This window comes from Lycium ferocissimum, chromosome 6 (genome assembly GCF_029784015.1).
Source record: "Lycium ferocissimum isolate CSIRO_LF1 chromosome 6, AGI_CSIRO_Lferr_CH_V1, whole genome shotgun sequence".
Taxonomy (NCBI): domain Eukaryota; kingdom Viridiplantae; phylum Streptophyta; class Magnoliopsida; order Solanales; family Solanaceae; genus Lycium; species Lycium ferocissimum.
Window position 1 is genome coordinate 26,343,320 of NC_081347.1, and position 67,379 is coordinate 26,410,698.

At 37.9% G+C, this 67,379-nt stretch overlaps 2 protein-coding genes across 2 annotated transcripts; one reads left to right on the forward strand and one right to left on the reverse strand.

Moving 5' to 3' along the window:
* Nucleotides 1–31,854: 31,854 nt before the first annotated feature.
* On the forward strand, nt 31,855–40,709 carry LOC132059581 (uncharacterized). The gene is made up of 6 exons (XM_059452227.1): nt 31,855–32,251; nt 34,232–34,306; nt 35,244–35,332; nt 37,247–37,331; nt 37,627–37,708; nt 40,311–40,709. Exons 1-6 carry the CDS (start codon nt 32,087–32,089, stop codon nt 40,400–40,402), a joined length of 588 nt encoding a protein of 195 aa, XP_059308210.1. The 5' UTR covers nt 31,855–32,086; the 3' UTR covers nt 40,403–40,709.
* A 1,549-nt stretch (nt 40,710–42,258) lies between these two features.
* LOC132059580 (polyubiquitin-like) lies at nt 42,259–44,238 on the reverse strand. Its single transcript, XM_059452226.1, has one exon. It carries the CDS (start codon nt 43,387–43,389, stop codon nt 42,394–42,396), a length of 996 nt encoding a protein of 331 aa, XP_059308209.1. The 5' UTR covers nt 43,390–44,238; the 3' UTR covers nt 42,259–42,393.
* Nucleotides 44,239–67,379: the final 23,141 nt, after the last annotated feature.

Sequence of the window (67,379 nt, forward strand, 5' to 3'; positions counted from 1 at the left end):
TATAGTTCATTCCATTGATTTATATAAGTCTTGATATTGCTTACAGTGTTGTGACTTCCATAGTATATTCATTGGCATTGATTTAGCATTTTTGCATTCATTCACTCATACATGATGGAAATGGTTCGGAAACGATTCATGAAAGACTTGTGGCATGATGCCTTGTGTTTGACATTGATATTGCTAATTGTTTATAGTCCATACATATTAATGAACCGGAATACGCTGAAACGTACATTGTGATGAGAAAAGAATATATATATATATATATATATATATATATATATATATATATATATATATATATATGAAAGGCACATTCGAAAGGAGGCGACGACGTGGCCTAGTTAATGGCTCATAATCCGAGGTAAGATTTCGGAGCGAGTGGTACATGGACACTATGGGTCCCCTGCAGGTCATGACTATTGGGCAAACATTATCATATAGCATGTGTGTACAAGTTTTGAGATATTTGTCCAGTGCATTGCATTGCACATCATTACGTTTTATTTTGCATCATTATATAGCTCTATATTCCTAATTTGGTATGGTCGGTTCGTATTATTATGGTGGCATGGATCAGATTATGGACTGGGTTAGATTGCAGGGTGGTGACTCTGCCTAGGTCAGAGCTTGGGTTGTGATTATCGATTGAGATTATTGTGATAAAACAGACTTGTGGTTTTAGAAGCTTCTTCATAGGTTGTGATTCGGTAATGGAATATTTTGTGACCTTGGATTGAGTATTATGTGCCTATCTGCTTATTTTGTTGATTTTATGCTTGTATACATGAACTAATCTTAGTCGGCCTACAATGCTTACTCAGTACGTGTTGTTTGTACTGATGCTACTCTTGTTGTACTCTTCTTTTGAGTGCAGAGTTTGTTACTAGATCCAGTTCCTGTCATCGAGGGTGATCTGAGTCGACTTGATCGAGATTTCAGGGTGAGCTTTGGCTAGATCCGCAACCCGTAGACTGTTCCTGTAATATTTGTCAACTTTGTATTCTTGAGACAGTATTTATATGTTGAGATTCTATTTCTTATCAGACTTTGTATCTTCTTGGTAGTAGCTCTTGTACTAGTCCAGACCAGATTTTGGGGCAATAATATTTTCCGCGCTTGTTATTTATATAACTTGAATCTTTTAGTTTAAATCACTGCTTATTTTTGCATAATTCTTATGAATGATTTGGGAATGGTTAGCCTACCTGGGGGATAGTGTAGGTGCGATCACGATTCACGAATTGGGTCGTGACATTACCCCCTAGTTGAGATGAGAACAACGTCACGAAAATCACCTCAAACGGAGCTCTAGAACTCAAAATATGCTCAAAATACTAAATATTTCGGACTGCTCGATTTATACACTATCCAGGCATTTTCCTTCTTCGCGAGAGCGACGCCACGTGTCGTGATCGTTAAGGCCAGTTTTTTTTTTTTTAAGGAAAAACAATTTAAAACCAAAGAAGGAAATATTTTAGTAAAATGGTCATATCTCCCTCATACGATGGCGAAACGCGACGATTCTTATTGCTATACTTTCAAAAATACGATACGAGTCTAAGGGTTCAATAGAAACACAAATCAAAGGTCATTTGTGTAATATGGTATCTTTTTTGCTCAAAAAGACCTTGAAACCAAAAACAAGCAACATACAACCCAAACCCTTCTAAAACTCATTGGAATCTAACCAAAATTTGTGGACAAGTCCAAAATCATCATACAAACCTGCTCCAACTCTCAAACTATATAAACGGGACCGTGTTGAACCGATCTTGACCGTGGTAAACTCCAAATCATCTCAAAAGCTACTTTCTCAACCAACCACCTAAATCACACCTGAACCTCTGGAGAACCGAATTAACGACCCAAGTCATAAATCACATTCCAGACCTAATGGAATTGACGAAACTTTTAAAAAGACTCATTTATCCTCGGTGTTGCTTTTCTCAAACTTCTTTATTTCTTAACATAATGTCACGACCCAATTTACCAAGCCATGATGCACTAGTCCCATAGTACTAGTAAGCCAACACCAACTGTTAACAGCCCAAAATAAGCGGAAATAAGCATACAAGTCATTTTCAAGTCTTAATAATATTAAATAGAAATACTTAAGTAATTATTACAATCTTTCCCCCAAAATCCGATGTCACCATAATACAAGGACTATTAAGAGTATAAATTGTATGAATACATAAGAAAACTGTACGAAATGAAGAAGACAGAAAATAAAGGATCAGGAGAATCCGGAGCCATCCTGAACCCAAGGGGCTCACCCCGGTCTCTCAAGCAACGCTCTAACTGGGAACCTGGTAGTCGCGGCCTCCACTCGTGCTAGGGATCGAGTCTGCACACAAAAAAGGTGCAGCAAGTGTAGCGTAAGTACAATAAACAATAGGGACTCAACATGCATCGTTGACCGACCCTTTCCAGAATGGAGATGAGGGTTGGTCTTCGACATCATAACCACACTTGTCCGCGATTATTCCAAATACAAGGCAGTCATAATAATAGCTAAACTCACATAAAAGATAGATTTTCAAGATAAGGCAAAACAATACCAATAATCACCACAACAATATAGAAAAATGGATGAATGATATGCAAATGCAATGCAAGTCAAGGCCTTTGTTTCCACTTCCCGATATACACATGTTAAAATATTAACGAATTGTGACTCATGGGGGGCTCATGAGGCCCATATATAACCTTTCCGGTAATTTTCCCGGATCACAGCCTCAATCATATCATACCTCAATAAACTATCTCATAGCCAACCGGGCTCAAGTACCAATAGAACGTACCAAAACATCATCACTCATCTGGAACAAGATCCCATCAGACTCACAATCATATCCTTAAATCATATGCATGGATACATGAAAAGCATGATATGGCATGCATCAAGTCAAAAACAAGTACATGAAATCCCTTCTTATGTTCTCAATATCATAAAGGCTTTACTTTCTTTCAATTCAATGAGGAGATATGAGTAATATGCAAGCACAACAGATCGCATTATTTTATCAACGAGTGCCCAAGACATGGCATTCAGACCAACTATACAATTGAAATTGTACAAATACCCATAACATGATGACCGATATCCGATAATAATGCTCGTCACCTCACAAGTATCGGAACCCCCTTAATTCACCCCAATTCCCCCTTATTAGGTTCATTTTAGCCAATACACAAATTCAAGAAAGAGTTCAAGGTCTCAACATGCCTAGACTGCTGAATCTCAAGTCACGACGCCCTCTTGCCACTCCGACGAACAAAATCTAGTCAAATAAGGACTATTCGATTGGATACGATTCCAACAACACCCATATTTATTACACCCCTCAATTTCGATACAAGAAGTCCTTGGCTTATGGAGATCCGTACCCAAGTTTTTGAGGTATTAAGTGCCTCACCTCATGTGTACCAAAGTATAAGTATATGTTTCTTACAATACGACAAGATTAGAAGTTAAACGAATCGAATTGACGCGAGTTGGATCGACTCAAGAAAAAACAAGCAGAACCAGTCCATATTGACGGGCCATCGACACGTCGACAAGCCATTGTTGTGGACCGTCGGTATCACCACCGCCTCTAAACCTTTAGGTGGCAGGTCGATGGAGCACGTCGACGAGCCGTCAACACGTCGACGCGCCGTCGACCAATTCGTCGATCCGCATCGCTGGAACTTTCTAGTTCTATCTATATATATATATTTAGCGCCACATTTTATCCTCAATATTTTCACTCCCCAAACCAGAAAAAGACCTAAATATTTTCTCTCAACATTTTCCATCAAATTGGAGGAGTTTTAGTAAGATCCGAACCCGTGAAACCCGAGCTAGTGAAGAAGAAAGTTGTTCCTAGGGTTTCAATGAAGTTTTGGAGCTTGGGAGTTTGAGTTGAAGTTAATTCTTGGCATTTTAGTCCTTTCAAGGTATGTATATGATTCCTATCCTTGTGTTTAAGTTAATTATCAAGAATTTTAGTGGTTTTGAGTTAAGGAAATATAGTTATGAAGGTGATGAGTGAATAAGGGTTAAGTTGAGTTAAAGGACTATTTTGGGAGAGGAATTAGAATAGATTTGATTATATTTTGATACGTAAGTATTGATATTGTTGTTGGTGGTGTTAATATTGATGTTTGGATTGAATTGAAATTGAGGGATTAATGAGTTATGAAGGAGATGTTGTCCGAAATTCATTAAGTTCCTTTTGCACTTGAATTGGATAGTAAGTGTTATAAAAGGTCTAATTGTGGCCTATGTCATCTTGGTTGTAGACTTACGAGTTCAAGAAGTAGACGTTGGATGGTTAGATACGCTTCAAGGTATGTTAAGGCTGTCCTTTCTTTCATTTTGGCTTCATCTTATGATAGGAGTGAACTAACGTGTAAGCGAGCTTCCATATTACTCTACTCTTAGAAGCACTAAGAGTACCTCAGTCTTTGATGATCCTATACTCCTTGATATGATTGTTCCTTCTGTTCTTGGGTTCTGAGATTTCATATATTGATGATGTTAGCTCAAAAGATATCTATCGGAGGTAGTACGACCTTATGTCACTCCGAGAGCTCTAGTTACTCATTATATTTATGCATTGCATTCATTATACATATGCATATTAACCCTTGACTAGAAAGTGTTATATACGCGTATATTATATGTATATGGGGTATGGGGAAAGGGATAGGCGTTATATATGTATTACTACCTGATCAGCTGGTGCACAGTGATGGTGATGATGATGATATGTGGATCGAGCTGTACGTTCCTCGGCACTATTAAATGATATATGGATCGGGCCGTACGTTCCTCGGCACTAACATATGGGATATGGATCGGCCGTACGTTCCCGAACTAAGGTTATATTATGAGCTATGCATGTCATACGCCCTCAGAGGCACTTTCGTGTTATACAGAGTTATACAGAAGTTCCCAGATATTTATCTACAAATGCATTCAGATATCGAGATTGCTTTCATGTTTCAGATATTTTTCATGATTCTTATGTACTTGATGTTCTTATGCCTTACATACTCAGTGCATTTTCCGTACCTACTCCTCTATTGTTCGACCGTTGTTGCCGCAGATATACGACAAGCGATCCGCCTCGCAGACTTCCGCTCAACTGTAGTCGGTGTGCTCCACTTGATCCTGAGCTGTGGTCTATTTTGAGATGTATATGCATATTTGGGTATGGAGGGTCCCTATCCTATCCTTTCTACAGTTTTCTATTCCATTAGAGGTCTGTAGACAGTTGTATATAGTTGGTACGTGATGTTGCCTTTTCGGCTCCCATTCTTTTGTTGTACAGCATATGTAGCAGCCTGGTCGGCTTGCACTGTTCTTTCCAGTATATATATACACATACATAGATGGTTGATAGTTTTGTTGCATATCTCTTGGTGTTGTTATTGTATGAGTCAGTATAATTCAGTTATGAGTCTTGAATGGGCCACCCTATCTTCCAGTGAGTTTCAGGTACGGGTATAGGGGTGCTTGGTCAATAGAGGTCAGGCACCCGTCGTGACTCATCGGTTTGGGTAGTGATAGAAGCAGTATCAGAGCAGTTCCATCCTAGGATTGTCTAAAGACCGTGTCTAGTAGAGTCTTATTTATGGGTGTGTCGTGCACCACACTTATAAACAGGAGGCTTCATGACATTTAGGAAATTTTCATTCTTTCTCTCTTAGATCGTGCAATAGAGCCATATGATAAGATTTCAGCAATGTCTCGTAAGAAAGCTACAGCTGCCCAGAAGGGCAATGGAAAGGGTTGGTGAGGCTACTAGCCGTACTCAGCGGGCTCCCAGGGCTCGGAACGAGTCTCAAAGTGAGAGCCCATCTCAGACTTCGCATACCCCGCCTCCAGTACCTACCTGTCCCAGTGCCCCCAGTTCCTCAGCTAGATGCATCGGGCCAGGATATGCGGGATGCTATACAGCTACTGACCAGATTGGTAGCCGCTCAGGCTCAGCGTCAGGGAGTTGGCGTTGATTAGGTAGACCGAGCTAGTAGTGTGAGGGTTACGACCTTCCTCGAGTTAGATCCTCGAGAGTTCTCCGTATTGAAGCAAAATATGGACCCCCAGTACTTTATTGATAGTATACAGAGGACTTTAAGGGTTATGCACGCTGATAAGATCGAGTCAGTGGAGCTGGCTTCTTATAGGCTCTGTGATATTGCAGTGCAGTGGTATCAGACATGAGAGCTATCTAGGGGAGAGAATTCCCCTCCATCCATTTGGCGAGAGTTTTCGGATGCTTTTATTCGCCATTATTTGCCTCCAAAGGTTCGAGGGGCCTGAGCAGACAGTTTTTTACATATTCAGCAGGGCAGTATGAACGTGCAGGAGTACAGTGTATACTTTGATTCCTTGGCTAGATATGCCCTAGCTATGGTGGCTGAGATGGAGAATCGAGTTCATCATTTTGTGGTTGGTCTAGGGCCACATTTGATTGATGAGTGTACGACAGCTGCGTTACAGCTGGGCATGGATATATCCCGCATACAGGCATATGCGCAGAATTTGGAGGATCGTAAGCGTTAGTGGAGGACAGAGCATGAGAGTGACCGGGGCCATGGAAAGAGGGCTAGATCTTTAGATATGGTTGGTGAGTTCAGGGGAGGACAGAGACAGTAGTATTCCCGGTATCTATTTCATTCAGCAGGGAGTGCACCTCCGCGATTTTCAGGTCAAAGATTTGATCGGCCTTCTTATTCAGGAGCGGGTCAGAGTTCTAGAGCATCAGGTTCTTTGTACAGACCAGAGTTAGGCCAGGTGAGACCTCATTTGCCACGGTGCAGCAGTGTGGTAAATTACACGCTGGACAGTGTCGACTGGTATCAGATGCTTGTTATGCCTGTGGTCAGCTAGGCCATAAGATAAGAGAGTGTCCGATGAAGGGTGGTGCAGGCATCGTTCAGCCTACGGGGTCTATAGCTGGTTCTCTTCATCAGTACGCCCTTCAGGGCAAGGGTTGCAGACACCAATAGGATGTGGTAGAGGGAGGAGTGGAGCATCTAGCTCGAGTGAGCCTCAGCACGCATCTATGCATTAGCCGGTAGATAGGATCGTGAGTCGTCTCCTGATGTTATCACAGGTATATTATCAGTTTCCTCTTATGATGTATACGCACTAATAGACCGAGGTTCCACCTTATCAGATGTTAACCATTTGTTGCTGGCAAGTTTGGGATAGAGCCTGAATCGATTAAACCGTCTGAGGTATCTACGCCGGTTAGTGATCTAATTATAGCCAGGCGAGTATGTCGAGGCTGTGTAGTGATGATTTGTGATGACCATACCCTAGCAGATTTGATTGAGTTAGACATGATTGGTTTCGATGTTAGTATAGGCATGGATTGATTGGCTTCCTGTTATGCTAATGTTGATTGCAGAACAAAAGTAGTTCAATTCCAGTTTCCCGGCGAGCCAGTCTTAGAGTGGAAGGGTAATGCTGCTTCGCGGAGGGGTCGATTTATTTCCTACCTTAAGGCGGGAAAGATGATCAGAAAAGGTTATATTTATCACCTAGTTCGTGTCCAGAATGTGCAAGTAGAGTCACCGACCCTTCGATCCGTCCCCCGTGGTCAATGAGTTTCCGGAGGTGTTTCCGGATAGCTTCGGCATTGAAAGGGGAGATTGATTTTACCATTGATCTATTGCCAGATACTCAACAATATATATTCCTCCGTATAGAATGGCACCTGCAGAGTTGAAAGAATTAAAGGTGCAATTGAGGCATTTACTCGAGAAGGGCTTTATTAGCCCCAGTACATCGCCGTGGGGAGTGCCGGTGTTATTTGTAAGAAAGAAGGATGTCTCTTTGCGAATGTGTATTGATTACAGGCAATTGAATAAAGTGACTATAATGAATAAGTATTCATTTTCGAGGATTGACGATTTATTTGATCAGCTGCAGGGTGCTAAATATTTCTCGAAGATAGATTTGAGACCGGGATATCATCAGGTTAGGGTGAAGGAGGAAGACATTCCGAAGATGACATTCAGGACTAGATATAGGCACTATAAGTTCCGTGTCATGTAATTCGGGTTAACTAATGCTCCAGCTGTATTCATGGACTTGATGAATCGTGTATTCAGACTCTTCCTAGATCTGTTCGTAATTGTGTTTATAGATGATATTGGTTTATTCACCGTGAGAGGCCGATCGTACGGATCATCTACGTGCGGGCTTAGAGTCCTTCGAGATAAAGAGTTGTATGCAAAGTTTTCCAAGTGTGAGTTCTGGTTGAACTCTGTGGCTTTTCTTGGTCACATTATTTCAGATGAAGGCATTAGAGTGGATACTCAAAAGATTGAAGTTGTGAAGAATTGGCTGAGGCCTAGGACACCAATGGAGATACGTAGTTTCTTGGGCCTAGCAAGATATTATAGAAGGTTTGTGGAAGGATTTTCTTCTCTTTCAGCCCCAGTGACTAAGCTGACTTAGAAATTATATAAGTTCCAGTGGACGGATGCATATGAGCGAAGTTTTTAGATATTGAAGGATAACCTGACCTCAGCACCCATCTTGACTCTTCCAAAGGGACAAATGGCTATGTGATTTATTGTGATACTTTAGGTATTGGTTTGGGCTGTGTATTAATGCAGCACGATAAGGTTGTTGCTTATGCTTCTAGACAACTGAAGAAGCACGAGAAGAATTATCCAACCCATGATCTTGAGTTAACTGCAGTGATTCATGCCTTGAAGATGTGGATACACTACTTATATGGTGTCCATGTTAATATCTATACATATCACAAAAGCCTGCAGTATATCTTTAAGCAGAAAGACTTGAATTTACGTCATAGGCGATGGCTAGAGTTTCTGAAAGATTACGACGTTAATATTCTATACCATCCTGGAAAGGCTAATGTGGTAGCCGATGCTTTTTGTCGTAAATTCATGGGTAGCTTGTCATATGTGCTGCCAGAGAAAAGGGAGATAGTCCCCAAAGTTCGTCAATTAGCTAGCCTTGGAGTTCGGCTGTTAGATTCAGGTGATGCAGGAGTTACTGTTCAAGATACAGTGATGTCATCTTTGGTAGCGGAGATAAAGGAACGTCAGTACGAAGATCCTGTTCTAGTTCATTATCGGGATACAGCTTCTCAGAAAGAAAAGACACCCTTCGTGATTATAGGAGATGGAGTACTCAGGTATAGAGGTAGATTGTGCGTTTTTTATATTGCAGGGCTTCGTCAGCAGGTTATAGGGGAAGCTCATTATTCTCGGTATTCTATTCACCCAGGCACAAAAAAGATGTATCATGATCTCAAGGAAGTTTATTGGTGGGATGTTATGAAAAGAGATATAGCAGAATTTATCGCTCAGTGTCCAAATTGTCAACAAGTCAAGATAGAGCACCAGAAGCTCGGAGGTTTATTTCAGGCTATGGAGATTCTGACATGGAAATGGGAGGTAATCAATATGGATTTTATTACAGGTTTGCCCTACTCGGCGGAAGTATGATTCAATATGGGTCATAGTTGATAAGCTTACAAAGTCGCCCCACTTTCCTACTGTCGAACTACTTATTCAGTGAAGATTATACGAAGCTCTCTATCTTAAAGAGATTGTACGACTTCATGGTGTTCGCACCATTATTTAGATAGGGGGTGCGGATTACTGGCTAACTTTTGAAAATCTTTTCAGAATGGATTGGGGACTCAAGTGAGTCTTAGTACTGCATTTCATCCGCAGACAGATGATCAAGCAGAGCGTACTATACAGACACTTGAGGACATGTTGAGAGCTTGTGTGATTAACTTTCGAGGTAGCTGGGATGATCATTTGTCTCTTATTGAGTTTGCATATAATAACAATTACTATTCCAGTATTCAAATGGCTCTTTATGAGGCTTTATATGGGCGGAGATGTAGATCGCCTATAAGATGGTTTGATGTTGGGGAGAATCAGTTAGTAGGCCCCAACTTGATATAGCAAGCGGTCGATATAGTGAAAGTACTTCAAGAAAAGTTACTAGCGGCGCAGAGTCGACATAAATCCTATGCAGATAACCGGCGGCGCAAGTTACAATTTGAGGTAGGTGATTGGGTCTTCCTGAAAGTTTCGCCTATGGAAGGAGTGATGAGATTTGGCAAGAAGGGTAAGTTGAGCCCTCGGTACATTGGGACATATAGAATTATTCGTACAGTGGGTAAAGTGGAATATGAGTTAGAGCTATCTTCTGAGTTGGAGTCTATGCATCCGGTATTCCATGTGTCCATGCTTCATAAGTGTATAGGAGATCCCTCGAGAATCGTACCGATAGATGATATCCAGCTGACCGCGCAGTTATCATACGAGGAGATCCCAGTGGCTATATTAGATAGACAAGTTCGTCGATTGTGAACTAAGGATGTGGCTTCCGTTAAAGTGTTGTGGAGAAATAATAATGTTGAAGAAATGACTTGGGAAGCTGAAGAGGAAATGAAGGCTAAATACCCATATTTATTTTCGTCATCTCGGGAGCTCGGTTGAGGCATCATCGCCCCCAGGTATTGGTTTCATTTATAGTTATTGTGATTGGTCATGTGAGGCCATATTGTTGTATATTGTGGCCCTGTGAGGCATTATTTTGGATTGTTGTGCAGTGGTTGGATTGGTATATTTACAGGGGAGACTCTGCCGAATTTTTTATATATAGCCCATGACTTGTATGAACATTCGAGGACGAATGTTTCGGGGGGGGGGGGGGGGAATGTTACACCTCTCATTTTTACGAAAGTTCTTTGCTTATGGGTGGTTTATGCCCTTAGTATGGAGATCCGTACCCGATTTTTTGAGGTATTAAGTGCCTCACCGCATGTGTACCAAAGTATAAGTATATGTTTCTTGCAATACAACAGGATTAGAAGTTAAACGAATCGAATCGACGCAAGTTGGATCGACTCAGGAAAAAACCTCCAGAACCAGTCCATATTGACAGGCCGTCTACACGTCGATGAGCCATCGTTGTGGCGTCAATCCACGTATCGACCGCCACCTACGAACCTTCACCGGGTGTCGACGGAGCACGTCGACGCACCGTCGACCAGTCCGTCAATCCGCATCGCTGGAACTTTCTAGTTCCATCTATATATATTTAGCCCCACATTTTATCCTCACTGTTTTCACTCCCCAAACCATAGAAAGCCGTAAAATATTTTCTATCAACATTTTCCATCAAATTGGAGGAGTTTTAGTAAGATCCGAACCCTGAAAACCCGAGCTAGTGAAGAAGAAGGTTGTTCCTAGGGTTTCATTGAAGTTGTGGAGCTTGGGAGTTTGAGTTGAAGTTGATTCTTGGAATTTTAGTCCCTTCAAGGTATGTATATGATTCCTATCCTTGTGTTTAATTAATTATCAAGAATTTTAGTGGTTTTAAGTTAAGAAAATATAGTTATGAAGGTGATGAGTGAATAAGGGTTAAGTTGAGTTAAGGGGCTGTTTTGAGAGAGGAATTGGAATAGATTTGATTATATTTTGATATGTAAGTATTGATATTGTTGTTATTGGTGTTGTTATTGATGTTTGGGTTGAATTGAAATTAAGGGATTATTGAGTTATAAAGGAGATGTTGATCGAAATTCGTTAAGTTCCTTTTGCACTTGAATTGGATAGTAAGTGTTATAAAGGTTCTAATTATGGCCTATGTCATCTTGGTTGTAGACTTACGAGTTCAAGAAGTAGGCGTTGGATGGTTAGATACACTTCAAGGTATGTTAAGGCTGTCCTTTCTTTTATTTTGGCATGATCTTATGATATGAGCAAACAAACGTGTAAGCGAGCTTCCATATTACTCTACTCTTAGAAGCACTAGGAGTACCTCAGTCTTTGATGATCCTATACTCCTTGATATGATTGTTCCTTTTGTTCTTGGGTCCTGAGATTTCATATATTAATGATGTTAGCTCAAAAGATATCTATCGGAGGTAGCACGACCTTATGTCACTCCGAGAGCTCTAGTTACTCGTTATATTTATGCATTGCATTCATTTTACATATGCATAGTGACCTTTGACCAGAAGGCGTTATATACACGTATATTATATATATATATATGGGGTATGGGGTATGGGGAAAGGGATAGGCGTTATATACGCATTACCACCTGATCAGCTGGTGCACAGTGATGATGATGATGATATGTGGATCGGGCTGTATGTTCCTCGGCATTATTAAATGATATATGGATTGGGCCGTACGTTCCTCGGCACTAACATATGGGATATGGATCGGGCTGTATGTTCCACAGGACTAACAGTTATATTATGACCTATGCATGTCATACGCCCTCAGAGGCACTTTCATGTTATACAGAGTTATACAGAAGTTCCCAGATATTTATCTACAAATGCATTCAGATATCGAGATTGCTTTCATGTTTAAGATATCTTTCATGATTCTTATGTATTTGATGTTCTTATGCCTTACATACTCGGTGCATTATCCATACTGACTCCCCTATTGTTTGGGGGGCTGCGTTCGTGTCCGCAGGATCAGGTAGACAGACAGGCGATCCAGTTTAGTAGGACTTCCCCTCAGCTGTAGTCGGTGCGCTCCACTTGATCCGGAGCTGCGGTCTATTTTGATATGCCATTTTGAGATGTATATGCATATTTGGGTATGGCGGGGCCCTGTCCTATCCTTTCTACAGTTTTCTATTCCATTAGAGGTCTGTAGATAGTTGTAGATAGTTGGTACGTGGTGTTGCCTTGTTGGCTCCCATTCTTTTGTTGTACAGCATATGTAGTAGCCTGGTCGGCTTGCACTGTTCTATATATATATATATATATATACACATGCATAGATGGTTGATAGTTTTGATGCATATCTCTTGGTGTTGTTATTGTATGAGTCAATATAATTCAGTTATGAGTCTTGAATGGGCCACCCAATCTTCCAGTGAGTTTCAGGTATGAGTATAGGGGTGCTTGGTCAATAGAGGTCAGGCACTCGTCGCGACTCATCGGTTTGGGTCGTGACAAGTGACAATGTTGCTACATAATCCAAAACCTCCAAATTTAGCCCTAAAATTAGGATTTCGAACCCAAAAGGGCAAAAAAAGTAAATTGAACCTAGAATCATGATCCTCATACTCAATATATAAACTGAAAATCATCCAATAACAATCACTAATTCGTGCTCAATTTCTAAAATCCCGTATTCTCAAGTTGGGTTCCAAAACCCTTCAAATTAACCTCTTAAAATCCACATTCTAAGCATGGGTTATGGGTTTAAATCACGGAAATAGGCATAAAACTAAGTTAAGAGACTTACCCAATGATTCTTCCTTGAATTGCCTTCAATTCTCCTTCAAAAATGCTCTCAAAGCTTAAGGGTTTTGAATGAAAAGACTAAGGAAAAAGACACTAAAAGAACCACATTCTGTTTAGCGATCTACGCACCTGCTCACTTAGGTTCGCATCGGCGAACACGCACCATCGGAAGAGACCTCGCCATAGCGCACTACCCTAAAGTGCCACAAGCTCAAAGCGGCGGAGCCCAGCTCACATTGCATACTCGCATAAAGTACTGGTGAAAGCAGTGGAGCATATTCAACAGGTGGCACCATAGAAGATAGCTTTACAAGATGATCATGAATATCAAGAGGAGGAAGATTTGACTCAGAATATTAATGAAATAGCCAAGAAAGTAGATCTATCTCCTAGAAGTGTGCAAAAGTTGAAGAAAGCAACAAATAAACAAAAACTTGCTAGAATTACTAGTATACTAGCTGCAGGAGTGTCAACAAGAAGGAGTAAGAACAAATCCAACAATTCTCAATGATAGACAAAGCTATATTTTGGAATATTAGGTCAGTTAACACTAAAAATTTAAAGACCACAAATATGAGGGGAAAAATTTAAAGACCACCCCAAAAGAAGGGCAATCCGCGCAAAAAAATGAATGGCTATGGGCCTGTCAATGCTTAATCATAAACCGAGCTTGCTGCTCGTTGTACTAATGTTTGAGTTGGAATTGTTCTTACGTTGTTGAGGGGCTGAATAGATGGGATTGGTTGTTGACATTGGTAATATTGTTATTTGGCGCTGTTTTGGATTTGGGAAGTAAGGAAATGTAGGGGAAATACTGCCCAATTTTTCGTAAGAGAGCTACTACCTTAGAAATGTGTTTTGAAGTCCTTCCATGACATTAACCATAGCTTTAATGTCTTGATGTAGGTTGAAGTACTCCGGCCAGTGTATATATATATATATATATTAAGGGTCATTAAGCACATTACAAGGTTCCTCAATTAGTGGACTGTCATAGCAATCAAATTGATCAACACAATTATCCACACTAGTTGGATGCAAATTTGATTCAAAGTATGAGAAAAAGATTATACTTAAATTGATGTCCAATCTGGTCAAGAATATATCTGATGTGTTTTCATTTGCCTAATGCATCTATCTCATCTTTTGGAACATTTCATCACCCACAAATTACCAATATTTATACTTATCTAGATTACAACCATTAAAATTTTAATATTTCATAGTTAAAAGTGTGTAGTTTATCCCCAGTTCGCGTGGAGCACATGATCTCACATGCCGTTGAATAGCTGTCTAGGAGGATCCGGGGTACCTGCTAGTATCCCTTCGCAGTGGCGGACCAAGGTCAACCAGTGGTCCCTCGCACCTGCGGGCCTCCTCTCGCTGGAGCGCGTCCGCAAGGGCAGAACCCAGTTCTCACCTGCGCAAATATCAGAAACCAGAAAAATCTTGTTTTTGACTCTCAACACCTGAAACCCCAAGACTCTCCCAGAACCTCCCGCGAGACAAACCAATTATGCAGATACATGTAAGAACGCGCTACGAACTTGTGCACTCGGAATTTCCAAAAGAGATCTTGTTTACCAAGTCAACCCCTAACGGGCAAAAACCAACTTACCAACCAAATGACAAAAACGCCCCCAAGACCCTCGGAAACTTAACCAAACACTCAAACAGCCTGCATTCGTTGTCTCGAAGCAAACGAAAAAAATGAAAATCCCAAAAGACGCAATTACCCCGAAGATGCCCAAAGTCAACCTAACACTTTAAGGTTACTCAACTTAGTAAATTTCCAAAACAAGCAAAGGGGCGGTTTCACAAGGGCAAAATAGGCAAAAACACAGAAGCAACCAAAATGACCTAACGGGTCGTTACACTTAAGGATTTCCAAAATGTCCATTTCCTTACCCAAAACTCACCTGAAAGCTTCGGGAATCGAGTCATCTTTTCCCACAAGTCATAAACATAAATACAAAGCTAACAGAACCAACCAATTTCAAATCCGGGTCTTATTTCTTCCCGTGAAAATCTGTTCACCGTAAATAGGTATATTAAATGCTAAAATTTAATTGTCAAAAACCAACCAAATGAACTCTAAAATTAGATCTGTCAATTTTTACAGGCCATAAATAATATTCCAAATCTAACGGAATCTTCAGATTACCAATCAGAGCATGTTTTCCTAAACAAACAATTTATTCAAATAATTGAATGCCAGAATTTCCAAAGTGAAACCCTCTTCCAAAGTGAACCAAATGATATCTGTTTGGCTTTAAAGTTTGATAACAAGTCAAAATAATTTTTAGGGAGCTTTTTAATACAATTGGGGAAGAAGACCCAATTACTTCTACCCATTTCAAATGGGTGAAACCATCATCTAATGGTGAATTTATCATAATTTCAATCCCAACAATCATAATCCTCCAATTTATGGGTTTCTAATCAATTTACCCCTTTCAAAACAGATTTTAGGCCAAAGTTCCCATTTTTTATGGAACCCTAAGTCTCAATACACAATCCTCATCATAAATAATCAATTTCTCATCGAAGAAAGTGATCACCTACACTCCTAGATGATTAAACAACAATAAAATCACACAATTCCAAATTATTTAAAGGGTTTACGAATTTTAGGGTTGTAGTCTTTTCACCCACCATAAGAGAACCTTAACTAGCATATGAACTTAAAGATGACAAGAGAATGAACAAGGAAAGGATTAAGACTTACCCTCACAGAAAATCCACCCAAGCCTTAGGAAAATCGCCTCTTACTTTCTTGGGAACTGCTTTTGGAGTTATATGACTTAAAAACTCGAATTTTGCAATATAAAAGTGGGTTTCTGTCTCCCGTAGACCGCTGCAGCAATCACTAGTCTCGCTGTAGCCAAAAATACCACCGCTACGGCGAACCTCATTAACTAGCCCGACTCGCACTAGCGGTCAAGACCGCGCCTAAGCACCGCCCGCTATGGCAGACTTTCCCCAATTCCCCGAATCCTACCGTGGCGACCGGCGCCCCGCTATGGCAGGCTCGCTGCAGCGGTCACATCCAAACTAGTGACCTTTGGTTTTTCACTAGTTTTTTATCCCAAATCCCAATATCAATCTGAGGCCCTATTCATACAAACCAGACATGCACACATATGTAAAAACATGCTACGAATTCACCCGTGGCCTCGGAATTCCCAACGGAGGTCTAATTTACTAAGTGAACCCCCCAACATAAATAAGTCAAGTTTACAAACAAGTGCACAAATAGAATCAAATGCCTTTATTTTATAATTCCAACTATTTAAGTTTCCATTAGACTCACACCTAGTCTCAGAAATGTACGGGCAGGGGTAAAATGATCCAAACGCACATAACAACCTAGCGGGTCGTTACATCAGATACTAATTAATCGACCTTTTATCCTCGAACGGACAAAGGAAGAAACAAGGGGAAAGGTACCAGATTCTGTGAAAAGCTGGGGGTACTTATTTCGCATATCGGTCTCGTTCTCCCAAGTAGCCTTCTCAACGGGACGATTCTTCCATTGAACCTTCACTGACGCTATCTCCTTAGACCTCAACTTACGAACCTCTCTATCTAAAATAGCAATATGCTCTTCCTCATAAGACAAGTTCTCATCCAACAAGACTGAATCCCAACGAATAATGTAAGAACCATCACCGTGGTATCTCTTCAACATAGAGACATGAAACACTAGGTGAACACCCAACAAACCTGGAGGCAAAGCCAACTAATAGGCAACCTCTCCCACACGGCTAAGAATCTAAAATGGACCGGTAAACCTAGGACTTAGCTTTCCATTCTTCCTAAACCTCATCACACCCTTCATGGGTGAGACCTTCAACAAAACCTACTATCCAACCATGAACTCAAAATCTCGCACCTTCCGGTCCGTATATTTCTTTTGTCTACTCTGAGCCGCTAAGAGCTTATCCTGAATCACCTTAACCTTGTCTAATGACTCTCTCAAAAGGTCAATACCCCATGGCCTTACCTCGAATGCATCAAACCACCTAATAGGAGATCTACATCGTCTCCCATAAAGAGCCTCAAACGAAGCCATATTAATGCTCGAGTGGTAACTATTATTATATGCAAATCTGCCAATGGTAAAAACTGGTCCCAATGACCACAAAAGTCAATCACATAAGCTCGGAGCATATCCTCGAGAACCTAAATCGTCCACTCAGACTGACCATATGTCTGAAGGTGAAAAGCTATACTGAGATCCAATCGAGTGCCCAACTCGGCCTACAAAGTCCTCCACAACCGGGATGTAAACTACGTGCCTCTATCAGATATGATGGAAATAGGGACCCCATGCAAACGAAAAATCTCACTGATATAAACCTGGGCCAACTTCTACAAGTGTAGGTAATTTGAACCGGTATGAGATGAGCAGACTTAGTCAATCTATCAATAGTTACCCAAATCAAATCAAACTTCCAAGGTCTTCGAAAGACCAACGACAAAGTCCAATGCTATCCTTTCTCACTTCCACTCAGGAATAGACATCTTCTGAAGCATACCTCTGGGTCTCTGGTGCTAATTAACCTACTGAAAATTTAGACACTGCAAAACAAACTCAACACCATCACGCTTAATCCTAGCCCACCAATAGTGCTGCCTCAAGTCACGGTACATCTTGGTAGCATCAGGATGAATAGAGTATCTAGAACTGTGCGACTCCTCCAGAATCGTCCGAATCAAGTCATCAATGCCAAGAACACAAACACGCCCCTTAATACTCAAAACCCCTTCAATATCAATCATGGCCTCACCACTCAAAACCTTATCATGGATCTTACACAAACTTGTATCCTCAAATTGCCTTGCCTTAATCTGCTCTAGAAATGATGATTTAACTTCAACACAACCCAACACTATGCCCGAATTAGACATACCAAGCCTCATGAAACTGTTACCCAGAGTCTGGACCTTCATGGCTATCGAGCGCTCCGAAATGATCAAGCGAGCCAAACTACCCATACTAGCTAACTTTCTCCTCAAGGCATCCGCTGCCACGTTTGCCTTACCAGGACGATATAAAATGATAATGTCATAATCCTTAAGCAACTCCATCCATCTCCACTGCCTAGAATTAAGATCCCTCTGAGTAAAGACATGCTGAAGACTGTGATGATCAGTGAAAATCTCACAATGGACACCATAGAGATAGTGCCTCCAAATCTTCAAAGCAAATACCACCGCTGTCAACTCGAAATCGTGAGTGGGATAGTTCTCTTCATGAATCTTCAGTTGTCTGGAAGCCTAAGCAATAACTCTCTTTTACTGCATTAACAAAGTACCCAAACCAGAACGAGAAGCGTCATAATAAATCACAAAGTCCTTGCCCTCCACGGGCAATGCTAGAATCGAAGTTGTAGTCAATAAAGTCTTGATCTTTTGAAAGATCTCCTCACACTCGTCGGACCACTGAAAAGGTACCTCTTTCTGAGTCAAATGGGTCAAATGCGAAGTAATAGAAGCAAACCCCTTCACCAACCGACGATAGTAACTAGCTAACCCCACAAAGCGGCGAATCTCTATCACTGATATAGGCCTAGCCCAATCTCTCACTGCCTCAATCTTCTTAGGATTAACCATAATCCATTATTTTGACACAACATGGCCCAAGAAAGATATAGACTCCAGCCAAAAACTCACACTTGGAGAACTTGACACACAACTCCTTGTCTCTCAGCAACCCAAGAACAATCCTTAAGTGTTTCTCGTAATCCTCCCTACTCCGCGAGTAAACCAGAATGTCATCAATGAACACTATCACAAAAGAATCTAAGTATGGCTTAAAAATGCCATCCATCAAATCCATAAAATCAGTTGGGAATTAGTAAGCCTAAAGGACATAACAAGAAACTCATAGTGCCCATATCGAGTCCGAAAACTTATCTTAGGAATATCTTCAGCTCGAATCTTCAACTGATGATAACTCAACCTTCAGCTCGAATCTTCAACTGATGATAACTCAACCTCAAGTCCATCTTAGAAAACACAAAAGCCCCCTGAAGCTGGTCAGATAGATCATCAATACGAGAAATGGGGTACTTGTTCTGAATGGTGACTTGTTCAACTGGCGGTAATCAATGTACATCCGCATAGTCGCACCCTTCTTCTTCACAAACAGTATAGGAGTGCCCCAAGGGGAGACGCTCGGTCAGATAAATCCCTTACTTAAAAGGTTCTGAAGCTGCTCTTTCAACTCCCACAACTCTGCTGGTGCCATCCGATATGGCGGAATACAAATAGGGTCAGTCCCTAGCTCTAAGTCAATACAAAAGGTAATATCACGGTCGGGTGGCATACCTGGCAAGTCCGTGGAAAACACCTCCACAAACTCACACACCCCAGGGACTGACTCAAGAGATGGAATGTCGGTACTAGTATCACAAATATATGCCAAATAAGCCAAACACCCTCTATCAACTAACCTTTTGGCGCGAAGGAAAGAGGTGATATTCTTTAGGGAGGGCCAGGGGTACCTTTCCACTCAAGTCTAGACATACCCGACATAGCTAAAGTGACTGTCTTGGCATGACAGTCCAGAATCACATGGTAAGGAGCTAGCCAACTCATACCCAAAATAACATCAAAATCTACCATGTCAAGAATCACTAAATCAACCCATGTACCATACCCTATAAATGTGACAGTACAAGACCAATATACTCTATCTACAACCACAGAGTCTCCAACTAGAGTAGATATATAAATAGAGGCATCAATTAAATCACAAACCATATCAAGACCCACAGAGAAATATGTAGACACATAAGAGAATGTAGAACCCAGATCAAATAATACAAAAGCTATCCGGTGATAGACTGAGATGTTACCTGTAATGACTGTATTTGAACCCTCAACCTCTGATCTGCTAGGAAAGACATAACAACCTATCCGCCACTAGCCTGCGAACCTCCATAATCAACCTGTCCTATCTGACTTCCGACCCTACGGGACTGATGCCCACCTCTGCCTGACTGGGATCCACCTCTGCTAGGCTGGGTGCCACCTCTACCCCTTGTGTGACCACCACGCCCAGTTTGAGCACGATTCCCACCATAAGATCCTCCTCCTCTAGCTGATGTAACTGGAGCCCTGGGAGGCTGATACTGAGCACCATGGCTGCCCTGTCTAAGTCTGGGACAATTTCTCTTGAAATTCCCCTGGTCACCACACTCAAAGCATCCACGGTCTAGCGTGGGCTGCTGAACAGAACCCGAAGAAGCAGAATAACCACCATGGTCTGAAAATCTGACCTGTGAACCCTCTGGCTAACTAGAAGAGTACTGACTGGCCCCTGATGGGCCTCCAGCAGAAACCTACATAGCTGACTGAATAGGACGTTCTAAATAAGCCTGGGAACTCTGTCCTCGGGAGAAAGAACCAATGAAACTACCACCCTTGCGGGCCTTCTTCTCCGCATACTTATTGTAAACATCCTGTCTAACACCTCTGACGGTCCTAACATGATTCACCACCTCCCGGAAAGAAGAACCCGAGGCCACAAGCTGAAGAGCAGTGTTCAACCCTTTCACAAATCTCCTAACTCTCTCTTCCTCAATAGGAAATAGTTTGAGAGCATAACGAGACAAAGAATGGAATCGGACCTCATAAGCAGCAACTGACGAATTACTTACTCAATGTCACTGAACTCATCACGTCTCCTATCCCTCATAGTACGCGGAATGTAATTCTCCAAAAATACTAAATAGAATTGAGTCCAAGTCAACCGAGGCAACCCAGCTGGTCTACACTCCACATAAGCCCTCCACCACAAGTTGGCATCACCTAAGTGTTGTAAAGTCAGGAACTTAACACCATCTTATCAACCGCCACCAACTTATGGAGCCTCTCGTGACAATCAATAATAAACTCATAAGCATCCTCAGTCTCAGTGCCATAGAAAACTGGAGGCTTCATCTTAGTAAACCTCCAAAACAAATCATGCTCCTCACCAGTCATCACCGGCCCTGCCACTGGTCTAGGAAATACCTCAAGTCCTGGAGCCTCATCTAAACATGGGGCCACAATTTGGCCGCAAAGACCGTGCCCCTAGAGCACAAACTCTGTCTGGAGCCTGATCACCTAATCTCTCACCCTAGCACCGGAACGGCCGGTAACATACCCGCTCGGTCAACCGTTCAACAGGCTCAACACTCGACCCATAACATTTGTCAACACTGGAGAGCCACTACCTCTGGCTAAGTTGGTGTTGCTGCAAACTCTGCTGCCTCATACGAAACTACCTGAGGCGTGAGGGATCAAGCATGATCCTGACCAGCTGCAGGAGCTCGGCCCCAGGCTGGTGGTGCTCCCCGGCCTCTACCTTGTCCACCGCCTCTAACCTGACCTCTGCCATAAGCTGCGGCCCTAGCGGCCGGCTCGGGTACCTCATCCACGGTTGCCCTCACACGAGTCCTCACCATCTGTGAGATAATAGAAAGAAAAGTACGATACCAATTTGAATCATCCAAATACTAATTGGAATTAAGTAGCACGAAAGAGAGAAAGAACTTAAATTTTCCTAGTGTCCCGTAGCCTCTCGAAGATAAGTACAGACGTCTCCCTACCGATCCGCAAGACTCTACTAGACATGTCCTTGTACAACGAGATCAACGAACCTATGGCTCTAATACCAATTTTGTCACGACTCAACCCGTCGTGATGGCAACAACACAAACCCCCGAGTGGGTGAACCATCCCCTAACCAATTATTCATTCATTTAACCAGTTATAAATCAATAACAAGAAATAAAACCATGAACTATCTATTCATGCCTTAAATAAAATAAAAATGCGGAATTCTAACTATTACAACCCCAAAATTCGAAAGTCATTATGCAAAGACTCTAAAACATAAAGCTGTCTAAGAACTAAGAGCTACTGAAATAACATAAATGTCTGAAATGAAATAGACATCAGAATAGGAAAGATCTTCAGGCGGCATGGCATGGATAGGAGCTCACCCTCTGATCTGGACAGGAAATAGCCTCAAGCTAGATGTGAGGTCTGGAAGAAGTCTCTGGCACACAATCTACACTAAAAAAGGGTGCAGTAAGGTAGTATAAGTACAAACACTATGTACCGGTACATATTATATGCCGACTAAGGTTAGCATCATGCATACGTTCATAAAATCAACAGGATAGGCACAACAACACAACAGTATCAAGAGTCAATCATTAACAAATAAACAATGCATCACAAGAATAAGATAAGTCCAATGCAATGCAACCAATGATAGTATCTCAATCGTACACATTTACCAACAGCTATTTTCACTCATTAGTCATGACCTGCAAGGGACCCATGGTGTCCATATACCACTCGCTTCGGAACTGACCTCGGATCACGAGCCCTTATTTAGGCCACATCCTCATCTACTGTCAAATGTGCCTTTATATATATCTCTGTGTCTGATCACAATATGCATCCGAACGTATTTCCAATCCAACAGTCACTATGGAATATGATCAGTCAATAAATTCAATGGCAATAAATGCAAGGCACCATGCCACAAGTCATAACAGGACTCAGATAATCAACTCAACAAAGCATGAATATGCAACCATCTCAATCAACAAGAATAGTATATATTGACTCCTTCCTTCTCATAACACAACAATTTCACCTCAGGTTTCGGTACACAAAGTAATGGTGACAAGCCTACACTAGATGTCATGTTTGAAGACCTAATCATGCTTTCTTCCATCAATTCTACTACATATACAATCAACTAACCAAAGGCTAACTCAATTAAACCATAACCTATCTCAGGTTTAGAACTGGAGCAAAGCAAGCTACTCCGCTAGAGCTTTCTCCTTTCGTAATGCTTCGGAACGCTCAAAGTCTAGCAATATAACACTACGTAAGCATTAGACCATCTAATCAAAATAAGAACAACAATCGGGAAGAAGACCCAATTATTTTGTCACGACCCGACTAGGGGCCATGACGGGTACCCTGACCTACCCTATCGAGCACCGCCTATCATACTTACCATCAAACTCAACCTGAACATACACTATTCCCAACACGAAACTCATCATGAGACAGTCATCAACATTTACAAAACATATAGACATATATACATCTGCCATGAGGCTACCAAAAATGATATACAAAATATACACTGGCGTATTCATGAGACATCTACTACCCACGCATACGTATCTACGAGCCTCTACTAGAGTACTGAGACATAAGGACAGGACAGAACCCCGTCATACCCAAATATGAACATAAAAGAATGCATCAATAAACTGCACCTCCGGAGTAGTGGGGTGCTCCTGTACAAGCTGGTATAGTTCCTAAGGATCTGGGCCACCTCCCTGTCCACCTGTGGATATGAACACAGCCTCCATAAAAAGAAAGGACGTCAGTACGAACAATATTCTGAGTATGTAAGGCATACATAATAACATGATAAAGAGATGCGAGAATATAGGATAAAGGGATAACCTGTAACTGATTACCTCTTAAGGCGGAGTCATTCATGCTAACTTATATAGTAATCAACATCATATCATGTATATATATATATATATATATATATATATATATATATATATATAGGTACGGTGTGATCATCATTAGCCCGCGTCCGGGCCTCCCGCGTCCGGGGTACACATCTCAAGCCGCCCACTAGTAGTGTCTGCCCATGCCATATAGACATGGTGTAATCATCATCATAGCTGCCCATTACGCTTGTCGTAGTAGTGACTGCCCAGCCACATAGGCGCGGTGTAATCATACATATACATAATATGAGCCATGCATGGGAGCTTAAGTAAAAGCTATAACTCTATCGGAGTGATATAAGATCGGGAACCTCCGATTACATTATGGAATAATCATCATTGCTACGTCTCACCTTGAAGGAACTAATCTCATGAGGTGAGACAACAACAAGAAATAACATCAATGAAGTCATAAAGATAGGATTATCAAGCTCATAAGAGCATCATCTCATAGGCTTCAGAATCTATAAAATAGCATCATTATCATGGAACATATCTCATCTTTATCTCATAAGGAGCTCTTAAGAATCTTTAACTTTTATCTTTTGGGATGTAAGAAGGTCATGGGAATTACCGGAAGGAAATCACAATATATAAGAATCATGCCTTTGAAGGAAGAGCTAGCCTTACATACCTTTACGTCTCTCTAACTTCGCAGACTAAATGCTTCCCTCCAAATTCACGATTCTACAATCAAAAAAATTCATACTAAGATTAGATAACCGGAAACATACTTGAAGCTAAGCTAAGATGACTAAGGGCTGATGAAAATTGGGCAGCACTTTCTTTGTTTCTACAACTTTCTCCATCTAATATACAACTCCCAATCATCAATAATAACACTCACAATATCATATTCAATAATTTCATCAAGCTAGACATTATTCAATTATCAACATTCTCTATCAAAATCATTCATAACCATAACTATGGCACAATACCGTATCCATTCTCATATCATACTTCCTTAACACCATTTGCATCATTCACAACAAGATTTTACTCATGGCATGTCAAGAATCATAATTTATGTCAAGTTACTATTCAAGAATACCCTTATTTCCATATTTGAACTTCCATACTCTACTTTCTTCCTCAATCCAAGTCATTCAATCATTCAATACTCTTATTAACGTAAAATGAAAATAAAACTCACGTTTGATTATGTAGGAATGGGCTGTGGAGGAAAATACTTCACTTGGAGAAAACCCTACTTCAACACCAAAGAGATTCTTGGCTTCCTTTAACTCTAGTTAGCATCCTTGCACTTGATTCCACTAATTATTGGTGTTTGATCTTTGATCTCTCTTGGATTTGTGTTCATAAGATGTATGGAGTGTTCTAGAGGTTTCAAGAAGTGAGGAGGAAATGAGAAATGAAAATAATAACTTTGGGTCTTATATTTATAAAATGGACAAAGCTGCCCGACATGAATTATACGGACACTTATATGGTCCGTATAATTTCATACGGTCCGTATAAGTAACCGTATAATGCTTCAAGTGATCACCCCTTACTGTGACTGTTATACGGACCATTATACAGACCGTATAAAGCTATACGGATCGTATAATGGGTCGTATAACTCACCTTTCTTCCGACTTGTTCTCGTCGTTCCGTTTGATCTCCAATCCTTATGGGACCTTCTTAACATTTGTTTAACACTTCATTAACAATCTAAGGAGCATTATAACTCTTCCTCAAGACATTATTAAATCAACATTAGCTCGGTACTATGCAAAACCTTTCCAAAACACGACTTATACTTCACCTTCCTCAACGAACTTTCCTCTCTTGCCTCAAATGTCTTTGGAATGTTAATTAGAATCGTTAAGTACCCCTTCTTGCTTGTAGGGACATCGTATACATCTTACCCTGCGTTAGACTATTTACCGTGTAATGACATGAAATTTTCCGAGGTGTAACATATTTCTACCCATTTCAAATGGGTGAAACCATCATCTAATGGTGAATTTATCATAATCTCAATCCCAACAATCATAATCCTCCAATTTATGGGTTTCTAATCAAATTTACCCCTTTCAAAATTGATTTTAGGCCAAAGTTATCATTTTTGGTAGAACCCTAAGTCTTAATACACAATTCTCATCATAAATAATCAATTTCCCATCCAAGAAAGTGATCACCTACACTCCTAGATGATTAAACAACAATAAAATCAATAACCCATCAATTATTAAAGGGTTTACTAATTTTAGGGTTCTAGTCTTTTCACCTACCATAAGAGAACCTTAACTAGCATATGAACTTAAAGATGACAAGAGAATGAACAAGGAAAGGATTAAGACTTACCCTCAAAGAAGAATCCACCCAACCTTAGGAAAATTGCCTCTTACTTTATTGGGAACTGCTTTTGGAGTTATATGACTTAAAGACTCGAATTTTACAATATAAAAGTGGGTTTCTGTCTCCCATCGATGGCTGCAATGGTCACTAGTCTTGCTGCAGCGGTCTCGCTGTAGCCAAAAATACCACTGCTACGGCAGACCTCATTAACTAGCCCGACTTGCCCTAGCGGTCAAGACCGCGCCGTAGCACGGACTTTCCCCAATTTCCAGAATCCTACGGCGGCGACCGGTGCCCTGCTATGGTGGACTCGCTGCAGCGGACCCAAACTAGTGACCTCTGGTTTTTCACTAGTTTTTCACCTCAAATCCCAACATCAATCCGAGGCCCTATTCATACAAACCAGACATGCACACGTATGTAAAAACACGCTACGAACTCACTCGTGGCCACCCAACAGAGGTCTAATTTACTAAGTTAACCCCCCAACGAAAATAAGTCAAGTTTTTAAATAAGTGCACAAATAGAATCAAATGCCTTTATTTTATAATTCCAACTATTCATGTTTCTATTAGACTCACACCTAGTCTCGTAAAATGTATGGGCAGGGGTAAAATGGTCCAAACGCATATAACGACCTAGCGAGTCGTTACAAATATGAACCATTCCATTATGGATCCAACTACCTAATCTTCCTATGAATTGTTGGGGAAAACATACACTGAATTGAATTGGTAATGTACTAGGACTACCTATCTATGCTGATGAATGTACTACTAGCATTCAAAGAGTTTTGATATGGTAGGATACTCATAGAAATGGATGTCACTAGGAAATTTCCAGATACAATGAAAGTACAGGATCCTGAAGGGACAATATTTGAGCAGGATGTTGAATATGACTGGAAACCAAGCTATTGCAGAAAATATTTGAAAATTGGACATGTATGTGAAGAAAATGTAGAACCTAAACCGGTTGCACCTATTGTAAAGGGGAACACATCCAGGGCTAAAGTGAAGCAAATTTGGCAGAAGAATGCTGAGCAACGAGAGCAAACCCAAGTTAATGATATGGGTGCTAGCACAAGTAGTGCTAAGGTGAATGGAGTCCTAATATAAGAACCTGTCCAAGTGCTAACTATACATGTTACTGGTAAAGGGATTACTAAGGCAAATGAGGATGCCTAGGTTGAATGAGCAAATTGGTGCTGTTACTAATTTTAATGCTCAGCTTGGACAGGGGAAGACTAGTAAATATATTATTACTGGTCCAACAACAAAGACTGTAGAGCCTCCAGCAAAGGTGTCTATAGTCAGAAAAGTTGCAAAGGTTGTCAATCCAGCACAAGACAATGTACATGGGGGGTGGATAGCAGCTAAAATACCTCTACTTTGAAGCAACTCAGGAATAAGAGGGTTGATCATATTGGCATAGCTAATGTATTTAGCCCATTGGCTGCAACGGTTAACAAAGAATTAATGACCTTTGGCACAACAAGTGCTGAGGGACCATAAGACAAGAGAGGCAAGACTCAACTATATGTAAGTGGTAACACGGAATGTTAGAGGGTTTAATAAATCCTATAAGCAAAAAGAACTAAAAAAGTTTATTAATGAGAATAAAATGGATATGATAGCTATTTTTGAACACAAAGTGATGAGGAAAGCTGCAAAAAAAAAATAGTCCACGAGGTAGTACCTGGATGACAAGCTGTATTTAACTACAACTATACTGATAGACGGAGGGTTGGCTATTTTGGAATCTCAACTATTGTGATTTCTCAATGGTACTAATGCAGGCTCAGTTCATCCATGGAATGGTTAGGGTATATGGGTCTAATAAATGTTTTTATCAGGATACAAAGACTCTTTATTTACTAAACATAGCTCAAACAATGACTAGTTTTTGGTTAATTGTGGGGGATTTCAATGCCATCATATACATTGAGGGTAGACTGGTGGGTTCTCTTGTACAAGCTATTGAGATTAGTGACTTCAGTGATTTTATACAAGGTGCGGCTAGAACTTAAGGCAGTGGAGAGAACCTTTACGGACAAACAAATGTGTATTTAGTAGAATAGACAGAGGACTTATGAATTCAGTTTGGGCACAAACGTGGTGTAATCTTAAAGTGGTTGTGATGGAGCCTAAGTTCTCTGATCATTATCATCTTTGTGCATATCTTTGAATGATAAGCAAAACACATGTCCTAAGCCCTTTAAGTTCTTTAATTATAGCAGATCACCCAACCTTCCAGACTATTGTGCATTAGAAATGGGCTAAGGGAGGCACTGCTAACAACCGAATAAAATTATAGAGAAAACTGGGCAATCTAAAATACCATTTGAAGCAGCTAAATCCACTGAGTTTCAAGGCATGGCTCATAGAATCACAGACTTGAAAAGTAGATTGAAACTAATCCAAAGTTAGATGGAGTAAGTTCTTGATCACCAATCACTGCATGTTGAGGAGAAAATTGTCAAAGGTGAATTGGAGAAATGACATGACATTAAGGAAAGTGCTATGAGGCAAAAGGCAAGGGTCAACTGGCTTAAACTTGGAGATCCCTACTTTTATGCTTGTTTAGAGAATAGACTAGCACAAAACCACATTAGAACTTTAACTTATTTGGATGGGAAACCACTTGAAAGGGATAGAGATATTCAGAAATCAATGGGTTCTATAAGACATTTCTAGGCACAACAACTCATCAACTCCCTAGCATTAGAAATAATGTAATGCAGCGAGGGAAAGTTTTAACAACGGACCAACAACTATGTTTGGTTGCAACAGTGAGCAAGGAAGAAGTGGTTGCGGCTATTAAAGACATTGATGACGGCAAAGCCCCAGGAAGTGATGAGTACAATGCCTTTTTCTATAAGAAGGATTGCAGTACAATCGGTGATGAAGTAATTTTGGCAGTTCTAGATTTCTTTAATTGAACTAGCATTTACAAACCTGTTAACTATACTGATGTCACCTTGATTCCCAAGGTTAAACGCCCTGCATCCATTAAAGAATATAGACCAATATCTTGTTGCAATGTGATAAATATCATTTTCAAGGTCATTACAAGAAAGTTGAGTGGAGTTACGAATGAGCTTATAGATGGTAGTCAATCTGCTTTCACCATGGAAGAATAATATGAGATAACATTATCTTGAGCCATGAGTTGGTCAAGGGGTATGCCAGAAAAGACACTTTAGTAAGATAAATGATGAAAGTTGATCTACAGAACCTATGACTCGCTTGAATGGGTGTTCCTTGAACAAGTATTGACCAACTTATAATTTTTTGAGACTTTTATTCAGTGGATCATGAGATGCATTTCTACAGTATCCTATTCCATGATTATTAATAGAGTGTCATCACATCCCTCCATTTGATGCTAGCAAAGGTCTCAGGAAAGGTGATTCCATGTCACCTTACCTATTTGTGATAGCTATGGAATATCTCAACAGATTGCTCAAACCATTGCACCATGACAAACGATTCCAATTTCATCCTAAATGTTCTAGGTTGGAGATTATTCAGTTGAGATTTGTAGACGATTTACTATTATTCAGCAAAAGGGATGCCACTTCTGTCAAGCTTCTTAAGCAATGCTTCTGGACTTCAGGCTAATCTTAACAAGTGCTCCATTTATTTTGGAGGGTGACACAAGTGGTACAAGACTAGATCTTAGAGATCACAAGCATGCCTAGAGGAGAATTTCCTATTAAATGCCCAGGTGTGCCTCGAAGCACAAAGAGTTATCTATTGTGTAATGCCAACCCTTGTTAGATAAGATGTTAGGTAGAGTGACATCTTGGACAAATAAATTTTTATCATATGCAGGGAGATTACAACTATTGAAAGTTGTGTTGTTTCTGTACAGACCTACTGGTCACAGCTATTTTAACTACCCAAGAAAATCATGGAAACTATATAAAGATCTGCAGAACATTTTTATGGGTCAAAGTGGAGTTGAGCTTTAAAAAAAGGCTCTCACTACATGGGAAAGATTATGCTTGCCACACACTGTAAGTGGACTAAACATGATTAACATGTATGTATGGAATAAAGAAGCTTTGTGCAAACTATTGTGGAATCTGTGCAGAAAAAAAAAAGTCTTATGGATCAAGTTGCTACATATCTTCTATGGGAAAAGGGAATCACTCTAGGGAAAACAACCTAAGCAGGTTAGCTGGATTGTCCAGAAGGTGTTAAAAGTGCATAAGTACATTGAGGAAGCAGGTATGGATGAAACAGTACTCATTGATATACAAACTTTCTCAATAAAAAAGATGTATTCCGGATTGTATGGAGCATATCTCAAGGTGTCCTGGAGAAGACTCACTTGCAACAACCCTGGATTTCCTAAATGGATTTTCATTCTATTTCTTTCCACCCATAGGAGACTCTATACAAAAGATAGACTGATTAGTTAGGGAATGTCGCTTAGTCCATTATGTTCTCTGTATGGTACCGAACCTGAAAACATTGATCACATGTTCTTCAAGTGTTCAGTATCAGCTTATGTATGGGGGAAATTGTTGATTTGGCAAAGTATAAACAGGAGTACACAACCTTGGAATGATGAACTCCTATGTTGTGAAGCTGGGTTCAATGGAAAGGAATGCACTGCTACTATGTATAGAATGACTCTTGCAGCTACTGTGTACGAGTTGTGAATAGAAAGCAATCATAGGGTATTCCAAATCCAAAAAAGAACCGGAGATGCCATTGTTAAGAAGATAGTTCAAGAGGTACTTGTGAGAGCAAATTTGAATGCTAGGCCGCGGCAAAGTGTGACTAGGTTCAATACTTACCCTGTTTAGCTGATGAAGAATAAGATAATGGTGGTAGAGTGGAGAATCACTAGCTAGGGCCTGTCTTACTGGTGATCGACAGTTTTGGTTCTAGTTTCTGTTATTTTCTTTTCTTGAGTTGTATATTGACACTTTTGGTAATAAAATGTGAATAGTTGCACCAAAAAAAAGAACAAACTCTAATCATCAATTTGTTAAAACAACAACGAATCTAACAAACTCATTTTGCAACAACAACGATTTGCCAATATTTTTTAAAAAGTTCAACAACACCCTTTATATTCGAAATTTAAGACCTACTTCTTCAAAGCATTATAGTGTATAGAGTATGAAGAAGGACAAAAATAAAAGATAATGCACTTTTTATAATGAGGCAACAGAATTTGTTTGTGATTTTCTTACCCAAGATTAGTAAAATTTAATACACTGATACAATGTAAAGAATTTTTATACTGATCAATATTCCCTTCATTTCAACATAAGTGAATTTCTGACACTTTTTTTATTAGTCCAAAATGAATAAAAATTACATATATATATATATATATGATTAAAAATTACATATTTATTTTGGAGGAGATCACATAGCGCGGTCGTGAAATTTTTACCTTTTAAAAGCCCATTATTTGTTATGATGGACTCTGGTATTCCCAACCTACGCATGACGTTGTTTTGTACGAAGTTGATCACTACTTTCTTTGTTACTGATTTGTGCGATATGGTCTCCATCCAATTGGTGAAATAATCGATGGCAATCAAAATAAAAGGCTTAAATGTAGTGTGTGTATAAACTAGGATTAGTTTTTTGACAACTACTTGGACTTATAAGTTAAAAGGGGTCATTTGCACTTAAAAGGGCCCTCATATGAAACTTAAAAGGTTTAAGTATAGTGTATCAACTAGGATTTGTCCTAGATAAACAAAAGTTTTATGCTTAACAGGACTTATGGCCGCTAGACATAAGTTCTGAGTGAAAAGTAAACTTAAAAAGCAGTCAACTTAAAGGTCAAACCGTGCAATTCCTTCAGTTACAACCCTGCAAAAAGCCCAAGTAATTTAATTTAATTATTTCATACAGTAATTAATTTTAAGAGGGCTGAGTAGGTGCTGTGTAGCCGTTGTTGTTGCTGTGGAGAATGAGAATGGAAGCAGAGTTGGTGACGCCAGGACAAGTATTGGGTAAAGCTTCACAGTTGAAAGCCGGTAAAGGTGCTTACCTTTCCACTGAAAACGACACCGTTTACGCCTCTCTTACCGGTTTCCGTTCTCTTATACCTCCCCCTTCCGACTCGCCTGACCAGGTTAGGTTTTCTTACTCTTTTGCATTCTTTTATGTCCGTAGGTGTTGTTTGGTTGTTGGTTAGAGTTATGCACGTATTAGTACAACAAGAAGCCCACTGTAATCCCACAAAGTGGGGTCTGGTCAGCTAATTTGTGGGGTGGGGCAGAGGCTGTTTCGATAAGCTCAGCTCAAGAGAGTTATGCATGTATTAGTGATAAAGGGTTTGGTTATACATGCTTAGTTATTCATGTATTAGTTATTCCATTTCTTCTCTGCATAAAATAATACATGGGTTCTCTCATAACTTATCTTTACATGTATTAGCTATGCGGGTTTGGAAACTACCGCACACTTGGTGTGCTAAATTTTATACTTAGCAACTAAAATGCTACCAAACATGGTACTCCCTCCATCCCAATTTAATTGTCTTAGTAGGCGTTTGGCCATAGAAACCAAAAAAAAAAAAAAAAAATCACTTTTTTTGGAATTTTGCAGTTGGAGTTGGAGTTGTGTTTGGCCATAGTTTTTATAAATAGTATTTGTTTTGTTGAAATTTACTTGTTTTGGTTGTGAAAAAAAGTGAAAAACAAGAAAACTAATTTTTGAAAAAAGTGAAAAAAAATGTCGGAAAAAAGTGAATAATTCTTATGGCCAAACGGGTGCTTAGTTTGACTAGGCATAACGTTTAAGGAATAAAAAGAGAATTTTAATTCTGGTGATTTTAAACCTGCCATGTAGTATGTTTGAATTGTCAACTTACATTATATAGAAAGAGACAATCTTTTTGGGACAGACCAAAAAGGAAAGTAAGAAACATAAAATGGGACTGAGGGAGTACTAGTTATCTTTGGTTTTAATACATGTATAATTCACTTCCTAACCAGCTACCAAACGACCCCTTAGAGTTGTTCATGGAAGGGTTTGACTAGTTTTTACTAGACATTACTGAACATGAAAACAAAACATTGGACGAGTTTTGTCAGTTTGGCTTCTATCATATAGAAAACAAGGTTTTCCTTTTCACCTTTTTGCCTTGTTCTCAGCAATTGTTCTTCACTGCTGAAATTGTGGTGCAACTAACACAATCTAAGGTGTTGTTTGGTAGGGTGTATTAGGTGGAATAATGCTAGAACTAAATTTTAGTACAATGTTTGGTAGCAAATTTAAGTCTGGTACAACTAATACCAATATTACTTATACACCTTATTCAGTCCTATTTTCTTATACATAGTAAACCATGACATTAACTGTACTGGTTCTATTCCATTTCTAATGCACGTTATTTAATACTTAAAACCAAACAATCAATTAACAATAATGCCAGCATAACTAATCCCAACATTACTAATACACCCTATTCGATACTATTCTTATACACCCTACCAAATGACCCCTGACAGTGCACCAATCGTGCGAGATTCCAAAAGGGATGGCTATAATTGAACCCATGACCTTTTTTCTGTATAAAGGATAATTGAATCCATGAGCCATAATTTTTTTATGTGAATGGGATATTCATGCTCCATTGTAGAATATATTAGGGATATTGTGTAAAGTTTCCTTATGCTATTGATTTTTTGAAGTCACATATGGTTTGAAACTTGAAACTTTTTTCTTTTGCAATTGGAGTTCTCTTGAAAGGGTCGGGCTTCTTGAACACAAATGAATTTGCTAGAAAGACAATCAGGAATGATCTGATTTCTGATCCAACAAGAAAAGAAAAAAGGCATTATACTCCAATTTCACTAGATTGTTTTACTTATACATAACCTGATCAAAGAACTCAATAGTTTGCTCTGTAGTTACTCTGATATGAAATGGATAACTGTAGCAGATTGTTAAGAGCTGTCGTGCATGAGCATGATTATCACTGTCATAAGATTGTTATTTGGCAGATTAATCTATATCTTTTTTTTTTTTCCTGATAATTCTGTGGTTTTGATCACTTTTTGTTACTTTAAATGACAATCTTTTTCTCCATTTTCTCAATCTTCATCAGAGATCGACAGTCGAAGTTACTGGTCATAAAGCCCATGCAGCTGTTCCTCAGCCTGGTTCCATTGTTTTTGCTAGAGTGAGTTTTCTTGGTTAAGACGACTGTAATGATAGTTTTCATGAATATTTTGTGTTAACGCTTGTGTTACCGGATTTTGATAGCTGTTTTTTGAGTTGGATGACACAATCATCACTCTTGCTTGCAGTATTTTCCCAAGTATAAAACGCTTTCTTGGTAAAATCGTCTCTTATCTCAAAGATTAAGTCTATACATAAACAGCTATATGATACATAAACAGCTATATGATAATTTCATCTTTTCCTTTTTAAAAATTTTTAACCTAGAGGTGTTAGATGCGTGGTGCATGGCAAAAGTCATTTTGCTTTTTCCTTCTCTTGGCCATTGGATGTACTTAATGTGCTTTAGCTACTCCTAATTTCTTCATTTGTTTTTTATTTTCTCTAAATTGCCGAGGACTTTACTAGTTTTATCACTTTTTGTCAGTTGTAATTTATCTTGGGTACCTTTGTTTTTGGTTCTTCCTCGATAAGATGCCATTAAAATTGAAATTTATCAATGTGATATCAGAATTCATGCTTTTATCTTCTCTACTTCATTTTAAATAGTTATATAATCGTAAAACCGAAGAGAGAATGAACTGCGAGTACTTTTGTTTTTGGACTTACTGTAGCTGGAAAAGATCAGCTTCCCTTTTTGAAACATTATAGACTCTTTTTCCAAGCAGGCAGAACCGCATTTCAAAAGAAATAAGAAGCTCTAGATATTTACTACGCTACCTTTCTCTGATTCAACTCATTCTTGATTATGATATACCGTAAATTCTTTAGGTTTCTTAGTTAGAAATATATCTATTAAATCCAATTGAATTTATGTAAGCAGTAGACTTCATTCTTCTTGCTTTTCTTTTTATCATTATTTGATTATTATTTATTTTGCTACAGACTGCATAACTTTTGAGATGAGTTCTTTTTTAATTATTTTATTTTATTAACAGGTTACTAAGGTGATGGCTAGAACGGCTTCTGCAGACATAGTTTGTGTTGATTCCAAGTCTGTGCGTGAGAAATTCACCGGCATTATTAGGTTAGTTAATCAGTTGAAAATTATGATTACAGGTTTAGGGTGACTCTTGATGAGTGATATCATCAAGGGTTTCTCATTCGACTATTTTGGATAAAATGGCTCAAGAACTCTGTTGGGGCGAAAGACAGAGCTTCACTTGACAGAATAGTTGCTCTTGTAATGAACTACGAGACATAAAGAATATAAAGTTTGTACTGGTGTGACACAGTTTTGTTAATCAACGGTTATGGTGTAAGTTATTTATAGGAGAATGGCATGATGGGAGTGGTGTTACTTTCATGCCAGGTACTGATGATAGTTGCGCTGAAAAATACATAGTATTAACAGGATAATTTTCTGCTTTGAGAGGACCGATTTCAAACTAACTATGGTCTTTTGTGATAGGAGATAGATGAGAATATGTTCTGGTATAGATAGGGTGTATGACTGGGGCTCTATGTGGTATGTGGTCTTTGTAGACTTGTTTTGCACAAGTTGCATCCCTTAATGCACTTATTAAAATAATGAATAATATTGACACAGGCCATCTCTCTTTTTTTTTTTTTTTTTTTTCAATAAAAAGTTGACACATATCATCTCATGCTTATGGTTGTTTGGTGATTTAGATAATAACCGTAGCTAAAAAAGGTGTTCCGTAGTTAAGTTTGCTTACTGATATTTTCATGCTAATTCTGTACATAATATAACTTGCCAACTAATTTATTTGTCACAAAGTGCAAAATGTGATTGATTTGCTGAAAATGATTGATGCGCTACAGTTTTGATTTAAAACCTCTACTGAATACAATTATAATTACCGAATTGCACATTGTTGCATTCTTTGAAAAGTAGGCTTCATGTGGTGATCATATATCATCAAGTTACTAACTACTACTACTATTATTATTATTATTATTATTTCTCAGAAAAAAAAAATAGTTACTGTTATTTTTATGCACTGCTGTGCCCTTTAGTTCAAAGTTGGATATATTATGTTGCAGGTCAAGAATCATCCATAATGAAGTAGGAAATTGAATAATGTAATTGTATTATCCAATTTGTTTGTGTTTGTAATATTTGTATTGTATCGGATATTGGGATATTCTGTCTCTGCAATTGCTTGTCAGGTTGTGTGTGTATTAGTATTACAATCTGAGTAATGTTGATGCTTAATACAAGGTTTTCACATAGATCTTGAGTTAAAAGGAAAATGGATAAAGACTTGTAAAAAGAAAAAAAAAAGAGAGGGGATAAAGAAAACTTGATACTTGGAATATCATGTGATGCCGGGATGAATAGAAGAGTTAATATTTTCTTGGAGAAAAGGTAACGAATTGTTTTAACTTGATTTTTTTGATAGGAGAGTTAGTTATTGTGGGAAAACGTAGTCCAGTGCTTATCGGCGTAAACTTAACGCATAATTTATATTTTTTGGAGCTGTCAAATGTCTCAACTATCTGTGAATTGTAACATAGCAAGCAAGATGTATTTCCTGTTATTACATTATTGAAGGTAAGGATGTTTGGTACGCTGTTCTCCTTTCCAGTAAAGACGACCCCTTTGGTTAATCATGTATCCACCACAAAGCCTATCAACTGCTCGTAGATAATGATGCTGCAGACCATTAAATACTGGTTTTTCGTTTTAACACCCCTTAAATATTTGCTTATCTTGGTGCATAAATTTCATATCGGGTTTCAATCTCCACATTTACAACATCTATTTGTTGAATCACCAGTTGGTATTTTCAGATAGCAATATGTTAATATTGTACTAAATTGTCACAGAAGTGAGCCTTAAATTTTAAGCTGTAATTTTCACTTACCGGATACTTATAAAATCCCGTTGTTTTTCATGTTGACTTGCTTTATATGCACATCAATTGACTCAGCGATTTTGGAACAGAAAATCTAAATCTTTCTTTTGAATCAACAGGCAACAAGATGTTAGAGCAACTGAGATTGACAAAGTAGACATGCACTTGTCCTTCCGCCCGGGTGATATTGTTCGTGCATTGGTGGTAATCTCCTATTCAACTTTATGACTAAGAAAGGTTTAAAATTTTTGAGTGAATGCTAATTCCCAGAAACCACCTAAGGCAAATGTAAACAGCTAGTAAGTGATAGTAGAAGACTGCTGTTGCCTTTTTTAGTCCATCTTTGATCAAGATAATCGTTCCAAGCCATTGGCCGTTTGCAGTTAGTGTTAGCAATATTGGGGAATCTTGGTTGTGATTTCTTGGAACTAAACTTGTTTGTAAAGCTTGTTGACTTGCTCCGTATTGAGTATAATTTGTTATATTCTTTCTTGAAAAGCTATCACTTGGCGATGCACGAGCATATTATCTGTCAACTGCAAAAAATGAGCTGGGTGTTGTATCTGCTGAAAGTGCGGCTGGTAAGGCTTTCTTCATCAACTATTTTATTTTGCTTTTCCATTTTCAGTCGAATTTGTTTATGCTATTTTGAGCTATGTTACTCGAACTCTTCACTTTCGGTGCCGCACCAGTGTCGACACGAGATGGCTGTGGGGGTGTGGGTGTGGGATCCGTACCCGATTTGGTCAACCGATTTTGGATACTTTGACCAAAATCGCGTATCAATTCTGGACAGATTCATTGATTTCTTTAATCAAAACTAAAGCTAAGGTGAAATTGAAGAAAATGGAATACCTTGTATAAAAAAAATTCTATGTCACTCTGTTTCCTTCTATCTCCTTCGGGGATTCTCCTCTTGATCAATAGTTTTTCGGAAAAGGGTCAAATATACCCCTACTATCAGATAAGGGCCATATATACCCCTCGTTATACTTTGGGTCCAAATATACCCCTCCAGTTATACTTTCGGTTCAAATATACCCTTTCTCCGTTAAGTTTTCTAAAGTGGACATATGCTCACATGTGGCATTAACATTTTTGGTGAGGTGGACGCCACGTGGTATGCCACCTCACACCCCCAACCCATTTTACCTCCTCCCTTCACTTCTTCCACCATCGTTGCAAATCATCCAACTTAACAAATCAAAATGATTTTTTTTTTTTTTTTTTTTTTGCTATGTATGCATCAATCCACAAAAAATAAATAAAGTTAAAACCAACCAAAAAAACATGTGCAGAATTGCTTATTTACGAACACCTTTGTAACACACAAAACCACATCCAAGATAAAAATTTACTTTCCCAGAAAAATGAATCATAAACAATTTCTGTATGTGCATTAATTTCCAAAAACGTACATGTCAATAATTGCTTACTTATTAATTGGCTTGGTATCTAGATTGGACAAGAAGCCGGTATATTTGTGATTTTCGGTGATGAAAGTGACGTCCTTGTCTGATAATTGATGAGTGGTTTGTTCTAGAGGACGAGGAAACAGGGGAATCGGGGACGGGGGTCACGTTCTCCTTCCACCGGCGGCACTTCGCCGTACCTCCGCCAAGACCACTTCGCTGGACAAAAACAGAGCACAATCCAACCCATATATGCAATGGTGGTGGAAGAAGAAGGTGAAGGGAAGAAGTAAAATGCGTTGGGGGTGTGAGGTGGCATGCCACGTGGCATCCACCTCACCAAAAATGTCAATGCCACATGTGATAGATGTCCACTATAGAAAACTTAACGGAGGAAGGGTATATTTGAACCAAAAGTATAACTGGAAGGGTATATTTGGACACAAAGTATAACGAGGGGTATATTTGGCCCTTTTCTGATAGTACAGGGTTATTTTTGACCCTTTACCGTATATTTTTCCTCAAGATTTCCACATAATATTCCATAATTTAGGTTTTGTAACTTTATTTTTAGATATTTGAATTTTTTTTAGCCGAATTCCCCGTATCCGTATCCATAACTGGATCCGTATCCCCGAATCTTAAAATTTAGATCATGAAGGATCCAACATCTAGATCCGCACCCGTATCGGACACGCACACCCGAGTCCGAGTAACTTAGATTTTGAGTTTGATTCGGAACATGATTGACTGCTTCTGAATATTGAGTATAAATAAAAGACGTACCGCCATGTCGCGCACCAGAGTAATTCCACTTGAAATGATCATTGTTTAGCATGCTAAACACAGATGATGAATTTACTTACTGGAAAAGCATTAGAAGCTAGTCATTATTACTGTAGTTTAACAAAATATAAAGTTTTATGCCAGCTTCATGTGATATCTGATTCTGCAAAGACATTAAGCTAAGTACCTTGTCAAATAAACATTAAACTGAGTAGTTTGGCATGTTAAATATCTAGTAAATGGAGTCAGTGGTCAACAAGTGGGAGGAGAACCATGAGGTCTCAAGTTCAAATCCCAGCATAGGCAAAAAAACTTGGGTGATTTCTTCTCATCCATCTGCCAAATGGACAGAGATCCCGTACCTGTGCTGATGGGGAGGTCGCATGTACCCGGTGAAATAGTTGAGTTGTGCACAAACTGTCTTGGACACCACATGTCATTAAAAAATAACCTTATAAATGGATCAATTAGAAGTTAAACTTTCTTGTGCAGGTATATTCTGAATTTGTTGTATAAGTAGCTCCAGATTGACTTCAAGGAAAGAAAGGATTGGGCAATGGAGCTTACCTTATTATTGGGGGTTGGTTTTTTTTTTTTTTTTTTGTTGGGGGGGGGGTGTGGGGTGTTGCTTGGGGCTTTTCCTTATCTGGAGAAAATTTGAATCCCAAGACATCATCAAATGGAGCTTACCTTATTATTAGGGTGGGGGCGTGGGGGTTAGCTTGAGAATTTTCCTTCATCTGGAGAAAATTTGAATCCTAAGACATCATCATATATTCATATCGAGGGGATAGTTGTACAAAAACCTTCACATTTCCATCTAAGCTAGACGCTAATGTTTGATTTGAGTTGATAGCATAGCCAGTTTAGTTGCAGAGGCTACTATATTTATTCATAGGAAAATGTTATTTTATAATGATTACATGTTACAGATTAGGGTTGCAGAGTTTAGGTTCTTAAAAGGTTGCTTGATAAACTTTTGCAGGTGGTACCATGGTTCCAATTAGTTGGACAGAAATGCAGTGCCCTCTAACAGGTCAAGTAGAACAGAGAAAGGTGGCCCAAGTTGGAGCTTGAGTAGATCAAAACACATTGTGTTGCTCTTAACTGCAGTCACCGTTTTCATTTAAACCGGAATGCTGATTTCGCCAAAGAATGTATCATCTTAACACCATAACAAGAGGAGGGGGGTGGATGCAGGAGGCAGCTGCCCTATTTTGCTCTTGTATTATAACTAGTGTTCGATAGATTTACTCCTTTAATTTTTTGTGCGTTAGCTTTACATTTTGTTAGTATGCAGAGGACTTTCTCCTCTCTGCCCACCAGGTTAGTATGGGAATATGATAGTATAGGTCAAGCTCAGTAAAGTAATGTTTATTCTGTATTGAGCCTTTCATTAGACCATTTTTGTATGTGATACATTTTTTTGGGAGATTACTACTTTGTGATTGGAGGAGGAAGTTATCAGGTAATGCGTTAGTCTCTCTCTCTCTTGGGGTCCATTTTTTGTTTTTGTGAATTTAGTTCGTCTATTCCATTAGCATTTTTTTTTTCTGTAGTGGAAACAAAGTGCAGCTTGATCATTAATTAGTTCCCTATGTAAAATATTTGAAATGAATAAACAACTTAATCTATATATATATATATATATATATATATATATATATATTTTTTTTTTTGAAACGTTTACTCGGGGTTGGTTGGACTGAAAAAGGAATAGGATTAAAGTTGGTAGGATGGAGAGATTAGATATGGATTTAAGTTGTTTTATTCATTTCCACATCCACCAAAAATCACTCTCCATCACTATGGATTCAACTCAGTATTTTTTTAACGCACAACTACTAAGAGCTTGAGATTTGATGCTAATATGATTTTCTGTATTTCTCTTTCCCTCAATTATTCATAAATGAGCAATGTTTTCCGAGTGTTGTTATCGACATGTCGATGTTCAACGAATCAATTTCAGTTCTGATATTCATAATGTTTTTCAGTTTGCTTATACTTAAATTACTGCAAATTTTGTGCTCGAGCAGCAACAACAATCACTATACTTACAAAAAGAAATGCTGTGAAGAATTTCACTCCGGAGTGCTCTATTCGTAAGGCTGTTGAAGCAAACTTAGTATTTTGTACAGATTCAAATATTGAAATCCAAATCTGAATGAGCTTTGCAAATTACACCTTCCAACTAAAATAACAGGGAAAGACTCATTAGAAAATGAAAAAATTCCGCATCATGTTGGGGTGTAAGAGTAATATAATCCCTTACAATTATTGATTTAAACAAATTAAAATTCGTAATACAATTAGATATTAAAATAAATGAACTTTAATAGTAAGATGTTTAGAAAAAGGCCAAACATTTCTGTTTATTAGAAAAGGGCCAAAGTTTATTTGGTTCAATGAACACGTAGAATTTTCTTTGTTTATTCAATTAATGTTTTGATTAGTCACCTCCATGGCTGGCCAGTGGCCACCCCTTGCCATCATCGTCTGGAGGTAATTACTGTTAGAGCTTCCCTCTTTCGTGGCTTTACCACTAGAACAAGTTGCCACAACTAAAGTTTAACCTTTTCTAAATGTTCTTGAATCAATCAATTAGAGTCTCAATGCTGCCAATCCAGGTAGTTGATGAATGAGTAGAGCTCCTTTTTCCTATTTCAACTCTTTCCAATCCGTGCTAAAATTTCTAGGGAACCAAAGGGAAATAGTTCTTTTTTTTCTTTTGGGCATTAAAACAAAGCTCTTTGCTCAACCTGTGGATTTTGATTGCAGGATGAGTATCATGACGTGCGCCTCATATGAACCGTCTCCGGATTCTCCTAACATACAAATCCCATTGGGAACAGATTAAGATAAGGAGAAGCCAGCATAGTCAAAAAACAGAATGACCTGAGATTTTTAGCAGGTAAGGAAAAGAACAAAGAATATAATCAAACCCGGTTAAAGTTTGTCATTCAACAGTAAACTACTTCAAAACCAAGGAAAAGTCTTGCTACACAATTCTTTATTTAGAGAACAAAGACAACCGGCAGCTATAGAAAACCTCCAGAGCATTTGCATCCTCAGTAGTCACCACCACGAAGGCGAAGCACAAGGTGAAGTGTGGATTCCTTTTGGATATTATAATCAGCAAGGGTGCGCCCATCCTCCAGCTGCTTACCAGCAAAAATAAGCCTCTGCTGATCTGGTGGGATCCCTTCCTTGTCTTGAATTTTTGCCTTCACGTTGTCAATAGTGTCAGAGCTCTCCACCTCTAAAGTTATGGTCTTTCCTGTCAGAGTCTTGACAAATATTTGCATCCCTCCCCTCAAACGCAACACCAGATGAAGTGTCGACTCCTTCCGTATGTTATAGTCAGCAAGTGTTCTTCCATCTTCTAGTTGCTTGCCCGCAAATATCAAACGCTGCTGGTCCGGGGGAATACCTTCCTTGTCTTGAATTTTGGCCTTCACATTGTCAATTGTGTCCGAACTTTCAACCTCCAAGGTGATAGTCTTGCCTGTTAAAGTCTTAACAAAGATTTGCATGCCACCCCTCAGACGGAGCACCAAATGAAGGGTTGATTCCTTCTGAATGTTGTAATCTGCAAGGGTCCTTCCATCCTCAAGTTGTTTCCCAGCAAAGATCAATCTCTGCTGGTCCGGAGGAATCCCCTCCTTGTCTTGGATTTTGGCCTTGACATTGTCAATAGTATCCGAGCTCTCAACTTCAAGGGTGATGGTCTTGCCAGTAAGGGTCTTCACAAAGATCTGCATACCACCACGAAGACGAAGAACAAGGTGAAGGGTGGATTCTTTCTGAATGTTGTAATCTGCAAGAGTCCTTCCATCCTCAAGTTGCTTTCCAGCAAAAATCAACCTCTGCTGGTCTGGAGGGATACCCTCTTTGTCCTGGATCTTGGCCTTTACGTTGTCGATGGTGTCTGAGCTCTCGACCTCAAGGGTGATGGTCTTTCCGGTTAGAGTTTTAACAAAGATCTGCATCTGAAAGAATAAACGGAAAGAATTATTACCGACTCCAATATTTAATAGGACCAAGCAGATGAAACATGAAAACATGGGAGCACTAAGAGATACTAAAAAGTCACGAGTATTCTTCGCATATAATTCAAAATAACACAAGCTATCTTAGTGCAGCGGTTTCTCCAAATTACTTAAACATGGGTCACAAAAATGCAGTTGGTTTATCCTAACTACAGTATACACAGGTCATAAAAATAAAATTAATATAATTTATCATAAGAAATCTTGCAAGATTACTGGTGTGCCTAAACAAAAAATGTACATGTGTACACAAAGTATGAACTGGTGAAACACAAACAAAACCTATCACATATTGTCAGAGATCGAAATTGTATTACGTGGCTAATTTTTTTTAAAAAAGTGAGTATTATTACATCAGAACTACTCTAATTAAATTGATTAATAAGCAGAGCACAAATCACCTTTCAACAATTTACCATCAATCTACTCTAATTAGATTAGGTATCGAAACAAGGATTTTGAATAAACTCAAGCTTCTATCAACGCAACTACTCAAACTCCTCCTTAAACAACAAATAAATAAATCAAGAATTTACAAAAGAAGAAGACATATTCATAACTTTCCACAATGCAAAATCAAGAGTTAAAGAAGCATGTTTATTGCAGAAATTAAACCAGTTTTAATTAAATTGAACATACAAAAAAAAAACGACAATATAATCCAACAAGTTTGTACTAAAAAACCACGATATAATTGCAGGTTTTTCCCTTCAAACGGGCTAGTCTTTGATCATAACATGTGCAATATTATGATAGCAAAAATATAAACTTATGAGTTAATTATTTGTTACAGGGGCGAAAAATTAGAGAACACAAAATAAGTGTAAAAGTGTAAATGACCCAAAAAGAACACATATAGCGAAATCAAAAAGTTAGAGAAGAGAATATGTATTACTTACCTTGAGAGGAAGAAGAAAGTAGTTAATTATGCCAAGGAGAGAGGAATATTTTGTATTGTGAATTGTGAATGAGAGGAGAAAGGGGGAGGAGGAGTTTATATAGGGATGTGTTGGGCCAAAATAACGTCAAAGTCAGCTAATTGGTTTCCCTTGTGGGTATGGGATAAGAATATTAACCTTGATTATCGCCTTGCCCTATCTTTCTATCGAATGTTCTGGAAGGTAGTAGACTTCTAATTGTTCAACGACTTCTTTCTTTCATTTTTATTTTTTTTTAGTTTGCAAATGAAAAGATGCAAAAGGTGTTGATACGTTCTATCCACATAGAAATCTTACCCTCTTCCACACATTACCAGTGGATGATACAACCGCTATCACTTTGGCTGCAGGATGGGAATGAAGGTCGACAAAAAAGACGAGGTTTCGGTTGGAGGGTCCCTGACGCCCTGAGTCAAATGGAATTGAAAAGACTTTTTTGATAGTCAAAATATTCTTCAATTACGAGGTGACTCAGAACCATTTCCAGTCATGATGGGTCTGCACTAGGGATCCGCACTTAGCCTGTTTCTATTTGCTTTAGCGATGGACGTCTTGACACGTCACATTCAAGGGGAGGTACAATAGTGTATGCTATTTGCAGATGACATAATTCTGGTAGATGAGACGTGAAGCTGGAGGTGTGGAGACAGACTTCGGAGTCTAAAGGTTTCAAGTTGAGTAGGACTAAGACAGAATACTTGGAGTACAAGTTCAGTAGTGTGCTCAGAAAGCGGCAAGGACATGAGGCTTGATACCCAAGGCATCTCTAAGAGATAAAGCTTCAAGTACCTAGGGACAGTCATCCAAGGTAATGGGGAGATTGACGAAGAATCACGCATTGTATTGGAGCGGAATGAATGAAATGAAGGTTCGCTTTCGGTGTTGTGTGATAAGAGGGTACCATCAAGACTGAAGGGAAAGTTTAGTAGAGTGGTGGTTAGACCGACTACGTTATATGGGGCGTAGTGTTGGCCTGTTAAGAAAGCTCATGTCCAGAAGATGAAGGCAGTAAAAATGAGGATGCTGAGGTGATGTGTGGGCATACCAGGAGAGATAAAATTAGAAATAAAGTGATTTGGGACAAGGTAAGAGTAGCCCCCGTGGAGGCAAGATGTGAGAAGGGAGGTTGAGATGGTTCGAACACGTGCGGAGGAGATCTGCAGATGCTGCAGTGAGGAGGTGCGAGAGGTTGGCTGTGTTTGGGCTGAGAAGAGAGCGGTAGGACTAAGAAGTCTTGGGGAGAGGTGATTAGGCAAGATTTGGTGCAACTTCAGCTTACCGAGGACTTATCCCTTGATAAGAGGGTGTGGAGATAGAGTATCAGGGTAGAGGTTAGTAGGTTGCGAACGAATTACTTTCCCGTACTAGGAGTAGTAATATCTTTGTTTGTCTGCTTATTATTAGTTCCCGAGTACTATCTGATTGTTTCTTTCACTCTATTTATCTCATTATTTTGTTGTTATTACTGGTTACTATTACTATTTTGATGCTTTTTCATCTCTCCTTGAGTCGGAGGTCTATCGCAAACAGTCTCTCTACCGGTCACTTATTTGAAATAGGATATTTTTATCATTCGTTTCCATTTTTTTGGACAAAAGTATTTTTGTTGTTTGTCAATTAACTTAAAAATACTCTCCTAAGTAGTTAAGTAATTCAAAAATAACTTTCCCGCTAATGGTTACTCCCGAACAAGGTTAAAATTACCAATTTTATCCTGATAAGATAATTCTACCCTTGTTCTTTTCATATTGTTTTCGGAAAAGGCTCAAATATGCCATCGAACTATCGGAAATGGCTCATTTATGCCACTCGTCAATAGTTTGGCTCATTTATACCATCGAACTATAAGAAATGGCTCATTTATGCCATCGAACTATAGGCAATGGCTCATTTATGCCACTTATCAATAGTTTGACTCATTTATGCCATCATCTGTTACCAAAATGACTCATCCATGCCATATTTCATTAAAACTGGTTTTACAATACCATCTATGACACGTGGCCTCTAACTAGATTATGGTTATGGGTGGTCAAGGTGTATGGGTCGGATTTTTTCTTAATTTGATATTTAAAATTGGGCTGGTTTAATTAAACGACGTAGACCTCTAATTGGAGGCCACGTGTCATATCTTGTATTATAAAATCGGCGTTAATGGAAAATGGCATGGATGAGTCACTTTGGTAACGAGTAATGGCATAAATGAGTCAAACTATTGATGAGTGGCATAAATAAGCCATTTCCTATAGTTCGATGGCATAAATGAGTCATTTCCTATAGTTCGATGGCATAAATGAGTCATTTCCTATAGTTCGATGGTATAAATGAGCCAAACTATTGACGAGTGGCATAAATGAGCCATTTCCGATAGTTCGATGGCATATTTGAGCCTTTTCCGTATTGTTTTTGAGTTTAAATTTGTGAGAAAAAGTATAATAACAACTATGAGATACTAGTAAGTAGTATCAAGACTTTCCATTTTAACCAAAAAGAAACGGTTACACGCAGTTTTTTTCTCTCTTTTAATTCCTTATGCATTAGATATAAGTTATTTTTTCTCAACGTGAAATCATGTACCTTTTCTTGCATAATTGTTTTAGAATTTATTTTTCTAATTAATAAGAATGGATTTATTTTACTAGCTCCAAAACGGATATGATAAAAGAATCAAATTCAATGATACCTTAGTATGTTATGTTACTTATTGTAACTTTAAGTAATCATAGGTTTTAATCGAGAGTATAATAGCTTTGAAAGGAAACTATAGAATAAATGTTTAGTTGCTAAAATTAAGGTTGGTAATTAAACTTTATATTACATAAAAAAGCAAAACTAGAAGATAAAGTTATCCTATTTTGAATAATTCAAAGGCAGCTTTGACCCTTTTTCCTTTTTAGTTTTACTAGTTTCTGCGCAGGTGCGTTGCAGTGTACGCCATATTACTGGAAACAAACTTTTACAAAACTACATACTTGAAGCAAATTGATAAATGTTGGTCCTAGCACCCTCTTATTATTTACGACGTTCGTTGATTAACAACGACGTCCATTGATCAACCGCGAGTGGATTGTCGTGTTGAGTCCCGGACATGGCAGTGGTTTCTTAGTGGGTAAGTTTTGGTGGTTTAGCAAAGAGTTTCGAGCAATAGATCTAGACAATATCACAGTTGTCTATCCCCACAAACGGTGCCAAATTGTTTACCACTAAAAATATGATTTAGGCTAATAACTAAATTTGTATGAAAGGGATTAAAGACAAGTAAATCGCATTCGATCAAAGCCCTTTTTCTTGTGGTTAAACCGAAAGTATATGTAAAAGCAAATATGTAAACCGGCAACGTTTATAATGAGGCAACTCCCAATGCATATCATGAAATGTGTGTACTCCTTTTTCTTCACTAGACTATTTTCAATTGAGTTTTTTCATGCAAAGGTTTTAACGAGACATATTGTATTTTAAATGAATATTCAATGGGGAGTTCTATGAAAGAGATGAATGAATGTAGCTTGCCATATACTTTTTGGCAAAATACATCAAATGACTCCTAAACTATACCGAAAATGTCAATATCACACTCAAACTATACAAGCGACCTATTACACCCCTGAACATCTTAAAAGTGAATTATTTTACCCCTGAGACATCTATAACCAGTTGCACATGGGGAGGTGTTACATACTCTCCCGCCACATCGGCACCACGTCAGAAACCTTCTAATTTTTATATTCTTTTCATTTTCCTTTCTTTATTCATTGATTTTTCTTTTATTAATTATATTTTGACGCTAATTAATTCTTAGTTATCCATTAAAATCCTCCAATAATTATATATTCTTCATCACTAAATAACCCCACCCACCCCATCTCTTTTATCCCACCGGAAACACCATATCCTCCACCACCTAAGCCACCATTATCCATCCATTGAAATGAAAAAAACTCCAACAAGAACTCAAAGGAACAAACACGAAGGAACACCCAATTTTTGCTTGTTTGAAAATTGATGAGAAATCAAAAAGTCTTTTGCTTTTTCGTTTGTATATCATTGTGGAAGGGTGATGAGGCTACTAGCACTAGTTGAAAAAATTAAAAAAAGAAAGGAGAATGGAAAAAGAAAAGGAAGGAGAAAGAAGATGGAGGAGGCGTGAGGGTGTGCAAATGATTGAGAAAGGAAGACGAGCTCATAGGAGCTCCGACAATGGCGGAAATGGGATGATATCAGTGAGAAGAGGAAAAAATGAAGAAGAAAGGGAGGGGTTTGAGGGGTGGGTGTAACATTCCGTAAATCCGAATTAGGTATGAATGTATGAATCTAGTATAAAGGTGATATTTTAGCTATACGAATCAATTTGGGATGAACTCGGGTGATAAACAGTCGTTTTGAAGTCAAACGAAAAAAAAAAGTGAAGTTCTTAAGGCCTTCTAAATTCGTCTAAGTCTAGGACGATTTGTACTTATGGCTGTTTTCGGGTACTTGCGTTAGGAATTTGTGAAAACTTCCTTCTTGAAAGTTGTAACCCGTTGAAATAGATTTCCAACGGTATATTATAGGGGTCAAGGGGACATCTATACAAAAAGCTATGACCATTTTACTGAAGGATTACAGTGCAGTCCGTTCACTGATCATGTTATACGAACTTGTTATACGGCCCATATAATTTTATACGGACCGTATAACTCGTCCGTACTTCATGAAACCTCAAATCGACGTTCTGTTTTCAGCCATGATAAAATATGGTCATATTATACGTACCGTATAACTTTATACGGACCATATAACTTTATACGGACCGTATAATATGTCCATATAATTTCCGCCTCACTTTTGTAAAAATTCAAGCCTTGAGTTCTTTTATTTCATTATTCACAATTCCAAGCCCTAGCAACAATCCAAAACATCAAGGTAAGTCAATCCAAACCCTTCCAACTCAATTCTAACATATACTCTAATAATCTAAGCAAGAAATCATTGTTCCTAAACTAGGGTTTTCAATAAAACCCATCTCAAGGTTCAAGAATTCAAGATTTTGGAAATCTTCTTCAAAGTTAAAATCTTTAATTCAAGTTTGGAGCATTACCAGGTATGTAGAGTTACTATCTACGCGTGGGAACATCATTGTTCTTCCCCACGCCTCAAAATCCATAAATTATGATTCTCTACTAAAACTAGGGTTTCTATACCATACTCATGATAACCCTAGGTCCATGTCCATGATTATATTATGTATGAATTACTATTATTCTATCATTGTGTTTTTAATAACTCCATATGATTATTGAGAATCAGTCCGTAATCCATGAAAACCCATATCTTGCATTCCATGGGTTCTTGCATGCATGTTTTAGTTAAAATGATTATTTCATGAATATCCTACATGTCTACAAGTTTTCATGCAACTATAATATATAATTACTTTCATGCTATGATACAAGATACATAAATGCTAAATACAAGTTATTTCATGAAACCACATTTACAAGTTATTTCATGATATCCATGTACAAGCAAGTTATATTCATGAAAACCATGGGCGCAAGTGCCACTTATTTTACATGTTCATGTTTTTGGGAGTTGCATTAATTACCGAGAAGGCTTCAAACGACTCGAAACTACGTAGCCTTGTTTTGTAGGATGAGGATTGCTCCACCCATGCTTAGGACGATCTCTCATAATGACCGGATCCTTTCATAATATTATTAAATCTCGTGTCCCCGGCAAGGTATGAGTGTTATTGGTACGACGCAAGTATCGGACCATATTGTCGGTTATATTCTCGCTCTCCCTACTCACGATACTTTACGTTATATATATGTATATGTACTCATGTTCATGATCATGTTTATTTCGGCTCGATCTCGTTATGTTATTTTCGTCCCATGTTAATTCTTTCGGTTGCTTTACATACCGATTACATTCAATGTGCGACGTCCCCTTTATTGCCGGGGGCCCTGCGCATTTCACGATGCGGTACTAATTTACGGATGACTTGTACGCTCGATGGGACGTATTCGTATCGACTTATTGGTGAGCCCCATCTCATTCGGGGTTTAGTCAACTCTTTATTTTATGATTAGCTATGCATCTAAGGTATGTTGGGGGCACTTTTTACGAGTATGTTTTTCGTGTTCAGACTTATGTTAGAGGTTTCATAGACTAGACAAGTCAGTTATTTCATGTTACACTTTCGGAGTCGTATAGCCATTTTGGCTCATTCATGTTATTTTCGCACTCATGTTTAAACAAGTATTTTGATTAAGTATTATGACTTATTGCATTTTATAAAGGCTCATCATGCATTCACGTTAAATTCCACTCATGTTATGCCTCATGATGATTCAGCAAGCCATGTGGTTCGCTCGGTCACATGCGGAAGGCACCGAGTGCCGTGTTTCGCCTTGTGCCATGGTTCGGGGCATGACAAACAGTATCGAGCCATAGGTTCAAATGTCTTAGAGTCTATAAAACCGTGTCCGGTAGGGTCACTTTTATATGTGTGTGGCGCCCACACATATAAACAGTTGACCACCAAGACATTTAAGATTGTCTCACTTCTTTCAACTCTAGATCGTGCAATAGAGCTATGTTCTCAGAAATCACTCAGACTCGTGTGTTGTTTCCTGTTCTACTGAATACGCCATGTCTCAATGGATGAGGAAGATGTAAATCTAATCATTATCGATGTGTTGCTTTCAGATGAAGTCATCAGGAATTATTCTAATTCGTCCCATGAAGCTTAGAGCAGTAAGTAACATTCTTTTTCCATCGAATTCTGAACGTATCAAATGTGCAAGCGGCAAGAAAGAAATTCGAGACCCAAGACTTGCTAAATAGTGCATGGTGTGTTTATCAGGTGTTAATACTATTTGAAATTCAAATTTCGGTATGGTAACACACGTAGGTTATATATACCCTATAGAGTAAGTTTATTTGGACTCTTTGACCATGGAGCTATAGTATAAGGGTGATGGTTCATATTTAAGACCCCACGAGGTAGCATGTTATGAAGTTAACCGCAGAGGCATAAATTGTCCACGGTAGTTTTGAGCGAGTGAAATAGCCTAAGAGCCAATCCGTAATACTAGAAAGTCCCGACTTTTCAAGGATATATATATTTTTGCCATATGATCTATGCACATGACTAGGAAGGGACTGATGTGATAAGAAAACCGCGAGCAGAAGATATTGAATTTTTTTTTAGGGTTAGTTTTAAATTATTTAAGCTTATTCAGATCAGACCTAGAGAGTATGACGTTAGTAAGTTACTACAAGAAGCAGATATTACTATGAGATAAAAGATATGACAATTCCCTCTTAGGTTATGTGATTAAGTATTTATCCCTGATGTGTACAGTATGATATAATTTTGGAAGTGTATAGGGAGTTTGGGGTTAGTTGTTCCAATTCCTTGTTTGAGACCGATGAAATTTCCCTAAGTGTGATCCATGTCTATAGTTCGTAAAAGATACCATACAACCCTAGAATAGAGTCAGATACGGAGGAGAAGTTAGAAATAACCTTATGCTTCACATTAGTACTCAGAGAAGAATTAGAGAATATGATGCTAGCAAGTGGTTAACAGAAGCATAGTAAGTAAGTTTGAGTAGATACAGTGAATTAGAAATTTTCAGCAGAGTTAGTAAAAATACAATTTGAGTCACTTAGTCAAGTTAGCACTACTAAGTGGATAACTGTCTGAATACACCGAAGGCGTGTTAGAACCTAAAGGGTTTAAGTTAAATTTGAGGTATAGAGATTAGTGAAAGAAGAAAACATCTAAGCAGTAAGAGAGCAAGCTATAGAAGAAGAGCCTTTAGGAGTTATTAGGAAAGAGTTTTCCTCAAGACTAACAAAGCTAGTATGCCAGTTATGTACATTAGAAACCCGTTCATTTAAGTAATCCAGTTTTCTCAGTAAGTAAGACTTGCTTGAAGTAAGTCGAAGAAATGAGTCGTTAGTATGTTGGAGGAAATTAGCGAAACCACTAGATGACCACTTATTGCTAACTCAAGGGATCCACAGGCTTTAAACGTCAGCCTTTGAACTAAGGGGGAGATCGTGTGATAAGGTGCCAATATAGATTATGTGTTTCGTAAGTTGATAAATGTTAAGGAGATTATGTCAGAGGATCACAGTTTCATGTAGCCAAGATAAGGTGCGTAGAATGTGATTTTTTGTCATGCTGTTGAGATCAAGTACTAGGTAATTATGTTATGAGATAAAGTTCTAGATCGAATAGCGGATTTTAATGGTATAACGGTTGCAATTCCAGAACAATTCATGCCTTTATGTAGTACCGATGCCCAAACGTACTTACACACGTGCTTAGCATACCTATCTTATGCCCTTGTTAAAGCTTTACACTCCATATTTAAGATACAAGAATTAAGACTCCATACGATAGTAAGCTATGCAAGGGAATGTTTTTTCATGTTTCTCACATCAGGTTGTACTCATGTCCAAGGTTAAAGACTGCATTCATATCTCACGTATTTATCTTGCTTTTATACCCATGATCACGTTCTAGATCCTAAGTGATTTCTTATTATGATTTTGACGTTGATAAAGATCGAAGGGAAGGTAACATAATAGTTTAAAGACTGAGAATCCTATGGAATGCACACCTATTCCTTAGACGAGAGGAAAATGCCTTAGGTGAATGACTTATTTCGACTCCAACGGTATACTACCTATGTTTTCACGTACTCATGTCCATGATAGACTTATTCAAGCATCCACCTAAAGAAGTAGTATAAAATGATGTTGGTAGGCAATAATGAGAGTAAGTCATGATGGATGTCCTATCCACGATTCTATGTAACACATGCTTAGTCCCTTTAGCTAATGTTTTACGATCATGGTGACATGATCCCTTTCTCCTTTCGCTAAGTATCTATGCCTCGTTATGTTCAAGGTGACTATCTACCCATGTCTTAGATGCTCGAAGAACGAAGTATTCATGCTTATAATCCATTCTTTCATGAACCTTATTTAAAAATTAAAAAAAATAATAAAAAAGAGGGGGGGGGGGGGCATTTACTCACGGTGATAAGAGTAAGCTATGTTGAAACATGTCCCATTCTTTCAGTATATCTAAATCCTAAAGGTAATGTTTTATCCATGCCTATGTCTCTGACTCAAGAGTGAAGCTTACAAATTGTGCTCCATGCAAGTCACACTTATGTCTTAGTCATACTTCAATACTCATAAACTCAAGTCCATACGCCATGGTATGTAGGTACCCATGTAAATGCCATGTTTCTCATGTACCCATGTCCCGTATCCCTTACTCACGTATTTATGTTTTATGCCATATTAATCCTGTTACCATGAATGTTCCATGTTACGTCCTTCCGTTTGATATACGCATGCCACGTTTATGTTCTAAGACAAAGTGCCTCCTATGATTCGAACGAATGATTCCTCACTCTCAATCCTTTATGATCCGCGCATGATAATAAGCAAGGTATGCCAAGGTATTCCTATCTATGTTTCAGAGCAAACAATAGTTCCTTTCCTTCACCCTATGGGGCTTATCTCAGGAGTATTCTAATCAGATTCGACGTATTCACGTCATGCCTATGCTAGACCTTTATAAATATGTAGGTAGCATAATATTCCTATTAGATGATTCAAATCTGTCTCATTCGCACCGAGTTGCTCCCACATTCAAAGCCTAAGTCGTACTCATATCTTATATGTCAATCGTGATGGTGATATACAAACATCTATGATCAAGCCTCTAAGTGTTCAGATTTCATCTCCGCTCATCATACAAATCCCCTGCTGTAACAATCATGTTTTCGATATTCAGATCTCATGTTATGATATCCATGTTTACACGATATTCGTATCTCATGACAGTTTAGCACTCATGTATTCATGCTAGACAGTTTTCATGTATTTATGTCCCATGTCATGCTCTTTATGCCCAGATAATCATGTAATGTTCGTGCTTATTTTCCAATACTCATGTCATTCGTGCCTACGGATTCTCTTCCAAACTCCATGTATAGTAATCATGTAATCATTCAGCCAATATCCGTGTCAATAGCTAGCTCGGATTCATGTTAGCCACATTCAAGATTCGTAAATCACGTTATGTCACATCATGCGTAATAAGATATTTTGTGAGTTGTGTGTTGGTACGTTAGTTAGCTGGCAGGCATTTGAGAAATGTCGTGAGGGTCTGAATTATGAAGGAACTACTGCCATAAAATTTTCTAGATTCTGTAGTTAGTAGTGATTCTTAACCTTTATTCATAAATCAAGGACAGTTGTTTCACGATTCTCATTCAGGTAGGTACGACTCAGTTTCATGCTCCCATGTATGTTTCTATGTAAAGACATATTTAGTTCTCATGATCCATGAGCATATTCCCACGTAATCATGTTGAGCTTTTATGTTTCATGTCATGTTTCTTCACGTTCATATATTCAAGCCATGTCCAGTCCCATTCTTAACCAAGACCCATCATTCGGGGACGAATGATCCCAAGGGGGAGATATTGTAACATTCCGTAAATTTGAATTAGGTATGAATGTATGAATCTAGTATAAAGGTGATATTTTAGCTATAAGAATCAATTTGGGATGAACTCGGGTGATAAACAGTAGTTTTGAAGTCAAACGAAAAAAAAGTGAAATTCTTAAGTCCTTCTAAATTCGTCTAAGTCTAGGACAGTCTATACTTATGGCCTATTTTTGGGTACTTGCGTTAGGAATTTGTGAAAACTTCCTTCTTGAAAGTTGTAGCCCTTTGAAATATCTTTCCAACGGTATATTATGGGGGTCAAGGGAACATCTGTACAAAAAGTTATGGCTAATTTACTGAAGGATTACAGTGCAGTCCGTTCACTGATCATGTTATACGAACTTGTTATACGACCCATATAATTTTATACGGACCGTATAACTCGTCCGTACTTCATGAAATCACAAATCAACGTTCTGTTTTCAGCCATGATAAAATATGGTCATATTATACGGACCGTATAACTTTATACGGACCGTATAATATGTCCATATAATTTCCGCCTCACTTTTGTATAAATTCAAGCCTTGAGTTCTTTTATTTCATTATTCACAATTCCAAGCCCTAGCAACAATCCAAAACATCAAGGTAAGTCAATCCAAACCCTTCCAACTCAATTCTAACATATACTCTAATAATCTAAGTAAGAAATCATTGTTCCTAAACTAGGGTTTTCAAGAAAACCTATCTCAAGGTTCCAAGCCCTAGCAACAACCCATGCTCATGATAACCCTAGGTCCATGTCCATGATTATATTATATATGAATTGCTATTATTCTATCATTTTGTTCCTAATAACTCCATATGATTATTGAGAATCAGTCTGTAATCCATGAAAACCCATATCTTGCATTCCATGGGTTCTTGCATGCATGTTTTAGTTAAAATGATTATTTCATGAATATCCTACATGTCTACAAGTTTTCATGCAACTATATTATATAATTACTTTCATGCTATGATACAAGATACATAAATGCTAAATACAAGTTATTTGATGAAACCACCTTTACAAGTTATTTCATGACATCCATGTACAAGCAAGTTATATTCATGAAAACCATGGGGCAAAGACGTGCCACTTATTTTACATGTTCGTGTTTTTGGGAGTTGCATTAATTACCGAGAAGGCTTCAAACGCCTTTGAAACTACGTAGCCACCGTAGGCTGAGGATTGCTCCACCCGTGCTTAGGACGATCTCTCATAATGACTGGATTCTTTCATAATATTATTAAATCTCATGTCCCCGGCAAGGTATGAGTGTTAAACTGGTAGGACGCAAGTACGGACTATGTTGTCGGTTATATTTCTGCTCTCCTACTCACGATACTTTACACATGTTATATATGTACATGTACTCATGTTCATGATCATGTTTCAACTCGATCTCTCGTTATGTTATTTTCATGTCCCATGTTATTTCTTTCAGTTGCTTTACATACCAGTACATTCAATGTGCTGACGTCCCCTTTTATTGCCCGGGGCCTGCATTTCACGATGCAGGTACTAATTTACAGGATGACGCATCTGCTCAGTAGGACAGCATTCGTATCAGCTTATTGGTGAGCCCCATCTCATTCGGGGTTTAGTCAACTCTTTATTTTATGATTAGCTATGCATCTAAGGTATGTTGGGGGCCTTGCCCCAGCGAGTATGTTTTCCATATTCAGACTTATGTTAGAGGTTTCATAGACTAGACAAGTCAGTTATATCATGTCACACTTTCGGAGTCGTATAGCCATTTTGGCTCATTCATGTTATTTCCGCACTCATGTTTAAACAAGTATTTTGATTAAGTATTATGACTTATTGCATTTTATAAAGGCTCATTATGCATTCACGTTAAATTCCGCTCATGTTATGCCTCATGATGATTCAACAAGCCATGTGATTCGCTCGGTCACATGCAGTAAGGCACCGAGTGTCGTGTTTCGCCCAGGCCATGGTTCGGGGCGTGCCAGTGGGGGTGGTGTGGCGTGAAGATGGAGGAGAAGAGGAGGGATGGAGCAGCGGCATGGTGGAGGAATAGAGCAGGCGTGAAGGGAGGAGATAGAGAATGAAAACCCAAAAAAAAAAAAAAAAAACAGGCGTGAAGGGTGCAGGGATGAAGAAGAAAGGGTGGGTGGGCAGGTTTGGAGGCCTAGGGGTGGGGGGACTACAAAAACATTTATTTTAATAAAAAAAAGAATAAACAAATAAATTTTAATAAAAAATGCGCCACTTTTTAATTATTTTTTATATTTTGTGCTATGTCAACTTGTAGGGTGGTATTAAATTCACTTTTTAGATGTTGTGTGTGTAATAAATCGTCTGTATAGTTTGAGTGTGAGCTCAAAATTTCGAGAATAGTTCAGGGGTAATTTGATGTATTTTGCCGCTACTTTTTCTACACTTTACATTTCGAGTACCTGTTGTATTCATGTAAGAGAGGAATGAGCATTTAACTTTGTAAGCTTTGCAATAATGAGCATTTAACTTTGTAAGCTTTGCAATGTATACTCCTATAAATAAGACACTATGCTCCTATTGGAAGACTAGTGGTCTATGCCCGTGCTGCGCACGGGCCCAACACTTTAGATTATAGTGCATCTATGTATATATAGTTGTCTTTGAATGGTGATAATATATTAATATAACATTGTAGTTTGTGCTCCGTATCTAAAACTTTATTATATTAATGGTTGCTACGAATACAAAATCGGCAAATTTATTAATATTTTTTAAAAGAGAAGACTTGTTTAAAAAGAAACTATTTTTCTCTCTTTGAGATAAAACAATAGCAATATTTAAGTATCAGTTGATACTTTTAATTTTAATTCGATTAATTTAAAAGTGTAAAATACTTATTATTTTTTATCAAATTTTGATTTGGATAATTCTAATTTACATTATTAAATTAATTTTACATGTTTAAAACAAAACAAAGTAGAAATTGATTTTCTATTTAAACGAAGAAATACTATTTTTTAATTTTTGGTAAATATTCTCGGTTTAGTTCATTTTACTTGTCATGTTGTTTTTTGGGAAAAGTATTCAAAACACACTCAAACTATGGCCAAAATTGCCATAACACACCTCAACTTTGCGGGGGTCCTATGACCCCCCTGGACTTATTTTTTGTGTATTAATTTCGCTTTCAATCGGTGACCTGGACTAGCAAGTGTAGCTACTCTCCTTCAGCGCGTAAGAGATGATAAAAACTATATGGACTTTTTGTATATTTGCCACATGGCCGTCCAAATAACGTTTTTAATTCCCAAATCCAATCTTAAATCCATGACGGCTAGATCTTCTTTCTTCTTCCACATTGAAGTTCTTCCCCAAATTTTTTGGTAAATTTCTTCTCTTCATGTTTCAATTCTTACCCAAGATTGGATTCTTACAATTTCTTTCCCCAAATTTCCGATTAAAATTCGGGTTAGCTATGGAAGAAACAAGATTGGATTTGAATGTTTTGTATGGACAATGAAGATCCAATGTTGAATGAGGAGGTGCGATGCGATCATGTGTGTGTTGCTCCTATCAAGACTTCAGTCCGACAACGATCCCCGGAAGAAGATATTGGTCTTGCCTACTATGGTTCGAAGAAGTGTAAATTTTTTTCGATGGAGGATCTTTCCAAAGTTGATGAAAGATCGAAATACATTATTCCAAAATTGGTGAACAAAATGAAGGAGATGCATGGAGAATTAAAAAGAGAAGAAAATTAAGGAGATGGAAGAAGGATGGAAGTTAGAAATTGCCGAGATGTTGAAAGAGATTGAAATGGAAGAACAATACGTCTCAAGTGATATGAAAATGAAGGAGATGGAAGAACAATCAAGTGTGATTAATGCAGGCGAAATTGAAAATGCAAAAGAGATAAAATCGAAAAATAAGGGATCAACAACTTTAGCTCTAATTTGATTTTCACATTTTGTATCTTGTTTTGTTTTGGTATTTGGATCAGTTGGTTAATGCGAGGAAATTCTTCAACTTGTCATGACCAATTGCCTTAGTGTTTCTTGTATTTTTGAAGTTGAATGGTTTAGTTTTGTGCTTGATGTTAGGTAGGCAGTGCTTGGAAAAATGTCTTTTGTGTTGTGGTTAATGTTAGGTAAGAACTACTTTTCCATTTTATTTTGTCTTGTGGTTAATGTATGTTAGGAATCCTTTCTAGTTTTCTTTTGTTTTGTGTTTAATGTAAGTTTGAAATTGATGAATGAAATCCTTTAATTTAGAAATCAAAGGTGTTACATGTGCTCCAACATAAACCTTGCTTAAATTGAAAACACGAGACCGAGTCTAATCTATTTCTATGATCTCTGTTTTTTTTTCAACAAGGAAGTGTATCCGGTCTCTAGCAGCGACACGGGCCTTGAAACACAATATATCCTTTTGTCTGAATCCGTTAGCATCTATAAATTCTTTCCATCCTTGATAGAGCGCGTATGAGCACCAACTTTGTATTTCATTTTGTATGAAGTTCTGGGTTCGAACCCCCGCTCAGGCATAAAATAAAAAAATAATTTCGCAAGGCAGGACTGGGGAGTGTATGCCGGATCCAGCATACAATCTTTAAGAAAAAGTTAAAGTTATGCGGATCAGGCATAACTAAATGTCTGCCCTAAGACAAAGTACGCCTCTCTCCGGAGACTTTTAGTTAAACATAACTAAAAGTACTCATTTGGGAGGGTATACAAAATTTAAACTTTGCCTTATAAGGCAAACTTTTTTTTTTTTGGTTGAAAGTCTATTTTATTCCATCCAAAAACTTTTACAAGATAATACTTTTCCATGTAACTTTGGTTTATATGCTTGAAAAAATACATATATATGCTTGAGGCAAAGTTTGCCCATAAGGCATGAGTATGCCCCCGTCGGCATAAGTTTGGTAAATCCTTAACAAGTTTATGCCCGTACGGGGGCATACTTTTAAAGGGCAAACTTTTATGCGGATCCGGCATAAACTTGTGAAGGAATTATCAAAGTTATCTTAGGATCAGGCATAAACTTGTGTGTAAGTGAAAGCCTATATTTATAATGTCTTTGCAATAAATTCCCCACTACTTAACCCCTGACCACCTTAGGCTGTTTTTGACCACCTTTAAATCCGGTCAAAAGCTTGACCACATTGGTTTGCAACATTAATTTTGTTCAAAATGCTTGACCAGATTTGGTGAGCAACATTAATGCGGTTCAAATGCGCACGACCAACATTTCACTTGGTCCATAAACTCCAGTTTGAAAAAAAACATTTGCGCAACATAGGTTGCACATTCGGATCGTGATACAATCTTTAAAAAAAGTTAAAGTTATGCCGGATCCGGCATAACTAAATACGCCCCTCAAGACAAAGTGCGCCTCCTCCGCGACTTTTACAAGATAATACTTTTCCGTATAACTTTGGTTTATATGCTTGAAAAAATACATATATATCCCACAAAGTTTGCCATAGTGCATAAGTATGCCCCATCGGCATAAAGTTTGGTAAATCCTTAACAAGTTTATGCCGATGGGGGCATACTTTTAAAGCAAACTTTTATGCCGGATCCGGCATAAACTTGTGAAGGAATTATCAAAGTTATGCCGGATCCGGCATAAACTTGTGTAAGTGAAAGCCTATATTTATAATGTCTTTTGCAATAAATAGAAACAGACCCTGCTATATATAAACACTTGCACCAATATAAGTTTGTACAAAAGTAGTGCATCACATTCATGATGATGCAACATTCAGAATCAGATAGCATAATGTCACAAAACAAACATCTAAGCCACGACCTACTTTAGTTTGTTTATGAGCTCGCAAAAACTAACAACTACATTAACTTGTTCTACCGACTACCAACATATTAACACTACTTTCGGATCCTTTGTCTGCGTAGTTCGTTTCTTGTCACTTTTTCCTTTTATTTACCCTCATCTCTTCAAGTTCGGCTTGATGTCATTCTTCTTTGCCGCTTCCGCCTCACTCAGTCCTCGTTTTGACCAAGGTCCCCGATGCTTGTCGGTGACCTTATATGCTTTCTTGGAGCAAACATCAATTATCCTACTACTTGGCAAGCCATGCTGTAGACAAAGCAAAACAATTGTTTATAGTTAGTAAACTCACTTGCAACAAATATACCCAATCCAACAAATATTTCGACTCTTACATTGTATGTTGTAAATCCATTTTACGCGACAAATATACCCATTCCAACGATCCTGAGCCTTTTGTAAGGGGTAGTTCTTCCTCTTTCATTATCACCACCGTTACACTAGAAGCTTGAGAGGTTTTTCTTGGTCTTCCCCTCCTCACATTAGGATCGAGAAAAGCGACGGGTTGATCGGGTGCATTGTCGCAATAGTGCGGCACTAGAAGGCTTCGAGAGGTTTTTTCTTGGTCTTCCCCTCCTCACGTTGGGACCGAGAAGCGACGGAGTTGATCTGTGTGCATAACTTGTTGCATTTTCAAACCATTTAGCACTAATGGTTGTCCTCCTTGTTCCCATACCTCTTGTTGGTGCTTCGAGAAGTACTCTTTGGCCTTCGCACTGCTTTGGTGGTGGTGCTTGAGAAGTACTCTGGCTCGCACTTGCTCTTGGTGCATCGGGTTAATGGATTTTTCCTTGGCCTTCCCAGCTAGCTTTGGTGCTTCGAAGTTGGAGTTGTCTTTCTTGGCCTTCCCCTAGCTCTTGAAAGGTAGCACTTGATTCAAAGCAAAGCTTGGCCGAGATCTTTGCTACAACATATCCGGTCCATGACCATAGCTTGTTCTACCGAGAATCCTACCAAAAACGTGGTGTCAAATCAAAACCATTATCTAAAGAGTATAAAAAAGAGTTTACTTTAAAAGCTCATACCTTCAAAGGATAGCCTCTTTTGTTATGGTTTTTACCATGAAAAATGCTGCAAGTCATGGTTATTCCCTTTAAGAAACAACCATCCAAACCAATACATTTCTGACCACCTAAAAAGCATTTTTTCAAAGCATCAAAGTAAATATAAAAACTTTCAAACACCAACCTACCACTTTCACCAGAGTCATCAACCTTAACAACACAAGTACTCCCGATTAGTCCTCAACATTTCATCCCTATAGTCAAATATTCTTCCAAACTCTAACACATGATCACCCATGATTTCTTGGAGTACTTTAGCTCTAGCTCTCTGCAAGCGATGGTTTTTCAAATACGTATATTAAGTTCTTCCCTAATCAACCGCTCGAAACTTGAAAATCCTAATGTTTCGTCGTTTCCGTAATTCTATTCTTGTAATGTTTAGACAAGAACTTAGCATTGCGCATGTAATTTCTAGTAGTCTTCACACACATGTTTAGGATTGTAGGTTTTGATCATGAAATCATTAGTCTTCTTGTCAAGACTTGCATATAGCGACCATGGGCGACCATCCCTACACCTCACCCTAACCTTTTTGGGCTCATTGACAAATTTCTCTAACCGCACACCCCTTTGAAGTGCATATTTTGTAACAAGATCCCTAAACTCATTCACATCCTCAAAACCATCCCCAACTCCCACATCACTTTTTCACTGTCTTTGTCAAAAATATCCTTCTCCTAGCCCTCCTAGACCACGACTCATCATCCGTATCCGATTCAACACTATATGCATCAGGACCGACATACACCGGCTCATCCCCAAAGAACTTACCTTTCAAGCTTGTATCGCGATCGCCGGTCATCAAAGCCCGTGATCCGGACCAACTTCACAATGAATTTCTCGTGGTCATTTGGTATCCTTTCTTTCTTTTCCTCTACGATATGACCTTCTTTCGGCTTCTCATTTATGACTCTTCATGAACATCATCACTTTCATGTTCAAGATCATGTTCATTAAAGAGTTCGGCTTGGTCCGACTCGTAACTATCATCGGACCGGTCGGATTCAAGAATAGGAAATTCACTACTTAACGGGTCTTCGAAGCTAGTTTCGCACCATCGGTTAGAATAGGTTCTTGAGTAGTTTCGAAAGGCTACCGCCGGTTCTTTATTAAAAGAAACCTCATCCCCTTCTCGATACCCCCATCCCTTTCTTTATTAAAAGCACCAAAGATTCCTATGGGGCTAGTGTATTCCAACAAAGCAATGGGACCATCTACATTATCTAAATTATCAACCACAGGATGGACATGATTTTGATAGTATCCCCATTTTCAAAACTTTGTGAAATTTCGAAAATGTCCCTATCGGTTTGATTTCTACAACACTATCACTATTAGGTATCCTAACACAAAATGAACAACTTGTAGTATACCCTAGTTCTTAATATAATCCCTTAGTTCAAAAAAGGACAACCTATCCACATCAATATCCAAAAACTCCGTTATTTGTCCACCCTCATACTTTGGTTGGGCCACTACTAACATCCAAAACCCCACCATGATACCATCTCAATGTTACTAATACAAACCCACTCATACTCGAAATTACAATTCAAGAATAGTACAAACAATCAAACCACACATATACAATAACAATAGATGGTCAACAACAATCACAACCCCACACACACATCAAATAACAACAATTAAATTCGGACTCGACAATACAAGGCCAAAAAACGTTGTATAAAATCACATTTTGGGGTGAAAATAAATTGACGCAATTACAACAAGAATACTACACGACATAAGATTACACATCTCTTAACCCCAAATAACCCCAATTTAAACTAGGAAAAACCCGTAATTTTTTAACAAACCCTAGAAATTCATACGACAATTCCATAAATCCTATATAATATGGAAAAAATAAACTTTATGCGTACAAATACCGACAAAGAACAAGACTAACCCGGTATTTTTTCGCTTCACTAAAAGCTTGAAGATCAATCGACGATTTCGGGTCAAAACCGCGATGTTACCACCTAAAGTTAGTTTAACTATGATTCATAGCGATTTGCGATTTAAAATGGTATTTGAGTGATTAATATAAAATCGAGTGGAAGGTGAGAGAGAATTTTGGATTTCAAATTTTGGAAACCAAAAAAATGAAAATGACCCGTCGATTTTAATTTTATGAGCGCGTGCATACACTCAAACTCGTTTGAGTGACTTTGTCCCATTGAAAGCGAAATTAATACACAAAATAAAGTCGTGGGGGTCATAGGACCCCCGCAAAGTTGAGGTGTGTTATGGCAATTTTGGCCATAGTTTGAGTGTGTTTTGAATACTTTTCCCTTGTTTTTTGCATGGTTTTTTAAGAAAACGTCGATTAGAATTATAATTTGACTAATTTACGTTATTCATTATTTGATTTCCATTTGATAGATATTTTTCTACGACATTAATCTCTTTTCACATTTATTGGAGTAAGAATAAAAATAAAAAAGTAATTAAATTTTATCTTATTTTAAAATATAAATATTTTAAGTATATTTATTTTAGTAAACATAACAAATAAATGACATGGCGGAATAGCAAATACAATGTTTAATAGCTAGATTAGATCTCAAATAATATAAAAAAAGAAAGAAAATTGTATGGTTTGATTACCTAACCTTTTGAAGAAAAGCAATTTCATTTGCTCCCACTAATGATTGATACGCACGTGGCAATGAATCCATCATTATTGACTCTTAAGAATCGTGAAAATTACATGAATATTATTTGATTTTTTAATACGGGGTGCATTTTTTTTTTTTTGACATTATTAATTTGCACTATTTTTATGCACACACACACACATATATATATATATATATATATATATATACTATGTTCAAAACACGATTAATATAACATTGTAGTTTGCACTCCATATCTAAAACTTTATTATATTAGTGTTTACGACGAATACAAAGAGACTTTTTTTTTGACATTATTTTTTTTAAATATGGAGTTCACTTTTTTTTTTTATATTGCTTGATTTTGTTAATATAGGGTCATATATATACATATATTATGTTCAAAACACGATTAATATAACATTGTAGTTTGTGCTCTGTATCTAAAACTTTATTATATTAGTGTTTGCTACGAATAAAAAGTCTGCACTTCTTTTTTTTAATATTATATATTTTTTTTTAATATGGGGTTCAATTTTTGAGATACTTTGAAAATTACATGAATATTGTTTGATTTTTTAATACGGGGTGCACTTTTTTTTGGACATTATTAATTTGCACTATTTTTTAATATTAGTTGTTGTTTAATATATATGGGGCCCACAATTTTTTTAATTAAATAGTGCATTTTTTTTGACATTATTAATTTGCACTTTTTTTTTTGGACATTATTAATATGCACTGTTTTTATACGCGCGCGCGCGCGCGCGCACACACACACACACACACATATATATTGAGATACTATGTTTAAAACATGATTAATATAATATTATAGTTTGTGCTCCGTATTTAAAATTTTATTATATTAGTGTTTCTTTAATCTCACGTGACAATAAATCCATCATTATTGACTTAATGAGATACTTTAAAAATTACATGAATATTTTTTAATTTTTTAATATGGAATGCACTTTTTTTTGGACATTATTAATTTGCACTATTTTTTAATATTAGTTGTTGTTTAATATATATGGTGCTCACAATTTTTTTTATTAAATTGGAACGGATATATATATATATATATATTAGAATTATGGGGCCCACAATTTTTTTAAATATTAGTTGTTGTTTTTAATAATATATATGGGTGGGGCCCATAATTTTTTGTTGGGATATTAAATTGGAAACGGACGATATATATATTAGAATTATGGGGCCCACAATTTTTTAAAATATTAGTTGTTGTTTTTTAATAATATATATGGGTGGGGCCCATAATTTTTTGTTGGGATATTAAATTGGAAACGGACGACCAGAAAGTGAGCCCCAACCGGCTCTTCTTAATAGTAGAAATATATAAAATTCACTTGAATAAGAGAGAGGTCTCCCTGCATTATTCCTGTATATCTTCTCGTGTTCAATGTCATTATATTTAGCTTTCATTTCACAACAATTTGATTTTTTTTCTCTTTTTCTCCAAAATCTACATAAACGGCTGTATTTGGTATGGTGGAAAATACTTTTCTATTTTCCAATTTTTTCATATTTGATTGGTCAAAATATTTTCTAATATAAGTAAAAAAATAAGTTTCCGTTGAAATCCTAAATTTATTGTCTCCTCCCACGTCCCACCCCATCCAACCCCCACCCCTTGACCATACTACCCCTGCCATTCCTCAAACCCCACTCCCTACCCCATCTCATTGCCATAATGTTTTGCTAGATTACATATAAGTATTCTTGAGATTATAATTTTTTACTTATTTCCAAAAAATAAAAAATAAGTAAGAAAATACTTATTTTAAAAAAATCATTTCCTAGGAAAGAATTTTCCTCCTACCAAACACACCCAAAGGACTCGTTTAGCTAGGGAACAAGTTATCCGTGGATTAATTATCCCAGACTAGTTACTACGGGATTGTTATCACACTCTCAATGTGGGATAAAAATAACACTACAATCTCGGGATAACTAATCTTGTGATTAGTTATTCTGGGATTTTATCCCATTCGAACTTAGGATAAACTCATCCCAAATCTTATTCCTGGATTAGCTAGCGTCTGGCTATAGATTCCCAAAAACAAGTTGAAAAACTTAATTTGGCAGAAGTTTTTTTCAGGTTTTGAAAATATGTTGGGTCATAGTTTTTCAAAACATATTTCACTTTTTGTTTTGAAAAACATAAAACATTACTTATACCTATAAGTTCTAAAAATTATCAAGAATACTCAATCAGACAAAACATACATACTTGCTAATCTCAAATTGTGCATAACATGATATTTTAATAACAATTGCTAATGACATACTTAATAGCTACTATAATCAAATTACAATACAAAGATTCATCCGTGCAAGAAAAAAAACAGCGGTAGTAACTAGCTATTCTTTAATATACTTTTCCACATTGTACGAACAATCTTTACTTTATAGAAGAGACTGCTTTAATTGTGAAAACATGATAGATACAGCTTTAATGGAAGAAAATGGTAGATAGAATTAGTTGGTCATAAATAGATGAGTTCTTTTTATAAATATAAAAGTTGGGGGTAGTTTTTAAAAGTATTGAAAAGGCCAAAACATAGATTTTGATCCAAAAACAGGTTTGAGCCAGAATTTGGGAATTTGAAGATTTGTAAATCTGTCAAAATTTTATAGCCAAACAAAGATTTGAAAACAAATTTTCAAAATATACTCCAAAAATCTATGGCCAAGCAGGAGCTTGTCTCTTATCCCTAGTACCAAACGTGCCCTCAATGTGGGATAAAAATAACATTATAATTTTAAACTTTTATCCCGACCAAACGTGAAATAAACTTATTTCAAATTTAACCCCGTTATCCCTTTATCCTGTACCAAACGAGCCCAAAGTATTTTGTTATACTACTTTGATTGGGATGAGACCCAAAGAAATATGATTGGCTAACCCAATTGCGAAGAAGTGGCGAAACAGAACCACAACCACGAAACCCAAGACCAACAAATATGGCCAAAACTCCCTAATTTACTTGTCAAAGTGCTGACACTCTTTTTTTTAATAAT

What these genes read in the sequence shown, in the direction of transcription:
- LOC132059581 (XM_059452227.1), top strand. Translation starts at nt 32,087, where the DNA reads ATGAGAATGGAAGCAGAGTTGGTGACGCCAGGACAAGTATTGGGTAAA. An exon ending in GTTCCATTGTTTTTGCTAGA is followed by an intron (nt 34,307 to 35,243) that starts GTGAGTTTTCTT and finishes TTTTATTAACAG; the next exon opens with GTTACTAAGGTGATGGCTAG. An exon ending in ATCTGCTGAAAGTGCGGCTG is followed by an intron (nt 37,709 to 40,310) that starts GTAAGGCTTTCT and finishes AAACTTTTGCAG; the next exon opens with GTGGTACCATGGTTCCAATT.
- LOC132059580 (XM_059452226.1), bottom strand. Translation starts at nt 43,389, where the DNA reads ATGTTTTCATGTTTCATCTGCTTGGTCCTATTAAATATTGGAGTCGGT.